Genomic DNA, 72089 nt, shown 5'->3' with positions numbered 1-72089 from the left:
CTTTAACCATTTTATTTCCATTCCTAAAGCTACAATGTCCAGTTTAAAATAAATATCCTAACTGAAATGCATAAAACATCATAAATATGGTTTCCTCAAAAGAAACTGAATAAATAAAACTTGAAAGTATAGTGACAGTACAGCAATAAAAAATAAGGAAACTAGTTCCAGCTGCTGTAAAATACATTTAAAATTACCTCAAGTTGTGCAAGTAGCCAGCCTACTTATTAAACAATTGCACATTCCCTTTAATTTTGTCTTTTTAAGGTGAGTCTTCAACAAGATTTTCTGCTTATACAGCTACAACACCTGTTCACTTATTTATTTGAAGAGTTGACTTTTCGCTTTGGTATGAGCATTGTGTTTGAAAAAAATATACCCAATATACAAATCAGAATATGTGTTTCCATCTGAATAATTGCACACCCTGCTCAACTCTCCCCTCACCTGAACTTAACATTACTGATGTCTGAAACTGGCTTGCATTCTGAAGCAGTTGCTTAAACTGGTAAAAATGTGTACACTGTGATCTGTTTGTTGTGAACAAATGTAGACAGAGTTCTGGATTGCAAAAAGCAGGGCTTATTATGAGCTGCAGGTTTAGTTACATCATTGATATCTTTTGGTGGCATATTATAATTAAACGGGGATTGCACAACATTTCAAACTCTAGTAGCAGCTGATTATATCAGATATACAGTGCATTGTTTGCAGCTGCAACAAATTAATTTGTGGATATACTTTAATTTTATCAGGAAGAAATCCTCATTTTGAACTCTGTAGCAGTTTATTATATCAGATGCAAAGAAACTGTGTGTAGCTGTTGAAATTTAATCTGAGGGAGTTTTTATTGCCACCACCGTGATTGCACACATCTCACTTATGTCCTGAATACCATTCCAGAGTCCACATTTCAGAAACTGCATAAACAGAAAGTGTAGTTCAGGGGAGGGCCGCAGAAACTGAGTAAAGACAATGTAAAAATATCTTATTAATGGCAAATGGCATGATGACATGACATAAGAAAGAACAGGACTTAAATAACCATAGAATTTAACAGGGGGCTATGCATTAAAAAATCAGTTTTAAAAAGTTGCATAAAGTAGGCCATTCCATATGGTGAGAGCCTCCTGTGAATGTGCAAAAGTTCCTATTCATGGAAAGAATGGTGAAAGGCTGGACCAGCCTCCCCAAGCTACAATGAGCTTTAACATTACATTCCTGTAAACTGGAACACACAGGTACAGACCCATGAACTCCAGTTAAACTACAAAGGCTTATGGTGTAGAAACCAGTTGTAAAACCAGTTTAATATAGGTGGAATTGTCATCCTTGGGTATCAGACAAATGAAGGTAATTAGTCTTTGGAGAACACATAGTCAGGAATTGAACCTTTAGGAGCAAAAGAAAAGGGTGACACTACTTTGTCCGTCAGCAAAGACACACTTACTTCAAAAAAATGAAGAAATGGTGAGCGATTGCGTTTGAGACCATGTCCATTTCTAACCGTCACTCATGACTCACGAGTAGGCTTTTTTTTTTTTTAAGTAGCTGGCTGCGAATGCTAGTCAAGGACTCGCCCAAACTTGCAAGCAAGCAAAGCACCCAACCGAAAGAAAATCAGATAGTCAGATAGATTAGGATATATTAGCAAGGCTAGGCAGCAGTCAGTGGCACTAGTGTACCCGCGAGTACGTACGGTAGCTAGAGCAAAAGGCAAAAGTACCTGTCTTGTCCTACACTGCCTGAAAATACTGATTTTTTTCTCGCTCTCTTTTTCAGAAAGCAAGAACCAATCAGTAGTCACCCTGCCATTCACGTCATGTACGTGACTGTGGATGAGGCAGTCCGGTCCCCTTCCACTTTACTGTGCGGTTACCGTACAGACTTCTGGGCATCACACACTGATGCAGAACTCCTCATAGTCCAGAATGCCTTTACAGCAGTCACAGACAGTCCAGCAGGCAGCGGAAAAAAAAAAACCCTGAACTTGCTGGGCAATGAGCATGCGCAGTTCAAGTTCCGGGACTTTGCGAGTCAGTCGGACTCATTTTTTTATAGTAAGCCAGCCAGTTTTCTTAATTTAAAAAATATTTTATTTTAGAAGTTGTGCTTTTGCTTTTCTTTTTTCTTCACACGGCTGGGGGGGCTACAGTCCTGCAGTCCAATGCCACGAGCCACCACTGCACCAGATCAGTAACTACTTTTTAACAGTGATAAAAAAACAGCAGCTGTAAACCACTTGTATCCACAGATGCCCTCAGTTATATCCATTTTATTGTGTTCACCTCAGATAAATTAACAATCACAACAATAAAGTACTTTATTTTACATCACACAAATGCACATTAGTCATGCAAAGCCAGATCAAGTACTGTTTAAAGTGAGTAAACAACGTGTAGGTGTTAAATAAGAACTAAGAACAGTTGAACTGCAAGATATATATACAGTATATAATACATATTTACATGTTTGTAGGTTGAGAACAGTAGTAGAGAGTAAAATTTGTTCATAGGTTAGAAATGTCAGATAGTGATATGAAAGTAGTTATCAAGGGATAGATCACTGGTAAGTAAGGAAAAAAAATGGGACCGTGAATGTGATAAAAGTGACCACATATTAAAGAAGTTAGGTAGGTAGAGTGCAATTGCACTTCCAACTATGGGACAGGCAAGAATGGAGCTGGGTTTTGAAGAGTTCAAAGTTTTCAGAGATTCTTAGAGATGCAGGGAGAGAGTTCCATTTTTTGGCTAAGGTAAAGGATAGAAGTAGCTGCCCAGAGGGACGATTTGGTTTATATGTGGATATTAGGTTTTGGTGGGTAGATCTTAGGGGTCTGTGAGGGGTGTATGAAGGTAAAATGTTGGTAAGTGCTGGACATATATTAGGTTTGAAAATAAGCTTGTGGGCTGTACAGAGTTGGAGGTAGTCCAGGTAATTGGGAAGTTCTAGCCATTGCAGCTGGTGGAGGGGTATACAGTGGTGAGTAGAGAATTTGAATGAAGTTGCGAACTTTGAGATTTTGTTGTAGCAGGTTTCCAGTTTAGAACAGTTGGGGGAAGATAGGTTGGTTAGCAAGGGAGCACCATACATCAGAGAGGGTAGTAAGTAGGTTGAAGCGAGGTTCTGTTTAGTTGGGGGGAGAGGAAGTGTGAGTTTCTATAGAGCATGCCAAGTTTCTGATGTGTTTTCTTAATATTTATTGAATATGGGTATCAAATTTTAGTTGTTCATCAATAGTAACCCCAAGAAGTTTGGCAAAAGGAACAATTTCTATAGTGGAGTTAACATGGCTGATAATTTTGAAGGCGGTTTGGTCAGGATGGATAGATTTTGATGGGGTGAATAGTAGGATTTTAGATTTATTGGCATTTAGGGAGAGATGATTTTGAAGCATCCAGTTCTCAGTAGTTGAGAAAGCAGTTTGAGTTATAGTTTGGAGCTCAAGGAGGTTGGAGGCAGAGCAGGCAGAGTGTTGAGTCATCTGCATATTGTACTATTCTGGTGTTGGGAATTGATGTGTGGAAATCATTAATGAAAATATTAAAGAGCATAGGGCCGAGTATGTATCCCTGGGGTAACCCAGTTGGGGTTGGAAGGAAGGCAGAGGTACCAGTTTTCCATTTCACAGCCTGGGATCTATCAGAGAGGTAGCTGCTAAACCAGGTAATGGTGTTTTGTGAGAGGTTAAGTTTAGAAATGTGGGTAAGAAGGTGGGTATGGGAGACAGTATCAAAAGCTTTGGAGAGGTCAAGGAGGACTGTGGATACTAGATTGCTGGAGTCACGGGCATGGTTTACTATGTCTAGGAATGAAAGAAGAGCTGTTACTGTGCTATGGCCAGGACGGAACCCATGTTGTGTTGGGGTGAGGAGTTGGTTATTTGTAAGGAATTGCATTAGCTGGAGGTGGCTACATTTCTCAAGAATTTTTGATATAGGAGATAGTATTGCTATCGGTCAGAAATTGGAGAAGTTATTGTTTTTGCCTCCTTTGTGGAGGGGTAGGATAAAGGTGATATGCCATAGTTTAGGAACATATGATTCCTGTATGGATCTGCTGATGAGTATGCTGATGGGAATGGCAGTACTGTCTGCTGCTAGTTTTAAAAAGATAGAGGGGATGTTGTCAGGGGCATTGGAGCAAGGCTTAAGTTTAGAAAGAAGCATTTTTATGTATGATGTGGGGACGGGTTTGAGATGAAATGTAGGAGGGGAGTTTAGGATGGAAGATTAGGGAGATGATTTGAGATGGGGGGAGGAGTTGTTAGGGAAGGTTTTGGTGAGTTCTGCTATGGAGTTAGTAAAGAATGAATTGAACAGTGTAGCTATTTCTGTGTCAGGTTTACTAGTGTCGGGGCAATGATTGTTTTTGGTGCCTGGATTAAGAAGGGAGTTAATGGATTTCCAGAATTATTTGGGGTTTGTGGAATGAGTAGTCTGGAGTTTGATATAGTATAATTTTTTATCCTGTGTAATATGTTTTTTGGCTAGGTTGTGGAGTTGTTTGTATTTAAGAAAGGTATCAGGGTGTTTATTGCAGTGATAGAGTTTCTAGGTCCTGTCCCTCTGTAGCATGGGAGTTTTGGTATCCTTAGTAAGCCAGGGGGCGGAATTGGTCTTTACACATTTTGTTCATGGAGTGGCTTGGGAGTTTAGGGTATCTATGAAGGTTGAGTTGAAGAGTTCTATAGCATTATCTAGGGGAAGGGTTTTTAGATTGTCCCAGTTTATAAGTTTTGGAGAATTGGAGAAAGTTGTGGCATTGAAGTTTGTGAGATTCTGAGTATGGATATATTGGTGTAGGTGAGGAGAGGATGGAGTTGATCTATGGATGAAGGCTGGTAAGTGATCGCTAATAGAGTCTGGTAAGGTGCTGATATGGGAGATGTTATTTGGGAGACAAGGATCCAGTCCAATATGGAGCCTGGGGGTTATTTTTATTGGGTTTAGTTATGGCACTAGTAAGCTGAGAGAAGTTATATAGATTGATGGATATGGTGGGGGTTTTGGCAGTAATTTTGTTCCAATCGATGTTAACCTCCTAGAATGTATGTCTCAGACATGGTATTAGTTGAGGCCCATTGAAGAATTTCCTCAAGAGTATTAATATTATTTCCTGGGGGAATATAGAAGGCTATGACACAGATGTTCTTATGATTATTTAGTTTAAGGGTGCCTATGACTAGTTCAGCATTGTTGAACTGGGGAATTGGATTTTGGTAGGAGGTGATGGAGAGTAGGCTGCAGTATATAAGGGCCATTCCTCCTCCCTTTTTTGGGGGGGGGCAGTCATGTCTGAGAGTTTGAAATCCTGGAGTTAGGATTTCTGAGTCTGCTATATTGGGTTTTAGCCATGTCTCTGATATGGCTACTATGTCAGGTTGGGCATGGTATAGCCAGGCATGAAGGTGGCCTATTTTGTTTTTTAGACTCTGGACATTGATGGTTAGGAGTTTGAGATATTTAGGGTTGGAAATATGGGTGGTAGTAGGGGACGTTGGAGTGTTGGTTATAGTGGATTCTGGATTGGGGTGTATGTCACCTGGTAGGAATAGTTGGTTGAAGGGGAATGAGATCAGGGGTTTGAGTTTATTTTTGGAGCATATTGTGAGGAATAGTAATGATTTAGAAATATGATGTTTCATAGAGGTAGGATGTTTTAGTTTGAAGCAGAGAAGTGGGTGTGGTTGAATTAGGTTGGGAGATATTGTATGGAAGTGAGATAAGGTAAAAGGATGAATGTTGTTGAGGGTGATGGTAGGGTGAGGAGGAGATAGGATTGAGAGGGGTAATCTGATAGAGGAATAAGAGGTAGCTTGGTATAGAGGAATTAGAAGTAGTAGGCAGAGGGTAGGGATGAGAGGGGTGTGACAAGGCATGGTGTGGTGTAGGATTACAGAAAGAAATGGCAGGTGGGTTTGTGAGTGAAGGAGTGGGGGAGTGGGGAAGTAATTAGATGTACGGTGTGTATGTGAGTGTAAGAGGGAGGGGTTTAGACGAGGGTGAAAGTACCTTGATGATTGGGAAGGGGAGGGAGAGAGATGGTATTGGATGATTGGAGGGGAGGGGCTTGTGAGGAGATGTGTGTTGGTTGGTAGGGAGGAAGGGGAGGGGCTGTACAGCTACAATAAAGTTAGGAGTACTGGGGGGTGGGAATTTGGGGTAAAGTAGGGGAGCAGAGTGATCCCGCAGGGTGAACGGAGTGAGTAGACCCAAGGAAAGAAGGCAGCAGGGCAGTGTGAAAAAACAATCAGTCTGGTGAAGGTAAATACAGAGGGAGGTAAACAGGATGGTTAAAGGGATACTTGTGGTACCGTACTAAGGGAAAGGATAAGACAAGTATCAGAGGTGGATGGAGGGTAGGACTGATACTAAGCAGTTAAAGAGAGAGAAATGGCTATTAAGATGTTATATTATAGTGAGTGAGAACGAGTGAGGTAAGAGAGGTTATAGATGGGTAGACACTGCCACCTAGTGGACAAATCTTGTAATTGTGGGGAGAGGAACCACTATATCAGTTAAATAGGTGTAGAGAGCAAGGAGCTCTGATATAGGAAAAAATGAGCCAGGGATGAGGCAGGTATAGGGGGATTCACAATAAAAATGGTATGGCTGCTGGTTATTCTGGCTGGGATCCTTTACTAACACCAGGAAAGTGGTAGAGCAATTTCACAAGCAAAATTACATTAGGTATGGCAGCATATTACATACTTTCTTTAATCCTTTAATTTCACTTTTGGGAGAAAGGTAGGACTGTCCCTGTAGGGAGTCAGGCAAACATGGTGAGACTTGGTATCTTGAGAATGGTCTTGGATGTCCAGGAGGGCTGGGCCAGTAGGCAAAGTAAAACTAGGTAAAGAAGGTTGAAGAGCTGGAGAAAATAGACAGGGAGAGGTTTATAAATTATGTATAAGGTTAAGCAGTAGTAATGGATAATACAAAAAGTAACATGTTAGGCAGCAGTGGACATATGCAAAACCAAGCACAAATACTTCAGGTGCAAACCCCTATTCAAATATGTATAACAAACTATCTAACAATCTAGAGGAATAAATAAGTCAAATGTGCTCAGAGCTGATTAAAATAAATTAAACACTGAAGGAGTATATTGACTCAAATAAGAGAATACTGGAAAAAATGGAAGAAGCTTTAAACAGATAGTCAAATGAGCTGATAGAACTGCAAAACACAGAGACCAAAATGAAGAAAAGGCTGTCCAAGTATGTTTCAAAATGGTAGAATTAGAGGACAGAGTAACATAAGGAAAATCTGAGATTTTCTGCTGTACCAGAGAAACTAGAAGGCTTGGATTGTATTAATTTTATGAAGGCACAAATAAGCAACTTGACTGGTATTCCACAGCAGGAACTGTTAATTGAAAGGGTGCACCAGGTGTATGCTCCAAATATGGCCATGAGAAAGCAGCCAAGACTTTTAATACTAAAGATTTAAGCCTAGCAGCAGAAGGAGTTGATCCTGCAAACCTACCAGCAGGAGTTGATCTTGACAAAACTGTGGCAAAAGGGCAAACTATTAAAAATTGGAGACAGTACAGTGTTTGTAGAAAGTGATGATTCACTGTGCACCACGCAGAAGAGAAACAAATGTATTCCAGTAATCAGGGAATGTCGAGAGGCAGGTATGAGATTTAAGCTGCAATATCCAGCTGTCCTCAGAATATTTTTTTCCCAGAGGGTTGATCAAAGTCATTCTTTGGAAAGGCAAAAGTTTGTTCAAAAAAAAAAAAAACATCAAGCAGAAGGGGACTTTGCTCCTCATTCTTCTGATAATAAAGCACATTGATGGACGTTGCCAGTGAAATCTTTTTCTACAGGAAATGCTTGAGAGACAGAGAAAAAACACAGGAGTTGATCAGAAGAAATGGGAGCATCATGGAATTTAACAGGAATCTGGAGTTGTGAGATGTAAATGAACAGGAAGAAGACCAGCAACATGAAATTAGTAAATAAATGTGAGACTGAAAAGCATCAATCACATTTGTAAAATATAGTTGTATAAGAATGAGTGGAAAGAGTGGACTTTTGTTGACTTTGTTAAATTTGTCTGGAACTGAATAAACTTTCCCTCAATTCATTTTTTTTTCTTAACAAATTTTTTTATGAAACTTTCCACAATATAAATTGCATATTTTATAGTAAAGTATTTTTAGTTGTTCTTGTATATGGTAAAGTTGTTAAAGTAAACCGACATTTTTTCCTTCCTCTTCTCTTTCTTTCCCTTTTTGGTATTAAGAAACATACGCATTACAGACAGTGCAAAAAGAGAAGAAAGGCTAGACAAAATCATGTTTAATAGGCTATAATCTTGATTTGTTGATGGTGTAAAAGTACACAGATCATAATATATGTAGAGCTGATATATTTTCCCTTATTTCTGCAAGGTGAATGTCTGGATTAAGACCCTTGGCTTAGTGCAATAACAAATTTTAAGGGGAAAAAATAAATATGAGAACACCGAATATAATGAAACGTTTTCCTTTAGCAATGAATGTTTCACCTTATTTTTCAGGCAGCAACAGCTGATTTAATTGATCTTTTTTCTGTTACTTTTCAAAGGAGGTGCATTGATAATAGGACAATAAAAGACAGAACACTGGTTTCTTCATGGTTAAAGGCTAATGATTTCTTAAAGTATGCAAGTAGTTTTGTGGGGAAGGATGAATAAAAATAAAAAAAAAACAGGACACCAATTAGTGTAAGTAGAAGCACAAGCAAACATGCATCTTAGCTTGGATAATCTCATCTCATACCAATCAACCTCATAATGCAAAAAGTCTGAACAAAGCCAAAAATAAAGGGTGGGGTAAAGGCCCAAAAATAGGAATAGATTTGAAATATTGCTCTTATAAACTTAGAAAGTTGCTAGAATAACAGGTTATGTGTTAGGATGCATGTTCTGATGGATGTGAAGTCAGAAACTCAAATGTATGTCATTAAGTGACTTCCATTCTCAATGATTTTCCAGACTCCCACACACACACATACACACACACACACACACACACACACACACACACACACACACACACACACAAATTCTATGAGGAACAAACCAAAAAATGTGAGGCAAACTATGGATATTTTGCAAAACTCTGAATAGCTGAAGAGTGTGACCCAATTTCAGGTTAACTAGGGCCTGTGTTAGCAGCTGTCTATTTGGCACAAATGCTCCTATTAGGAAGGTCAAACTAAATTATTTGAGGATGTACACAGTTCTATGTGTTTGTATTAAATTAATAAGTTATAGGGAGTTTGAAGGTTGCATTTGTTTCCTTATTTGAGGGTTCCAATGTTGATGAGAAAAAGAAATGTATAAAGGATTAACCTGCCAAACATTAATGAGTGCATGTATCATAAAATCTGGAATTCTACATTTAAAAAAACTACTATATATAATAGGTAGGAATAATGACTTCTTACCATAATTGTGACATTTTCCATATTATCTTGGAATGTGAATGGTCTCACAGGTATAGACTAAAAGGAAAGAATGCTTAATTGTATTAAGAAATACTATTGGGGACACATTTGTAAAGAATTGACCATGTGAATCTGATAAGAAAGGATTTCAGCATGGATATTCTGCAAACAATCAGGGGCAATAGAAAAGAGGAGTACTTATATTAATTGCCAGAGGAGCACCAGTAGTGATAGAAGAGGGCAAAAAAGATAATAATGGCAAGAATGATAATATAGATAAAACTGCAGGGCAATTTAGTGAAGATGAGACACTGGAGCTTTCACACCTATTTGTTCAAAGGAACGGAGTTTAAGGAATGAGTAGTGGAAATTATACAGGAGCTATAACAGAAGATAGAGAGTACTCCAGGAGTTATAGCCAGTGAGCGGATAAAATGAGAGTGGAGGTTAAAAATAGGGTATACATAAAAGAAAAAGAGATCTGATTAAGAAGTAATAAGAATTATTCAGAGTGGCTGACAAAGTATTTCAAAAAAGTGGAATCTCAGAGGACAAGAGTAGGTGCAATTGTAGGTGCTAAAAAGAAAAATAAGAGAATACCTGGATAATATGCATGAGTTTCAAAAGACTACTGTTAACTGTTTTTTTGATAACTCCAGAGCACAGAGATTCTGTAAAGGTATTAGAGATATTTTGGAAACTTTTTGAACATTTTTATAAAGCAGATTAGTGGGGACATCAAGAAAAAGCACAAATGGAAATATTTATGGAAGACTTAAATACGCCAAGGTTAGAGGTAGATGAGACTGAACAACTAACAGTTAAAATAGCAGGAGATGAGATAAAAATCATGATGTATAAGCAATCAACAAGAAAGAAGAGGTGGTATTCTGGTGGAAGTTTGCAAGTTAGGAGGGAAGAAAGTGACAAAATCTGGAAGATTTATTTAACAGTATTTTAAAAGGCGGGGAGGCACCAACATGCTGGAAAAAAAAAAGCTGCAGTGGCTGTTATACCTGAAGATGGTAAAGACCCATCTAATCCAGCTTCACATAAGTCCATCTCAATTCTAAACCATGATTATAAAGTGTTTATGTCTCAAATGGCTAAAAAATGGAAAGGTAATTCCAAAATTGATAGATATGGACAAGTGTGGTTTTGTGAAGGGGAAACAATAATTTGAAAACATTAAAAGAGCAATGATGATCGAGAGAGAAGCATAAAGTAAGAAAACACCACTGTGAACTAGTCCGTTACTTTAAAGTCTGAGGTTAATACAGGATTAGAAATGACACAAGACTCCAAGGCTCAAACTTAACAATTTATTAAACAAAAACGTACTAAATAAACAGTAAAAGACTAATAAATCATGTATTTACATGCATATGCATAAACAAAATCATCTTTGCCACTGATAGGGAGACTTCAATCCTATCCAGTGCAGCTATCTGTTCAGTCAAGGCAAGGCCGACACTGGCAAAATGGCTTTAAGCTCAGTTCAGGCTGCTACTGTGATTAAATCCGCATGATTTCCATTTTAGTCTTTGAGCTTTTCATAGCCTTGAACAAACAACAGGGTCAACAGGTTCAACTAATGACATATTGATCACAAGCTCATCATGAGTTGATGGAATATTTTAGAAAATTACAGATAATTTCCTAAGTTGTAAACAAGTCTCGTAATGTCTGGTCTTGTGCCTTACTTCCCTTTTTCAAAGAACAGTAATCAGTGAGCAAGGCCTGCTCTTAAGCATATTGTATTGTTACAATATTAGCAGCATATAGTGAGGTAGTGGCATGTCAGATCTAGCAATAATCAGTCTAGCAATAATTAAACATACACAGTGATACGTGGCTCGAGGCATAACAAAAACCTGGTAGACTGTGTGGATCCGTCACAGACCACCCCTTGCATCGAGCAACGTACACTGTGTATCCCTTATAAGAGTTAAAACTGACAACATCAATTTGTACCTTCTCATCACTTTACAGTAAATGCAGCATGATATTAAGCAAAATAACACTGAAACTATTGTGGTCAAAAGCAAAGGATGCAATAACAAATTAAACCACACTGAAGCCTTAGATGACCACATAAAAATATCATACCAATGCGAAACAGTTATATCCTGTATTTCATTTGCAATTTTTACAATGGTACCTTTGTCTTTAATCATTTTAATCACTGTTTGATGCACATCATTTAGTGTTGTATTTAAAAGTTGCAACACTATTTGTCCTTCCTGCTTAATCTGTTGAAAGTTCGGGTGGACTAGAGATGGCCATCTAAAAGTGTGTAATAGTTCTATGCTAGCATTAAATGTGACGTCCATCCATCTAGTCAGTCTAATAAGTTCTCCAGTACAAAAATCAATAATTGCATGGATATTACTCTTACAGTATGCTCCACCGTTTGTGTTTATCCCATCACTCCAGGCTAATTTACAGGAAGATATCACACAAACAGTGGTATCATTTAGTTGGTAGATGTCTGTACCATTTACTACATACCTATGCCAGGTGCATTTCCCAGTTCCATTATGTAAGCATGGGTGAGGCTTCCTTTTCACCATCATGCATACCCACTCCTGTGGCCAGGTCTCACAACCTGCCAAATCAATGGGTACCTCACTATAATCAATCAAAATAGACTCAAATTGAGGTACACACCAATTATTTCCAAATTGCAAGGGCAATGTAACAAATGGACAGACCTGCTTTTTTTCCTTTTTTACTAGCAAGATAGTCAAAAATCAGTATACAAGACATATTTTCACATACAAAATCTATTGGCTTTAACCAATGATATAGTTGCAGTTCCTTTTGCCAATGGGATGCCTTTTTAGCCCCCCAAGTTTGAGTGAATTGCAAATATTGCTGGTTGGCAGCCAATTGAGATAAGATACAAAAGGTCTGATTTACTTCTGCTGTGAAGTTATTTAAAATCTGTTCTGTATATGTATTTGTATGTTCAATCCACCTCCACAAGACAGTTTGAGTTAAAATACCATCTACAGTTCTTTGTCCTAGCTCGGGATCATGGTCTGCTAGTAGCTTAAAGGCCATATTTAGGTCAGTGCCCAACGGCTCAATTTCCTACGTAGGGTATCTATATCTACACTGTTTAGGAATCCAGTCCCTGTTCCGACTGCACCTAGTGCAGTACCAAGAATACCTGTAACATCACGTTTATTCCTTTTATATTTGTAATGTCTGTATTTGATATGCAAAGAATTAACCGGCCATAATTGTACAATTTTACAATGTGGATACCTGATAGTAATATCAGCTGCTGACATGTTAGCTATCATTTTAATACATTGTATAACTTTAGCACTACTTACAGTTTTACATCCTCTTGTATACCTTACTACATGTCCCAAACCATCAAATACAGTTGAACTATTGTCCATGACATATATTTCCAAACTCGGAGATAGGGTTTCGCGGTGTCATTTTTCCTTTGAAATTCAGCTGTGCAGGAGGAATCTAATGGAGACTTGGCTAGTGGAAATCCCGACTCATTTAGCCTTTGGTATAAACCTCCAAAAGGTTTGGAAACACATTTTTCAGGATGTCTATCACAGTTTAGTCTACATACAGTTGTAATGTTCTCCGTCTGAGTGATGTTGCAAGTTAAGGCAGATTTAGGTGTCACCGCATATAGATCATCTCCCAATTTCAAATAAAAGTCACAGTCCGCCGTTAAATTTGCAACATCTTTCTCTTCGAATAGAGGGATAGGATCAAGACAGTCATATGGCCCATCTAAGTGTTGTCGTCGGAAAAGGTTGGCACCTTCCCAAACAGTGGCAATAATCTATGGAGAGGAAAGTACAACAGTTGTTTAGCAGAATCAAGTAATACTAAAACAGTATCACCAGGTCCTTCACAAATCACAGTCCCATGTTCATTTGGCTGATTGGGTGTGGTCACTATAACTTTCGTTCCCAGCCATTTGCCTGGTTTAGTATCACAGTCTTGTAGTAAAATGACAGCATCTTGATGCATACAAATTTCTACTAAAGGTTGTCCTTTCTGAATCATCTGTGTCTTGTTATCTAAATTGATAGCCTTCACTATCACTTCTCGTTCTGGCTCCCATAATGTAAAAACCTCCCAGCTTTCTCCTAATAGTCCTTTTTGCCCCCAGTGCCAATTTTCTGGGAGAAAGAGTTTCCAACCTGTCTCAACTAATACTATATTTTGTGCTGGCACTCTTTGTTCAGTCAATGCACATAGCCAGAACTGAGTTTGATCAGTATTTGTCAAAAGAAGGTATATGGCATTTGGGTTCAGCTTTTCTAGTTTTAAAATACAACAGTTGGACCAAATGTCATTCATATGCATTTGCAAAGGAGTTCCTTGATGCTTTCGAGGCCTATTATTTAGCTGGCTCACAGCTAATTCTAATACCTTTGCCCATCCTCGTAGCGTCCCATCATTCGTATTTTTTCGGATTTGTTCTTTAAGGAGGCCATTATACCTTTCAATCAAACCAGCAGCTTGAGGATGATATGGGATATGCAGCACCCATCAAACTCTATTTTCCTTTGCCCATTCTTGAACCTCTGCTCCGGTAAAGTGACTGCCTTGGTCACTTTGGATTTCACTAGTAATCCCATATGTCATACATAATTTATTCAATCCTTTTAACACTGCTTGCTGGTTTGCCTTTTTGCATGGGGACACCATTAGTAATCCTGAATAAGTGTCCACCATCGTTAGGCAATATTGCTGATTTTGACCCAGTGGTAAAGGACCAATAAAGTCTATTTGCCAGATTTGTGCTGGACGACTGTCTCGGTGAATGTGTCCACATGCTTCTGCTTGCAGTTGCTTTTGTTTATTTCTTTGACAGATTTCACACTGCTTTATAACATCTGTAGTTATTTCCTTATACAACTGCATACCATGCCTTTGTGCCCATTCTATTGTAGCATCTCTTCCCAAGTGCCCACTCCGATCATGGGCCCATCTTGCCATGCTAGCACTTTTGACTTTCTCTTCAGCAACACGTACCACGGCCATCTTATCTACCTGCTGGTTATGCCTCCTTTCATTTGTTACAAGTGATGCATGGGCATCTACATGTCTAACACTGATTTTGCATTGTTGAGCTTTTTCCCAAATCCGTTGCCAGTCTTCTGAACCTCTCCATAGAGGTCTGCCATGGATCTTTCAATCCTGTTGTTGCCAGGCAGATAACCAGGTTGTCAGTCCCTTAAAAACTGCCCAGCTGTCAGTATAGATGTACACTTCATCTCCAGGTGATAAACTATCGATGACCAGGGCAACAGCTCATAATTCTGCCTGATTATTTGAACCAGCAGTACCTTCATCGAATAACACAGTTTCTGTTCGTGGGCAATAAGCCACTGCAGTCCAGGTCCTACCATTTGATCCAATTTTAGCAGAACCATCAGTAAACCATGCATGTTTCTGTTTTTCTGCATCTAAATTATCTAATGGTAATGCTTCAGTGATTGGGGATTTTGGAAGCTCATGTCGCTGTTGTAATGTCGCATCAGCTTCATCCAAAATTACCAGTCCAACCAACTGTTGTTGTACTTGAGATACTCCAGGCACGATGTTGGCCCATTCCTGTAAATACCACTTCCATTTCTGCACAGTCGAAGATTGTGCTATTAGAGTTTTCATTAAATTATTATCTCGTAACTACCCCTGGATTGGGTAGTCTATCTTAACTGTCACTGTTTGTTGTTTAGTTATTCCTTCCACATGAATCAATGCTGTGTACACTGCTAGCACATGCTGCTCAAGGGGGCTATATTTTACCTGTGCTCCAGTCAGGGATTTGGACCAAAATCCCAAGGGACTCTTTCCCAGTGTCATCCTTCTGCCACAGCCCCCAAGACATAACATTATTGGCAACAGTTACTTCAAGGATAAAAGGTTGCTGTGGATCAACTGGGCCCAGCCCCACACTCTGCTGTAGGGCCTTTTTTGCTTCGTCGAAAGCTGTTTGCTGCTTGGAACCCCACTGAAAGTCACATTTTTCCTCATTACATAGTGAATGGGTGCAAAACCAGTCCAAGGTGAGGTACAAATGCTCTCCAAAAGCCCATTGCTCCCAAGAACGTTTGTGCTTGCTGTTTCATTTTTGGGACTGCAATTTTCTGAATACTCTCTAGTGCTGCTGCAGGAATTTCCCTATTTGCTCCATTCCAAATCATACCAAGGAATTTTACTGATGTCCCTTGTTGTGTTTTATTCTCATTTATAGCCCACCCTCTGTTCTGAAGGTGCTGAACTACAGTTTTAGTGTGATATCTACATCAGATTTTTCTCCAGTAATCATTATCTCATCAATGTAATGGAAAATAGTCACTTTGTCCAGCTGTAACTTGGCTAGGTCTCTAGCCACTAGTCCATGACACAGGGTAGGGCTGTGCAGATATCCCTGCGGTAACACTTGGAAAGGTATACTGCCTCCCCTCCCAGGTAAAAGCAAATTGGGCTCTGCTTTCTTCTGCTATTGGAATGGAGAAGAAGGCATTTGCTAAGTCCAAAACTGCATGATATGGTCCAGCAGATGAAGACAATCTTTCTAAGATCGTAACAATGTCTGGAACAGCTGCTGCTAAGGGTGGGGCCACCTTGTTCAGACCTCGATAATTTACAGTCATTCGCCATGATCCATCAGGTTTCTTTACTGGACATACCAGACTGTTGAATGGACTCACTGTTGGCTCAAGTATGCCAACCCGAAGCAGTTGTTGGATCGTCTCAGTGATCTCAGAGTGCCCACCTGGGATACAATATTGTTTGATGTTTACTATTGTTTTAGGTGTGGGAATATAAAGTGGTTCCCACTTAGCATTGCCTCAGACTGCAGCCTTAACTGTGTTGACTGAACAATGCCGCACTCGAAACCTAAATGGCCCTACAGTGGTTTCCAAGGTTCTACCCTTTAACACATCTATTCCTAAAATGTGCTCAGGTACTGGAGCTATTACTGCTTCAATGAATATAGGAATACCATCCCCAAAAGCTATCTTAACCTTGGTTTTGGTATCTAGTGTTTTTGCCCCTCCATAACCATTAATCTCTACATATTGTCCAAGAAATTTATGGGGGTTGCCTGCAAAAATGCTTATTTCTGATCCTGTGTCTACCAGAGCCATCACATATTGTGGCCCTCCTCTCCAAAAAATGGTAAGGGGTACGTAAGGGCATCGTTCCCCAGGTGTAATTGCTCTTACTGTACCCCTAGCTACTGGGGACCCACCTACTAGTCAATTTGTCTCTGTTTTTTCAACCAGGGTTCTCCATTTCTTTTCTCCCCAATCTCTCTCATCACTAAACTCCCCCTTTTGCCACTGTGCTAGCTCCTCATCAGTAGAGATGTCAGGATATAATTGATTCCACCCTACCTGCCTGAAAATACTGATTTTTTTCTCACTCTCTTTTTCAGAAAGCAAGAACCAATCAGTAGTCACCCTGCCATTCACGTCATGTACGTGACTGTGGATGTGGCAGTCCGCTCCCCTTCCACTTTACTGTGCGGTTACCGTACAGACTTCTGGGCATCACACACTGATGCAGAACTCCTCATAGTCCGGAATGCCTTTACAGCAGTCACAGACAGTCCAGCAGGCAGTGGAAAAAAGAAACCCTGAACTTGCTGGGCAACGAGCATGCGCAGTTCAAGTTCCGGGACTTTGCGAGTCAGTCGGACTCATTTTTTTATAGTAAGCCAGCCAGTTTTCTTAATTTAAAAAATATTTTATTTTAGAAGTTGTGCTTTTGCTTTTCTTTTTTCTTCACACGGCTGGGGGGGCTACAGTCCTGCAGTCCAATGCCACGAGCCACCACTGCACCAGATCAGTAACTACTTTTTAACAGTGATGAAAAAACAGCAGCTGTAAACCACTTGTATCCACAGATGCCCTCAGTTATATCCATTTTATTGTGTTCACCTCAGATAAATTAACAATCACAACAATAAAGTACTTTATTTTACTTCACACAAATGCACATTAGTCATGCAAAGCCAGATCAAGTACTGTTTAAAGTGAGTAAACAACGTGTAGGTGTTAAATAAGAACTAAGAACAGTTGAACTGCAAGATATATATACAGTATATAATACATATTTACATGTTTGTAGGTTGAGAACAGTAGTAGAGAGTAAAATTTGTTCATAGGTTAGAAATGTCAGATAGTGATATGAAAGTAGTTATCAAGGGATAGATCACTGGTAAGTAAGGAAAAAAAATGGGACCGTGAATGTGATAAAAGTGACCACATATTAAAGAAGTTAGGTAGGTAGAGTGCAATTGCACTTCCAACTATGGGAGAGGCAAGAATGGAGCTGGGTTTTGAAGAGTTCAAAGTTTTCAGAGATTCTTAGAGATGCAGGGAGAGAGTTCCATTTTTTGGCTAAGGTAAAGGATAGAAGTAGCTGCCCAGAGGGACGATTTGGTTTATATGTGGATATTAGGTTTTGGTGGGTAGATCTTAGGGGTCTGTGTGGGGTGTATGAAGGTAAAATGTTGGTAAGTGCTGGACATATATTAGGTTTGAAAATAAGCTTGTGGGCTGTACAGAGTTGGAGGTAGTCCAGGTAATTGGGAAGTTCTAGCCATTGCAGCTGGTGGAGGGGTATACAGTGGTGAGTAGAGAATTTGAATGAAGTTGCGAACTTTGAGATTTTGTTGTAGCAGGTTTCCAGTTTAGAACAGTTGGAGGAAGATAGGTTGGTTAGCAAGGGAGCACCATACATCAGAGAGGGTAGTAAGTAGGTTGAAGCGAGGTTCTGTTTAGTTGGGGGGAGAGGAAGTGTGAGTTTCTGTAGAGCATGCCAAGTTTCTGATGTGTTTTCTTAATATTTATTGAATATGGGTATCAAATTTTAGTTGTTCATCAATAGTAACCCCAAGAAGTTTGGCAAAAGGAACAATTTCTATAGTGGAGTTAACATGGCTGATAATTTTGAAGGAGGTTTGGTCAGGATGGATAAATTTTGATGGGGTGAATAGTAGGATTTTAGATTTATTGGCATTTAGGAAGAGATGATTTTGAAGCATCCAGTTCTCAGTAGTTGAGAAAGCAGTTTGAGTTATAGTTTGGAGCTCAAGGAGGTTGGAGGCAGAGCAGACGAGTGTTGAGTCATCTGCATATTGTACTATTCTGGTGTTTGGAATTGATGTGTGGAAATCATTAATGAAAATATTAAAGAGCATAGGGCCGAGTATGTATCCCTGGGGTACCCCAGTTGGGGTTGGAAGGAAGGCAGAGATACCAGTTTTCCATTTCACAGCCTGGGATCTATCAGAGAGGTATCTGCTAAACCAGGTAATGGTGTTTTGTGAGAGGTTAAGTTTAGAAAGGTGGGTAAGAAGGTGGGTATGGGAGACAGTATCAAAAGCTTTGGAGAGGTCAAGGAGGACTGTGGATACTAGATTGCTGGAGTCACGGGCATGGTTTACTATGTCTAGGAATGAAAGAAGAGCTGTTACTGTGCTATGGCCAGGACGGAACCCATGTTGTGTTGGGGTGAGGAGTTGGTTATTTGTAAGGAATTGCATTAGCTGGAGGTGGCTACATTTCTCAAGAATTTTTGATATAGGAGATAGTATTGCTATCTGTCAGAAATTGGAGAAGTTATTGTTTTTGCCTCCTTTGTGGAGGGGTAGGATAAAGGTGATACGCCATAGTTTAGGAACATATGATTCCTGTATGGATCTGCTGATGAGTATGCTGATGGGAATGGCAGTACTGTCTGCTGCTAGTTTTAAAAAGATAGAGGGGATGTTGTCAGTTGCATTGGAACAAGGCTTAAGTTTAGAAAGAAGCATTTTTATGTATGATGTGGGGACGGGTTTGAGATGAAATGTAGGAGGGGAGTTTAGGATGGAAGATTAGGGAGATGATTTGAGATGGGGGGAGGAGTTGTTAGGGAAGGTTTTGGTGAGTTCTGCTATGGAGTTAGTAAAGAATGAATTGAACAGTGTAGCTATTTCTGTGTCAGGTTTGCTAGTGTCGGGGCAATGATTGTTTTTGGTGCCTGGATTAAGAAGGGAGTTGATGGATTTCCAGAATTATTTGGGGTTTGTGGAATGAGTAGTCTGGAGTTTGATATAGTATAATTTTTTATCCTGTGTAATATGTTTTTTGGCTAGGTTGTGGAGTTGTTTGTATTTAAGAAGGGTATCAGGGTGTTTTTTGCAGTGATAGAGTTTCTAGGTCTTGTCCCTTTGTAGCATGAGAGTTTTGGTATCCTTAGTAAGCCAGGGGGCGGAATTGGTCTTTACACATTTTGTTCATGGAGTGGCTTGGGAGTTTAGGGTATCTATGAAGGTTGAGTTGAAGAGTTCTATAGCATTATCTAGGGGAAGGGTTTTTAGATTGTCCCAGTTTATAAGTTTTAGAGAATTGGAGAAAGTTGTGGCATTGATGTTTGTGAGATTCTGAGTATGGCTATATTGGTGTAGGTGAGGAGAGGATGGAGTTGCTCTATGGATGAAGGCTGGTAAGTGATCACTAATAGAGTCTGGTAAGGTGCTGATATGGGAGATGTTATTTGGGAGACAAGGATCCAGTCCAATATGGAGCCTGGGGAGTTATTTTTATTGGGTTTAGTTATGGCACTAGTAAGTTGAGAGAAGTTATATAGATTGATGGATATGGTGGGGGTTTTGGCAGTAATTTTGTTCCAATCGATGTTAACCTCCTAGAATGTATGTCTCAGACATGGTATTGGTTGAGGCCCATTGAAGAATTTCCTCAAGAGTATTAATATTATTTCCTGGGGGAATATAGAAGGCTATGACACAGATGTTCTTATGATTATTTAGTTTAAGGGTGCCTATGACTAGTTCAGCATTGTTGAACTGGGGAATTGGATTTTGGTAGGGGGTGATGGAGAGTAGGCTGCAGTATATAAGGGCCACTCCTCCTCCTCCCTTTTGGGGGGGGGGGAGTCATGTCAGAGAGTTTGAAATCCTGGAGTTAGGATTTCTGAGTCCGCTATATTGGGTTTTAGCCATGTCTCTGATATGGCTACTATGTCAGGTTGGGCATGGTATAGCCAGGCATGAAGATGGCCTATTTTGTTTTTTAGACTCTGGACATTGATGGTTAGGAGTTTGAGATATTTAGGGTTGGAAATATGGGTGGTAGTAGGGGACGTTGGAGTGTTGGTTATAGTGGATTCTGGATTGGGGTGTATGTCACCTGGTAGGAATAGTTGGTTGAAGGGGAATGAGATCAGGGGTTTGAGTTTATTTTTGGAGCATATTGTGAGGAATAGTAATGATTTAGAAATATGATGTTTCATAGAGGTAGGATGTTTTAGTTTGAAGCAGAGAAGTGGGTGTGGTTGAATTAGGATGGGAGATATTGTGTGGAAGTGAGATAAGGTAAAAGGATGAATGTTGTTGAGGGTGATGGTAGGGTGAGGAGGAGATAGGATTGAGAGGGGTAATCTGAGAGAGGAATAAGAGGTAGCTTGGTATAGAGGAATTATAAGTAGTAGGCAGAGGGTAGGGATGAGAGGGGTGTGACAAGGCATGGTGTGGTGTAGGATTACAGAAAGAAATGGCAGGTGGGTTTGTGAGTGAAGGTGTGGGGGAGTGGGGAAGTAATTAGATGTACGGTGTGTATGTGAGTGTAAGAGGGAGGGGTTTAGAAGAGGGTGAAAGTACCTTGATGATTGGGAAGGGGAGGGAGAGAGATGGTATTGGATGATTGGAGGGGAGGGGCTTGTGAGGAGATGTACGTTGGTTGGTAGGGAGGAAGGGGAGGGGCTGTACAGCTACAATAAAGTTAGGAGTACTGGGGGTGGGTGGGAATTAGGGGTAAAGTAGGGGAGCAGAGTGATCCCGCAGGGCGAACGGAGTGGGTAGACCCAAGGAAAGAAGGCAGCAGGGCAGTGTGAAAAAACAATCAGTCTGGTGAAGGTAAATACAGAGGGAGGTAAACAGGATGGTTAAAGGGATACTTGTGGTACCGTACTAAGGGAAAGGATAAGACAAGTATCAGAGGTGGATGGAGGGTAGGACTGATACTAAGCAGTTAAAGAGAGAGAAATGGCTATTAAGATGTTATATTATAGTGAGTGAGAACGAGTGAGGTAAGAGAGGTTATAGATGGGTAGACACTGCCACCTAGTGGACAAATCTTGTAATTGTGGGGAGAGGAACCACTATATCAGTTAAATAGGTGTAGGGAGCAAGGAGCTCTGATATAGGAAAAAATGAGCCAGGGATGAGGCAGGTATAGGGGGATTCACAATAAAAATGGTATGGCTGATGGTTATTCTGGCTGGGATCCTTTACTAACACCAGGAAAGTGGTAGAGCAATTTCACAAGCAAAATTACATTAGGTATGGCAGCATATTACATACTTTCTTTAATCCTTTAATTTCACTTTTGGGAGAAAGGTAGGACTGCCCCTGTAGGGAGTCAGGCAAACATGGTGAGACTTGGTATCTTGAGAATGGTCTTGGATGTCCAGGAGGGCTGGGCCAGTAGGCAAAGTAAAACTAGGTAAAGAAGGTTGAAGAGCTGGAGAAAATAGAAAGGGAGAGGTTTATAAATTACGTATAAGGTTAAGCAGTAGTAATGGATAATACAAAAAGTAACATGTTAGGCAGCAGTGGACATATGCAAAACCAAGCACAAATACTTCAGGTGCAAACCCCTATTCAAATATGTATAACAAACTATCTAACAATCTAGAGGAATAAATAAGACAAATGTGCTCAGAGCTGATTAAAATAAATTAAACACTGAAGGAGTATATTGACTCAGATAAGAGAATACTGGAAAAAATGGAAGAAGCTTTAAACAGATCGTCAAATGAGCTGATAGAACTGTAAAACACAGAGACCAAAATGAAGAAAAGGCTGTCCAAGTATGTTTCAAAATGGTAAAATTAGAGGACAGAGTAACATAAGGAAAATCTGAGATTTTCTGCTGTACCAGAGAAACTAGAAGGAATGGATTGTATTAATTTTATGAAGGCACAAATAAGCAACTTGACTGGTATTCCACAGCAGGAACTGTTAATTGAAAGGGTGCACCAGGTGTATGCTCCAAATATGGCCATGAGAAAGCAGCCAAGACTTTTAATACTAAAGATTTAAGCCTACCAGCAGAAGGAGTTGATCCTGCAAACCTACCAGCAGGAGTTGATCTTGACAAAACTGTGGCAAAAGGGCAAACTATTAAAAATTGGAAACAGTACAGTGTTTGTAGAAAGTGATTATTCACTGTGCACCACGCAGAAGAGAAACAAATGTATTCCAGTAATCAGGGAATGTTGAGAGGCAGGTATGAGATTTAAGCTGCAATATCCAGCTGTCCTCAGAATATTTTTTTCCCAGAGGGTTGATCAAAGTCATTCTTTGGAAAGGCAAAAGTTTGTTCAAAAAAAAAAAAAAACATCAAGCAGAAGGGGACTTTGCTCCTCATTCTTCTGATAATAAAGCACATTGATGGACGTTGCCAGTGAAATCTTTTTCTACAGGAAATGCTTGAGAGACAGAGAAAAAACACAGGAGTTGATCAGAAGAAATGGGAGCATCATGGAATTTAACAGGAATCTGGAGTTGTGAGATGTAAATGAACAGGAAGAAGACCAGCAACATATAATTAGTAAATAAATGTGAGACTGAAAAGCATCAATCACATTTGTAAAATATAGTTGTATAAGAATGAGTGGAAAGAGTGGACTTTTGTTGACTTTGTTAAATTTGTCTGGAACTGAATAAACTTTCCCTCAATTCATTTTTTTTTCTTAACAGATTTTTTTTATGAAACTTTCCACAATATAAATTGAATATTTTATAGTAAAGTATTTTTAGTTGTTCTTGTATATGGTAAAGTTGTTAAAGTAAACCGACATTTTTTTCCTTCCTCTTCTGTTTCTTTCCCTTTTTGGTATTAAGAAACATATGCATTACAGTGCAAAAAGAGAAGAAAGGCTAGACAAAATCATGTTTAATAGGCTACAATCTTGATTTGTTGATGTGGGTGTAAAAGTACACAGATCATAATATATGTAGAGCTGATATATTTTCCCTTATTTCTGCAAGGTGAATGTCTGGATTAAGACCCTTGGCTTAGTGCAATAAAAAATTTTAAGGGGAAAAAATAAATATGAGAACACTGAATATAATGAAACGTTTTCCTTTAGCAATGAATGTTTCACCTTATTTTTCAGGCAGCAACAGCTGTAATTGATCTTTTTTCTGTTACTTTTCAAAGGAGGTGCATTGATAATAGGACAATAAAAGACAGAACATTGGTTTCTTCATGGTTAAAGGCTAATGATTTCTGAAAGTATGCAAGTAGTTTTGTGGGGAAGGATGAATAAAAATAAAAAAAAAACAGGACACCAATTAGTGTAAGTAGAAGCACAAGCAAACATGCATCTTAGCTTGGATAATCTCATCTCATACCAATCAACCTCATAATGCAAAAAGTCTGAACAAAGCCAAAAATAAAGGGTGGGGTAAAGGCCCAAAAATAGGAATAGATTTGAAATATTGCTCTTATAAACTTAGAAAGTTGCTAGAATAACAGGTTATGTGTTAGGATGCATGTTCTGATGGATGTGAAGTCAGAAACTCAAATGTATGTCATTAAGTGACTTCCATTCTCAATGATTTGCCAGACTCCCACACACACACACACACACACACACACACACACACACACACACACACACACACACACACACACACAAATTCTATGAGGAACAAACCAAAAAATGTGAGGCAAACTATGGATATTTTGCAAAACTCTGAATAGCTGAAGAGTGTGACCCAATTTCAGGTTAACTAGGGCCTGTGTTAGCAGCTGTCTATTTGGCACAAATGCTCCTATTAGGAAGGTCAAACTAAATTATTTGAGGATGTACATAGTTCTATGTGTTTGTATTAAATTAATAAGTTATAGGGAGTTTGAAGGTTGCATTTGTTTCCTTATTTGAGGGTTCCAATGTTGATGAGAAAAAGAAATGTATAAAGGATTAACCTGCCAAACATTAATGAGTGCATGTATCATAAAATCTGGAATTCTACATTTAAAAAAACTACTATATATAATAGGTAGGAATAATGACTTCTTACCATAATTGTGACATTTTCCATATTATCTTTGAATGTGAATGGTCTCACAGGTATAGACTAAAAGGAAAGAATGCTTAATTGTATTAAGAAATACTATTGGGGACACATTTGTAAAGAATTGACCATGTGAATCTGATAAGAAAGGATTTCAGCATGGATATTCTGCAAACTATCAGGGGCAATAGAAAAGAGGAGTACTTATATTAATTGCCAGAGGAGCACCAGTAGTGATAGAAGAGGGCAAAAAAGATAATAATGGCAAGAATGATAATATAGATAAAACTGCAGGGCAATTTAGTGAAGATGAGACACTGGAGCTTTCACACCTATTTGTTCAAAGGAACGGAGTTTAAGGAATGAGTAGTGGAAATTATACAGGAGCTATAACAGAAGATAGAGAGTACTCCAGGAGTTATAGCCAGTGAGTGGATAAAATGAAAGTGGAGGTTAAAAATAGGGTATACATAAAAGAAAAAGAGATCTGATTAAGAAGTAATAAGAATTATTCAGAGTGGCTGACAAAGTATTTCAAAAAAGTGGAATCTCAGAGGACAAGAGCAGGTGCAATTGCAGGTGCTAAAAAGAAAAATAAGAGAATACCTGGATAAAATGCATGAATTTCAAAAGACTACTGTTAACTGTTTTTTTGATAACTCCAGAGCACAGAGATTCTGTAAAGGTATTAGAGATATTTTGGAAACTTTTTGAACATTTGTATAAAGCAGATTAGTGGGGACATCAAGAAAAAGCACAAATGGAAATATTTATGGAAGACTTAAATACGCCAAGGTTAGAGGTAGATGAGACTGAACAACTAACAGTTAAAATAGCAGGATATGAGATAAAAATCATGATGTATAAGCAATCAACAAGAAAGAAGAGGTGGTATTCTGGTGGAAGTTTGCAAGTTAGGAGGGAAGAAAGTGACAAAATCTGGAAGATTTATTTAACAGTATTTTAAAAGGCGGGGAGGCACCAACATGCTGGAAAAAAAAGCTGCAGTGGCTGTTATACCTGAAGATGGTAAAGACCCATCTAATCCAGCTTCACATAAGTCCATCTCAATTCTAAACCATGATTATAAAGTGTTTATGTCTCAAATGGCTAAAAAATGGAAAGGTAATTCCAAAATTGATAGATATGGACAAGTGTGGTTTTGTGAAGGGGAAACAATAATTTGAAAACATTAAAAGAGCAATGATGATCGAGAGAGAAGCAGAAAGTAAGAAAACACCACTGTGAACTAGTCCGTTACTTTAAAGTCTGAGGTTAATACAGGATTAGAAATGACACAAGACTCCAAGGCTCAAACTTAACAATTTATTAAACAAAAACGTACTAAATAAACAGTAAAAGACTAATAAATCATGTACTTACACACATATGCATAAACAAAATCATCTTTGCCACTGATAGGGAGACTTCAATCCTATCCAGTGCAGCTATCTGTTCAGTCAAGGCAAGGCCGACACTGGCAAAATGGCTTTAAGCTCAGTTCAGGCTGGTACTGTGATTAAATCTGCATGATTTCCATTTTAGCCTTTGAGCTTTTTATAGCCTTGAACAAACAACAGGGTCAACAGGTTCAACTAATGACATATTGATCACAAGCTCATCATGAGTTGATGGAATATTTTAGAAAATTACAGATCATTTCCTAAGTTGTAAACAAGTCTCGTAATGTCTGGTCTTGTGCCTTACTTCCCTTTTTCAAAGAACAGTAATCAGTGAGCAAGGCCTGCTCTTAAGCATATTGTATTGTTACAATATTAGCAGCATATAGTGAGGTAGTGGCATGTCAGATCTAGCAATAATCAATCTAGCAATAATTAAACATACACAGTGATACATGGCTCGAGGCATAACAAAAACCTGGTAGACTGTGTGGATCCGTCACAGACCACCCCTTGGATCGAGCAACGTACGCTGTGTATCCCTTATAAGAGGTAAAACTGACAACATCAATTTGTACCTTCTCATCACTTTACAGTAAATGCAGCATGATATTAAGCAAAATAACACTGAAACTATTGTGGTCAAAAGCAAAGGATGCAATAACAAATTAAACCACACTGAAGCCTTAGATGACCACATAAAAATATCATACCAATGCGAAACAGTTATATCCTGTATTTCATTTGCAATTTTTACAATGGTACCTTTGTCTTTAATCATTTTAATCACTGTTTGATGCACATCATTTAGTGTTGTATTTAAAAGTTGCAACACTATTTGTCCTTCCTGCTTAATCTGTTGAAAGTTCGGGTGGACTAGAGATGGCCATCTAAAAGTGTGTAATAGTTCTATGCTAGCGTTAAATGTGACGTCCATCCATCTAGTCAGTCTAATAAGTTCTCCAGTACAAAAATCAATAATTGCATGGATATTACTCTTACAGTATGCTCCACCGTTTGAGATTATCCCATCACTCCAGACTAATTTACAGGAAGATATCACACAAACAGTGGTATCATTTAGTTGGTAGATGTCTGTACCATTTACTACATACCTATGCCAGGTGCATTTCCCCGTTCCATTATGTAAGCATGGGTGAGGCTTCCTTTTCACCATCATGCATACCCACTCCTGTGGCCAGGTCTCACAACCTGCCAAATCAATGGGTACCTCACTATAATCAATCAAAGTAGACTCAATTTGAGGTACACACCAATTATTTCCAAATTGCAAGGGCAATGTAACAAATGGACAGACCTGCTTTTTTCCTTTTTTACTAGCAAGATAGTCAAAAATCAGTATACAAGACATATTTTCACATACAAAATCTATTGGCTTTAACCAATGATGTAGTTGCAGTTCCTTTTGCCAATGGGATGCCTTTTTAGCCCCCCATGTTTGAGTGAATTGCAAATATTGCTGGTTGACAGCCAATTGAGATAAGATACAAAAGGTCTGATTTACTTCTGCTGTGAAGTTATTTAAAATCTGTTCTGTATATGTATTTGTATGTTCAATCCACCTCCACAAGACAGTTTGAGTTAAAATACCATCTACAGTTCTTTGTCCTAGCTCGGGATCATGGTCTGCTAGTAGCTTAAAGGCCATATTTAGGTCAGTGCCCAAACGGCTCAATTTCCTACGTAGGGTATCTATATCTACACTGTTTAGGAATCCAGTCCCTGTTCCGACTGCACCTAGTGCAGTACCAAGAATACCTGTAACATCACGTTTATTCCTTTTATATTTGTAATGTCTGTATTTGATATGCAAAGAATTAACCGGCCATAATTGTACAATTTTACAATGTGGATACCTGATAGTAATATCAACTGCTGACATGTTAGCTATCATTTTAATACATTGTATAACTTTAGCACTACTTACAGTTTTACATCCTCTTGTATACCTTACTACATGTCCCAAACCATCAAATACAGTTGAACTATTGTCCATGACATATATTTCCAAACTCGGAGATAGGGTTTCTCTGTGTCATTTTTCCTTTGAAATTCAGCTGTGCAGGAGGAATCTAATGGAGACTTGGCTAGTGGAAATCCCGACTCATTTAGCCTTTGGTATAAACCTCCAAAAGGTTTGGAAACACATTTTTCAGGATGTCTATCGCAGTTTAGTCTACATACAGTTGTAATGTTCTCCGTCTGAGTGATGTTGCAAGTTAAGGCAGATTTAGGTGTCACCGCATATAGATCATCTCCCAATTTCCAATAAAAGTCACAGTCCGCCGTTGAATTTGCAACATCTTCCTCTTCGAATAGAGGGATAGGATCAAGACAGTCATATGGCCCATCTAAGTGTTATCATCGGAAAAGGTTGGCACCTTCCCAAACAGTGGCAATAATCTATGGAGAGGAAAGTACAACAGTTGTTTAGCAGAATCAAGTAATACTAAAACTGTATCACCAGGTCCATCACAAATCCCAGTCCCATGTTCATTTGGCTGATTGGGTGTGGTCACTATAACTTTTATTCCCAGCCATTTGCTTGGTTTAATATCACAGTCTTGTAGTAAAATAACAGCATCTTGATGCATAAAATTTTTTACTAAAGGTTGTCCTTTTTGAATCATCTGTGTCTTGTTATCTAAATTGATAGCCTTTACTATCACTTTTCATTCTGGCTCCCATAATGTAAAAACCTCCCAGCTTTCTCCTAATAGTCCTTTTTGCCCCCAAGTGCCAATTTTCTGGGAGAAAGAGTTTCCAACCTGTCTCAACTAATACTATATTTTGTGCTGGCACTCTTTGTTCAGTCAATGCACATAGCCAGAACTGAGTTTGATCAGTATTTGTCAAAAGAGGGTATATGGCATTTGGGTTCAGCTTTTCTAGTTTTAAAATACAACAGCTGGACCGAATGTCATTCACATGCATTTGCAAAGGGGTTCCTTGATGCTTTTGAGGCCTATTATTTAGCTGGCTCACAGCTAATTCTAATACCTTTGCCCATCCTCGTAGCGTCCCATCATTCGTATTTTTTCGGATTTGTTCTTTAAGGAGGCCATTATACTTTTCAATCAAACCAGCAGCTTGAGGATGATATGGGATATGCAGCACCCATCGAACTCTATTTTCCTTTGCCCATTCTTGAACCAGCTTTTCTAGTTTTAAAATACAACAGCTGGACCGAATGTCATTCATATGCATTTGCAAAGGGGTTCCTTGATGCTTTCGAGGCCTATTATTTAGCTGGCTCACAGCTAATTCTAATACCTTTGCCATCCTCGTAGCGTCCCATCATTCATATTTTTTCGGATTTGTTCTTTAAGGAGGCCATTATACTTTTCAATCAAACCAGCAGCTTGAGGATGATATGGGATATGCAGCACCCATCGAACTCTATTTTCCTTTGCCCATTCTTGAACCTCTGCTCCGGTAAAGTGACTGCCTTGGTCACTTTGGATTTCACTAGTAATCCCATATGTCATACATAATTTATTCAATCCTTTTAACACTGCTTGCTGGTTTGCCTTTTTGCATGGGGACACCATTAGTAATCCTGAATAAGTGTCCACCATCGTTAGGCAATACTGCTGATTTTGACCCAGTGGTAAAGGAGCAATAAAGTCTATTTGCCAGATTTGTGCTGGACGACTGTCTCGGTGAATGTGTCCACATGCTTCTGCTTGCAGTTGCTTTTGTTTATTTCTTTGACAGATTTCACACTGCTTTATAACATCTGTAGTTATTTCCTTATACAACTGCATACCATGCCTTTGTGCCCATTCTATTGTAGCATCTCTTCCCAAGTGCCCACTCCGATCATGGGCCCATCTTGCCATGCTAGCACTTTTGGCTTTCTCTTCAGCAACACGTACCACGGCCATCTTATCTACCTGCTGGTTATGCCTCCTTTCATTTGTTACAAGTGATGCATGGGCATCTACATGTCTAACACTGATTTTGCATTGTTGAGCTTTTTCCCAAATCCGTTGCCAGTCTTCTGAACCTCTCCATAGAGGTCTGCCATGGATCTTTCAATCCTGTTGTTGCCAGGCAGATAACCAGGTTGTCAGTCCCTTAAAAACTGCCCAGCAGTCAGTATAGATGTACACTTCATCTCCAGGTGATAAACTATCGATGACCAGGGCAACAGCTCGTAATTCTGCCTGATTATTTGAACCAGCAGTACCTTCATCGAATAACACAGTTTCTGTTCATGGGCAATAAGCCACTGCAGTCCAGGTCCTACCATTTGATCCAATTTTAGCAGAACCATCAGTAAACCATGCATGTTTCTGTTTTTCTGCATCTAAATTATCTAATGGTAATGCTTCAGTGATTGGGGATTTTGGAAGCTCATGTCGCTGTTGTAATGTCGCATCAGCTTCATCCAAAATTACCAGTCCAACCAACTGTTGTTGTACTTGAGATACTCCAGGCACGATGTTGGCCCATTCCTGTAAATACCACTTCCATTTCTGCACAGTCGAAGATTGTGCTATTAGAGTTTTCATTAAATTATTATCTCGTAACTACCCCTGGATTGGGTAGTCTATCTTAACTGTCACTGTTTGTTGTTTAGTTATTCCTTCCACATGAATCAATGTTGTGTACACTGCTAGCACATGCTGCTCAAGGGGGCTATATTTTACCTGTGCTCCAGTCAGGGATTTGGACCAAAATCCCAAGGGTCTCTTTTTCCCAGTGTCATCCTTCTGCCACAGCCCCCAAGACATAACATTATTGGCAACTGTTACTTCAAGGATAAAAGGTTGCTGTGGATCAACTGGGCCCAGCCCCACACTCTGCTGTAGGGCCTTTTTTGCTTCGTCGAAAGCTGTTTGCTGCTTGGAACCCCACTGAAAGTCACATTTTTTCCTCATTACATAGTGAATGGGTCGCAAAATCAGTCCAAGGTGAGGTACAAATGCTCTCCAAAAGCCCATTGCTCCCAAGAACGTTTGTGCTTGCTGTTTCATTTTTGGGACTGCAATTTTCTGAATACTCTCTAGTGCTGCTGCAGGAATTTCCCTATTTGCTCCATTCCAAATCATACCAAGGAATTTTACTGATGTCCCTTGTTGTGTTTTATTCTCATTTATAGCCCACCCTCTGTTCTGAAGGTGCTGAACTACAGTTTTTAGTGTGATATCTACATCAGATTTTTCTCCAGTAATCATTATCTCATCAATGTAATGGAAAATAGTCACTTTGTCCAGCTGTAACTTGGCTAGGTCTCTAGCCACTAGTCCATGACACAGGGTAGGGCTGTGCAGATATCCCTGCGGTAACACTTGGAAAGGTATACTGCCTCCCCTCCCAGGTAAAAGCAAATTGGGCTCTGCTTTCTTCTGCTATTGGAATGGAGAAGAAGGCATTTGCTAAGTCCAAAACTGCATGATATGGTCCAGCAGATGAAGACAATCTTTCTACGATCGTAACAATGTCTGGAACAGCTGCTGCTAAGGGTGGGGCCACCTTGTTCAGACCTCGATAATTTACAGTCATTCACCATGATCCATCAGGTTTCTTTACTGGACATACCAGACTGTTGAATGGACTCACTGTTGGCTCAAGTATGCCAACCCGAAGCAGTTCTTGGATCGTCTCAGTGATCTCAGAGTGCCCACCTGGGATACAATATTGTTTGATGTTTACTATTGTTTTAGGTGTGGGAATATAAAGTGGTTCCCACTTAGCATTGCCTCGGACTGCAGCCTTAACTGCGTTGACTGAACAATGCCACACTCCAAACCTAAATGGCCCTACAGTGGTTTCCAAGGTTCTACCCTTTAACACATCTATTCCTAAATTGTGCTCAGGTACTGGAGCTATTACTGCTTCAATGAATATAGGAATACCATCCCCAAAAGCTATCTTAACCTTGGTTTTGGTATCTAGTGTTTTTGCCCCTCCATAACCATTAATCTCTACATATTGTCCAAGAAATTTACGGGGGTTGCCTGCAAAAATGGTTATTTCTGATCCTGTGTCTACCAGAGCCATCACATATTGTGGCCCTCCCCTCCAAAAAATGGTAAGGGGTACGTAAGGGCATCGGTCCCCAGGTGTAATTGCTCTTACTGTACCCCTAGCTACTGGGGACCCGCCTACTAGTCAATTTGTCTCTGTTTTTTCAACCAGGGTTCTCCATTTCTTTTCTCCCCAATCTCTCTCATCACTAAACTCCCCCTTTTGCCACTGTGCTAGCTCCTCATCAGTAGAGATGTCAGGATATAATTGATTCCACCCTACCTGCCTGAAAATACTGATTTTTTCTCGCTCTCTTTTTCAGAAAGCAAGAACCAATCAGTAGTCACCCTGCAATTCACGTCATGTACGTGACTGTGGATGAGGCAGTCCGCTCCCCTTCCACTTTACTGTGCGGTTACCGTACAGACTTCTGGGCATCACACACTGATGCAGAACTCCTCATAGTCCGGAATGCCTTTACAGCAGTCACAGACAGTCCAGCAGGCAGCGGAAAAAAGAAACCCTGAACTTGCTGGGCAACGAGCATGCGCAGTTCAAGTTCCGGGACTTTGCGAGTCAGTCGGACTCATTTTTTTATAGTAAGCCAGCCAGTTTTCTTAATTTAAAAAATATTTTATTTTAGAAGTTGTGCTTTTGCTTTTCTTTTTTCTTCACACGGCTGGGGGGGCTACAGTCCTGCAGTCCAATGCCACGAGCCACCACTGCACCAGATCAGTAACTACTTTTTAACAGTGATGAAAAAACAGCAGCTGTAAACCACTTGTATCCACAGATGCCCTCAGTTATATCCATTTTATTGTGTTCACCTCAGATAAATTAACAATCACAACAATAAAGTACTTTATTTTACTTCACACAAATGCACATTAGTCATGCAAAGCCAGATCAAGTACTGTTTAAAGTGAGTAAACAACATGTAGGTGTTAAATAAGAACTAAGAACAGTTGAACTGCAAGATATATATACAGTATATAATACATATTTACATGTTTGTAAGTTGAGAACAGTAGTAGAGAGTAAAATTTGTTCATAGGTTAGAAATGTCAGATAGTGATATGAAAGTAGTTATCAAGGGATAGATCACTGGTAAGTAAGGAAAAAAAATGGGACCGTGAATGTGATAAAAGTGACCACATATTAAAGAAGTTAGGTAGGTAGAGTGCAATTGCACTTCCAACTATGGGAGAGGCAAGAATGGAGCTGGGTTTTGAAGAGTTCAAAGTTTTCAGAGATTCTTAGAGATGCAGGGAGAGAGTTCCATTTTTTGGCTAAGGTAAAGGATAGAAGTAGCTTCCCAGAGGGACAATTTGGTTTATATGTGGATATTAGGTTTTGGTGGGTAGATCTTAGGGGTCTGTGAGGGGTGTATGAAGGTAAAATGTTGGTAAGTGCTGGACATATATTAGGTTTGAAAATAAGCTTGTGGGCTGTACAGAGTTGGAGGTAGTCCAGGTAATTGGGAAGTTCTAGCCATTGCAGCTGGTGGAGGGGTATACAGTGGTGAGTAGAGAATTTGAATGAAGTTGCGAACTTTGAGATTTTGTTGTAGCAGGTTTCCAGTTTAGAAGAGTTGGAGGAAGATAGGTTGGTTAGCAAGGGAGCACCATACATCAGAGAGGGTAGTAAGTAGGTTGAAGCGAGTTTCTGTTTAGTTGGGGGGAGAGGAAGTGTGAGTTTCTGTAGAGCATGCCAAGTTTCTGATGTGTTTTCTTAATATTTATTGAATATGGGTATCAAATTTTAGTTGTTCATCAATAGTAACCCCAAGAAGTTTGGCAAAAGGAACAATTTCTATAGTGGAGTTAACATGGCTGATAATTTTGAAGGAGGTTTGGTCAGGATGGATAGATTTTGATGGGGTGAATAGTAGGATTTTAGATTTATTGGCATTTAGGGAGAGATGATTTTGAAGCATCCAGTTCTCAGTAGTTGAGAAAGCAGTTTGAGTTATAGTTTGGAGCTCAAGGAGGTTGGAGGCAGAGCAGATGAGTGTTGAGTCATCTGCATATTGTACTATTCTGGTGTTGGGAATTGATGTGTGGAAATCATTAATGAAAATATTAAAGAGCATAGGGCCGAGTATGTATCCCTGGGGTACCCCAGTTGGGGTTGGAAGGAAGGCAGAGGTACCAGTTTTCCATTTCACAGCCTGGGATCTATCAGAGAGGTAGCTGCTAAACCAGGTAATGGTGTTTTGTGAGAGGTTAAGTTTAGAAAGGTGGGTAAGAAGGTGGGTATGGGAGACAGTATCAAAAGCTTTGGAGAGGTCAAGGAGGACTGTGGATATTAGACTGCCAGAGTCACGGGCATGGTTTACTATGTCTAGGAATGAAAGAAGAGCTGTTACTGTGCTATGGCCAGGACGGAACCCATGTTGTGTTGGGGTGAGGAGTTGGTTATTTGTAAGGAATTGCATTAGCTGGAGGTGGCTACATTTCTCAAGAATTTTTGATATAGGAGATAGTATTGCTATCGGTCAGAAATTGGAGAAGTTATTGTTTTTGCCTCCTTTGTGGAGGGGTAGGATAAAGGTGATACGCCATAGTTTAGGAACATATGATTCCTGTATGGATCTGCTGATGAGTATGCTGATGGGAATGGCAGTACTGTCTGCTGCTAGTTTTAAAAAGATAGAGGGGATGTTGTCAGTTGCATTGGAGCAAGGCTTATGTTTAGAAAGAAGCATTTTTATGTATGATGTGGGGACGGGTTTGAGATGAAATGTAGGAGGGGAGTTTAGGATGGAAGATTAGGGAGATGATTTGAGATGGGGGGAGGAGTTGTTAGGGAAGGTTTTGGTGAGTTCTGCTATGGAGTTAGTAAAGAATGAATTGAACAGTGTAGCTATTTCTGTGTCAGGTTTGCTAGTGTCGGGGCAATGATTGTTTTTAGTGCCTGGATTAAGAAGGGAGTTGATGGATTTCCAGAATTATTTGGGGTTTGTGGAATGAGTAGTCTGGAGTTTGATATAGTATAATTTTTTATCCTGTGTAATATGTTTTTTGGCTAGGTTGTGGAGTTGTTTGTATTTAAGAAAGGTATCAGGGTGTTTATTGCAGTGATAGAGTTTCTAGGTCTTGTCCCTTTGTAGCATGGGAGTTTTGGTATCCTTAGTAAGCCAGGGGGCGGAATTGGTCTTTACACATTTTGTTCATGGAGTGGCTTGGGAGTTTAGGGTATCTATGAAGGTTGAGTTGAAGAGTTCTATAGCATTATCTAGGGAAAGGGTTTTTAGATTGTCCCAGTTTATAAGTTTTAGAGAATTGGAGAAAGTTGTGGCGTTGAAGTTTGTGAGATTCTGAGTATGGATATATTGGTGTAGGTGAGGAGAGGATGGAGATGATCTATGGATGAAGGCTGGTAAGTGATCGCTAATAGAGTCTGGTAAGGTGCTGATATGGGCGATGTTATTTGGGAGACAAGGATCCAGTCCAATATGGAGCCTGGGGGGTTATTTTTATTGGGTTTAGTTATGGCACTAGTAAGCTGAGAGAAGTTATATAGATTGATGGATATGGTGGGGGTTTTGGCAGTAATTTTGTTCCAATCGATGTTAACCTCCTAGAATGTATGTCTCAGACATGGTATTAGTTGAGGCCCATTGAAGAATTTCCTCAAGAGTATTAATATTATTTCCTGGGGGAATATAGAAGGCTATGACACAGATGTTCTTATGATTATTTAGTTTAAGGGTGCCTATGACTAGTTCAGCATTGTTGAACTGGGGAATTGGATTTTGGTAGGGGGTGATGGAGAGTAGGCTGCAGTATATAAGGTCCATTCCTCCTCCCTTTTTTGGGGGGGCAGTCATGTCTGAGAGTTTGAAATCCTGGAGTTAGGATTTCTGAGTCTGCTATATTGGGTTTTAGCCATGTCTCTGATATGGCTACTATGTCAGGTTGGGCATGGTATAGCCAGGCATGAAGGTGGCCTATTTTGTTTTTTAGACTCTGGACATTGATGGTTAGGAGTTTGAGATATTTAGGGGTGGAAATATGGGTGGTAGTAGGGGACGTTGGAGTGTTGGTTATAGTGGATTCTGGATTGGGGTGTATGTCACCTGGTAGGAATAGTTGGTTGAAGGGGAATGAGATCAGGGGTTTGAGTTTATTTTTGGAGCATATTGTGAGGAATAGTAATGATTTAGAAATATGATGTTTCATAGAGGTAGGATGTTTTAGTTTGAAGCAGAGAAGTGGGTGTGGTTGAATTAGGTTGGGAGATATTGTGTGGAAGTGAGATAAGGTAAAAGGATGAATGTTGTTGAGGGTGATGGTAGGGTGAGGAGGAGATAGGATTGAGAGGGGTAATCTGAGAGAGGAATAAGAGGTAGCTTGATATAGAGGAATTAGAAGTAGTAGGCAGAGGGTAGGGATGAGAGGGGTGTGACAAGGCATGGTGTGGTGTAGGATTACAGAAAGAAATGGCAGGTGGGTTTGTGAGTGAAGGAGTGGGGGAGTGGGGAAGTAATTAGATGTACGGTGTGTATGTGAGTGTAAGAGGGAGGGGTTTAGAAGAGGGTGAAAGTACCTTGATGATTGGGAAGGGGAGGGAGAGAGATGGTATTGGATGATTGGAGGGGAGGGGCTTGTGAGGAGATGTGTGTTGGTTGGTAGGGAGGAAGGGGAGGGGCTGTACAGCTACAATAAAGTTAGGAGTACTGGGGGTGGGTGGAAATTGGGGGTAAAGTAGGGGAGCAGAGTGAGCCCGCAGGGCGAACGGAGTGGGTAGACCCAAGGAAAGAAGGCAGCAGGACAGTGTGAAAAAACAATCAGTCTGGTGAAGGTAAATACAGAGGGAGGTAAGCAGGATGGTTAAAGGGATACTTGTGGTACCGTACTAAGGGAAAGGATAAGACAAATATCAGAGGGGGATGGAGGGTAGGACTGATACTAAGCAGTTAAAGAGAGAGAAATGGCTATTAAGATGTTATATTATAATGAGTGAGAATGAGTGAGGTAAGAGAGGTTATAGATGGGTAGACACTGCCACCTAGTGGACAAATCTTGTAATTGTGGGGAGAGGAACCACTATATCAGTTAAATAGGTGTAGGGATCAAGGAGCTCTGATATAGGAAAAAATGAGCCAGGGATGAGGCAGGTATAGGGGGATTCACAATAAAAATGGTATGGCTGCTGGTTATTCTGGCTGGGATCCTTTACTAACACCAGGAAAGTGGTAGAGCAATTTCACAAGCAAAATTATATTAGGTATGGCAGAATATTACATACTTTCTTTAATCCTTTAATTTCACTTTTGGGAGAAAGGTAGGACTGTCCCTGTAGGGAGTCAGGCAAACATGGTGAGACTTGGTATCTTGAGAATGGTCTTGGATGTCCAGGAGGGCTGGGCCAGTAGGCAAAGTAAAACTAGGTAAAGAAGGTTGAAGAGCTGGAGAAAATAGAAAGGGAGAGCTTTATAAATTACATATAAGGTTAAGCAGTAGTAATGGATAATATAAAAAGTAACATGTTAGGCAGCAGTGGACATATGCAAAACCAAGCACAAATACTTCAGGTGCAAACCCCTATTCAAATATGTATAACAAACTATCTAACAATCTAGAGGAATAAATAAGACAAATGTGCTCAGAGCTGATTAAAATAAATTAAACACTGAAGGAGTATATTGACTCAGATAAGAGAATACTGGAAAAAATGGAAGAAGCTTTAAACAGATCGTCAAATGAGCTGATAGAACTACAAAACACAGAGACCAAAATGAAGAAAAGGCTGTCCAAGTATGTTTCAAAATGGTAGAATTAGAGGACAGAGTGACATAAGGAAAATCTGAGATTTTCTGCTGTACCAGAGAAACTAGAAGGAATGGATTGTATTAATTTTATGAAGGCACAAATAAGCAACTTGACTGGTATTACACAGCAGGAACTGTTAATTGAAAGGGTGCACCAGGTGTATGCTCCAAATATGGCCATGAGAAAGCAGCCAAGACTTTTAATACTAAAGATTTAAGCCTACCAGCAGAAGGAGTTGATCCTGCAAACCTACCAGCAGGAGTTGATCTTGACAAAACTGTGGCAAAAGGGCAAACTATTAAAAATTGGAGACAGTACAGTGTTTGTAGAAAGTGATTATTCACTGTGCACCAGGCAGAAGCGAAACAAATGTATTCCAGTAATCAGGGAATGTCGAGAGGTAGGTATTAGATTTAAGCTGCAATATCCAGCTGTCCTCAGAATATTTTTTTCCCAGAGGGTTGATCAAAGTCATTCTTTGATGCAGAACAGGCTAAGAAGGGAATGCAAACGTTTGTTCAAAAAAAAAAAACATCAAGCAGAAGGGGACTTTGCTCCTCATTCTTCTGATAATAAAGCACATTGACGGACTTTGCCAGTGAAATCTTTTTCTACAGGAAATGCTTGAGAGACAGAGAAAAAACACAGGAGTTGATCAGAAGAAATGGGAGCATCATGGAATTTATCAGGAATCTGGAGTTGTGAAATGTAAATGAACAGAAAGACGACCAGCAACATGAAATTAGTAAATAAATGTGAGACTGAAAAGCATCAATCACATTTGTAAAATATAGTTGTATAAGAATGAGTGGAAAGAGTGGACTTTTGTTGACTTTGTTAAATTTGTCTGAAACTGAATAAACTTTCCCTCAATTCATTTTTTTTTCTTAACAGATTTTTTTATGAAACTTTCCACAATATAAATTGCATATTTTATAGTAAAGTATTTTTAGTTGTTCTTGTATATGGTAAAGTTGTTAAAGTAAACCAACATTTTTTCCTTCCTCTTCTCTTTCTTTCCCTTTTTGGTATTAAGAAACATATGCATTACAGTGCAAAAAGAGAAGAAAGGCTAGACAAAATCATGTTTAATTTAATAGGCTATAATCTTGATTTGTTGATGTGGGTGTAAAAGTACACAGATCATAATATATGTAGAGCTGATATATTTCCCCTTATTTCTGAAAGGTGAATGTCTGGATTAAGACCCTTGGCTTAGTGCAATAACAAATTTTAAGGGGAAAAAATAAATATGAGAACACCGAATATAATGAAACGTTTTCGTTTAGCAATGAATGTTTCACCTTATTTTTCAGGCAGCAACAGCTGATTTAATTGATCTTTTTTCTGTTACTTTTCAAAGGAGGCGCATTAATAATAGGACAATAAAAGACAGAACACTGGTTTCTTCATGGTTAAAGGCTAATGATTTCTGAAAGTATGCAAGTAGTTTTGTGGGGAAGGATGAATAAAAATAAAAAAAAAACAGGGCACCAATTAGTGTAAGTAGAAGCACAAACAAACATGCATCTTAGCTTGGATAATCTCATCTCATACCAATCAACCTCATAATGCAAAAAGTCTGAACAAAGCCAAAAATAAAGGGTGGGGTAAAGGGCCAAAAATTGGAATAGATTTGAAATATTGCTTTTATAAACTTAGAAAGTTGCTAGAATAACAGGTTATGTGTTAGGATGCATGTTCTGATGGATGTGAAGTCAGAAACTCAAATGTATGTCATTGACTTCCATTCTCAATGATTTGCCAGACTCCCACACTCACACACACACACACACACACACACACACACACACACACACACACACACACACACACACACACACACACACACACACACACACACACACACACACACACACACACACACACACACACACAAATTCTATGAGGAACAAACCAAAAAATGTGAGGCAAACTATGGATATTTTGCAAAACTCTGAATAGCTGAAGAGTGTGACCCAATTTCAGGTTAACTAGGGCCTGTGTTCGCAGCTGTCTATTTGGCACAAATGCTCCTATTAGGAAGGTCAAACTAAATTATTTGAGGATGTACATAGTTCTATGTGTTTGTATTAAATTAATAAGTTATAGGGAGTTTGAAGGTTGCATTTGTTTCCTTATTTGAGGGTTCCAATGTTGATGAGAAAAAGAAATGTATAAAGGATTAACCTGCCAAACATTAATGAGTGCATGTATCATAAAATCTGGAATTCTACATTTAAAAAAGCTACTATATATAATAGGTAGGAATAATGACTTCTTACCATAATTGTGACATTTTCCATATTATCTTGGAATGTGAATGGTCTCACAGGTATAGACTAAAAGGAAAGAATGCTTAATTGTATTAAGAATTACTATTGGGGGCACATTTGTAAAGAACTGACCACGTGAATCTGATAAGAAAGGATTTCAGCATGGATATTCTGCAAACTATCAGGGGCAATAGAAAAGAGGAGTACTTATATTAATTGCCAGAGGAGCACCAGTAGTGCTAGAAGAGGGCAAAAAAGATAATAATGGCAAATTTGTAGTAGTAAAGGGTTACTGACAAGGAATAGGGGTTACACTGGCATGTATATTCCACTGAAAACTGTTATTTTAGAGCTTAAAAATGGGGAGAAATAATCAACTTTTAACAGGGAATATGACCGATGATTTGGGATTGGAATTTGATTTGCAACAATAAAGATGTATGTGGGAGGCCTAGAAGGGAAAATATAACCAAAGAGGGTAGATTTCTGAAGAATTTTATGAAAGTATTTGGTATGAAAGATGGAAATTCAGTAGTAGGAACTCAGAGAGAATTTACATATTATTCCCATAGTACAACAACTGGGCTAGACTTGATAGAAATTATATTTCAAAGGAACTTGTCCATTTAATTAACTTTAATACACATCCAATAACTATTTCAGATCAGGCAAGAATGATAATATAGATAAAACTGCAGGGCAATTTAGTGAAGATGAGACACTGGAGCTTTCACACCTATTTGTTCAAAGGAACGGAGTTTAAGGAATGAGTAGTGGAAATTATACAGGAGCTATAACAGAAGATAGAGAGTACTCCAGGAGTTATAGCCAGTGAGTGGATAAAATGAAAGTGGAGGTTAAAAATAGGGTATACATAAAAGAAAAAGAGATCTGATTAAGAATTAATAAGAATTATTCAGAGTGTCTGACAAAGTATTTCAAAAAAGTGGAATCTCAGAGGACAAGAGTAGGTGCAATTGCAGGTGCTAAAAAGAAAAATAAGAGAATACCTGGATAATATGCATGAGTTTCAAAAGACTACTGTTAACTGTTTTTTTGATAACTCCAGAGCACAGAGATTCTGTAAAGGTATTAGAGATATTTTGGAAACTTTTTGAACATTTGTATAAAGCAGATTAGTGGGGACATCAAGAAAAAGCACAAATGGAAATATTTATGGAAGACTTAAATACACCAAGGTTAGAGGTAGATGAGACTGAACAGCTAACAGTTAAAATAGCAGGAGATGAGATAAAAATCATGATGTATAAGCAATCAACAAGAAAGAAGAGGTGGTATTCTGGTGGAAGTTTGCAAGTTAGGAGGGAAGAAAGTGAAAAAATCTGGAATATTTATTTAACAGTATTTTAAAAGGCGGGGAGGCACCAACATGCTGGAAAAAAAAGCTGCGGTGGCTGTTATACCTGAAGATGGTAAAGACCCATCTAATCCAGCCTCACATAAGTCCATCTCAATTCTAAACCATGATTATAAAGTGTTTATGTCTCAAATGGCTAAAAAATGGAAAGGTAATTCCAAAATTGATAGATATAGACAAGTGTGGTTTTGTGAAGGGGAAACAATAATTTGAAAACATTAAAAGAGCAATGATGATCGAGAGAGAAGCAGAAAGTAAGAAAACACCACTGTGAACTAGTCCGTTACTTTAAAGTCTGAGGTTAATACAGGATTAGAAATGACACAAGACTCCAAGGCTCAAACTTAACAATTTATTAAACACAAATGTACTAAATAAACAGTAAAAGACTAATAAATCATGTACTTACACCCATATGCATAAACGAAATCATCTTTGCCACTGATAGGGAGACTTCAATCCTATCCAGTGCAGCTATCTGTTCAGTCAAGGCAAGGCCGACACTGGCAAAACGGCTTTAAGCTCAGTTCAGGCTGGTACTGTGATTAAATCCGCATGATTTCCATTTTAGCCTTTGAGCTTTTTATAGCCTTGAACAAACAACAGGGTCAACAGGTTCAACTAATGACATATTGATCACAAGCTCATCATGAGTTGATGGAATATTTTAGAAAATTACAGATCATTTCCTAAGTTGTAAACAAGTCTCGTAATGTCTGGTCTTGTGCCTTACTTCCCTTTTTCAAAGAACAGTAATCAGTGAGCAAGGCCTGCTCTTAAGCATATTGTATTGTTACAATATTAGCAGCATATAGTGAGGTAGTGGCATGTCAGATCTAGCAATAATCAATCTAGCAATAATTAAACATACACAGTGATACGTGGCTCGAAGCATAACAAAAACCTGGTAGACTGTGTGGATCCATCACAGACCACCCCTTGCATCGAGCAACGTACGCTGTGTATCCCTTATAAGAGTTAAAACTGACAACATCAATTTGTACCTTCCCATCACTTTACAGTAAATGCAGCATGATATTAAGCAAAATAACACTGAAACTATTGTGGTCAAAAGCAAAGGATGCAATAACAAATTAAACCACACTGAAGCCTTAGATGACCACATAAAAATATCATACCAATGCGAAACAGTTATATCCTGTATTTCATTTGCAATTTTTACAATGGTACCTTTGTCTTTAATTATTTTAATCACTGTTTGATGCACATCATTTAGTGTTTTATTTAAAAGTTGCAACACTATTTGTCCTTCCTGCTTAATCTGTTGAAAGTTCGGGTGGACTAGAGATGGCCATCTAAAAGTGTGTAATGGTTCTATGCTAGCGTTAAATGTGACGTCCATTCATCTAGTCAGTCTAATAAGTTCTCTAGTACAAAAATCAATAATTGCATGGATATTACTCTTACAGTATGCTCCACCGTTTGTGATTATCCCATCACTCCAGGCTAATTTACAGGAAGATATCACACAAACAGTGGTATCATTTAGTTGGTAGATGTCTGTACCATTTACTACATACCTATGCCAGGTGCATTTCCCAGTTCCATTATGTAAGCATGGGTGAGGCTTCCTTTTCACCATCATGCATACCCACTCCTGTGGCCAGGTCTCACAACCTGCCAAATCAATGGGAACCTCACTATAATCAATCAAAATAGACTCAATTTGAGGTACACACCAATTATTTCCAAATTGCAAGGGCAATGTAACAAATGGACAGACCTGCTTTTTTTCCTTTTTTACTAGCAAGATAGTCAAAAATCAGTATACAAGACATATTTCCACATACAAAATCTATTGGCTTTAACCAATGATATAGTTGCAGTTCCTTTTGCCAATGGGATGCCTTTTTAGCCCCCCAAGTTTGAGTGAATTGCAAATATTGCTGGTTGGCAGCCAATTGAGATAAGATACAAAAGGTCTGATTTACTTCTGCTGTGAAGTTATTTAAAATCTGTTCTGTATATGTATTTGTATGTTCAATCCACCTCCACAAGACAGTTTGAGTTAAAATACCATCTACAGTTCTTTGTCCTAGCTCGGGATAATGGTCTGCTAGTAGCTTAAAGGCCATATTTAGGTCAGTGCCCAACGGCTCAATTTCCTACGTAGGGTATCTATATCTACACTGTTTAGGAATCCAGTCCCTGTTCCGACTGCACCTAGTGCAGTACCAAGAATACCTGTAATATCACGTTTATTCCTTTTATATTTGTAATGTCTGTATTTGATATGCAAAGAATTAACCGGCCATAATTGTACAATTTTACAATGTGGATACCTGATAGTAATATCAACTGCTGACATGTTAGCTATCATTTTAATACATTGTATAACTTTAGCACTACTTACAGTTTTACATCCTCTTGTATACCTCACTACATGTCCCAAACCATCAAATACAGTTGAACTATTGTCCATGACATATATTTCCAAACTCGGAGATAGGGTTTCGCGGTGTCATTTTTCCTTTGAAATTCAGCTGTGCAGGAGGAATCTAATGGAGACTTGGCTAGTGGAAATCCCGACTCATTTAGCCTTTGGTATAAACCTCCAAAAGGTTTGGAAACACATTTTTCAGGATATCTATCACAGTTTAGTCTACATACAGTTGTAATGTTCTCCGTCTGAGTGATGTTGCAAGTTAAGGCAGATTTAGGTGTCACCGCATATAGATCATCTCCCAATTTCCAATAAAAGTCACAGTCCGCCGTTAAATTTGCAACATCTTCCTCTTCGAATAGAGGGATAGGATCAAGACAGTCATATGGCCCATCTAAGTGTTGTCGTCGGAAAAGGTTGGCACCTTCCCAAACAGTGGCAATAATCTATGGAGAGGAAAGTACAACAGTTGTTTAGCAGAATCAAGTAATACTAAAACAGTATCACCAGGTCCTTCACAAATCACAGTCCCATGTTCATTTGGCTGATTGGGTGTGGTCACTATAACTTTCGTTCCCAGCCATTTGCCTGGTTTAGTATCACAGTCTTGTAGTAAAATGACAACATCTTGATGCATACAAATTTCTACTAAAGGTTGTCCTTTCTGAATCATCTGTGTCTTGTTATCTAAATTGATAGCCTTCACTATCACTTTTCGTTCTGGCTCCCATAATGTAAAAACCTCCCAGCTTTCTCCTAATAGTCCTTTTTGCCCCCAGTGCCAATTTTCTGGGAGAAAGAGTTTCCAACCTGTCTCAACTAATACTATATTTTGTGCTGGCACTCTTTGTTCAGTCAATGCACATAGCCAGAACTGAGTTTGATCAGTATTTGTCAAAAGAAGGTATATGGCATTTGGGTTCAGCTTTTCTAGTTTTAAAATACAACAGATGGACCAAATGTCATTCATATGCATTTGCAAAGGAGTTCCTTGATGCTTTCGAGGCCTATTATTTAGCTGGCTCACAGCTAATTCTAATACCTTTGCCCATCCTCATAGCGTCCCATCATTCGTATTTTTTCGGATTTGTTCTTTAAGGAGGCCATTATACCTTTCAATCAAACCAGCAGCTTGAGGATGATATGGGATATGCAGCACCCATCGAACTCTATTTTCCTTTGCCCATTCTTGAACCTCTGCTCCGGTAAAGTGACTGCCTTGGTCACTTTGGATTTCACTAGTAATCCCATATGTCACGCATAATTTATTCAATCCTTTTAACACTGCTTGCTGGTTTGCCTTTTTGCATGGGGACACCATTAGTAATCCTGAATAAGTGTCCACCATCGTTAGGCAATATTGGTAAAGGACTAATAAAGTCTACTTGCCAGATTTGTGCTGGACGACTGCCTCTGTGAATGTGTCCACATGCTTCTGCTTGCAGTTGCTTTTGTTTATTTCTTTGACAGATTTCACACTGCTTTATAACATCTGTAGTTATTTCCTTATACAACTGCATATCATGCCTTTGTGCCCATTCTATTGTAGCATCTCTTCCCAAGTAAATAGACAAGTGGAAGCACTCAAAATCCACAAATAACCACAAAAGAAATGCTGTGATTACTGAGACTGCAGGCACGAACTGGATAAAAACTTCTCTTTATTCCACACGTAAATAAACAGCACATTCTGTTTATTATTTATTCTGATGTGCTGTTTATTTACGTGTGGAATAAAGCGAAGTTTTTATCCAGTTCATGCCTGCAGTCTCAGTAATCACAGCATTTCTTTTGTGGTTATCTCTTCCCAAGTGCCCACTCCGATCATGGGCCCATCTTGCCATGCTAGCACTTTCGGCTTTCTCTTTAGCAACACGTACCACGGCCATCTTATCTACCTGCTGGTTATGACTCCTTTCATTTGTTACAAGTGATGCATGGGCATCTACATGTCTAACACTGATTTTGCATTGTTGAGCTTTTTCCCAAATCCGTTGCCAGTCTTCTGAACCTCTCCATAGAGGTCTGCCATGGATCTTTCAATCCTGTTGTTGCCAGGCAGATAACCAGGTTGTCAGTCCCTTAAAAACTGCCCAGCTGTCAGTATAGATGTACACTTCATCTCCAGGTGATAAACTATCGATGACCAGGGCAACAGCTCATAATTCTGCCTGATTATTTGAACCAGCAGTACCTTCATCGAATAACACAGTTTCTGTTCGTGGGCAATAAGCCACTGCAGTCCAGGTCCTACCATTTGATCCAATTTTAGCAGAACCATCAGTAAACCATGCATGTTTCTGTTTTTCTGCATCTAAATTATCTAATGGTAATGCTTCAGTGATTGGGGATTTTGGAAGCTCATGTCGCTGTTGTAATGTCGCATCAGCTTCATCCAAAATTACCAGTCCAACCAACTGTTGTTGTACTTGAGATACTCCAGGCACGATGTTGGCCCTTTCCTGTAAATACCACTTCCATTTCTGCACAGTCGAAGATTGTGCTATTAGAGTTTTCATTAAATTATTATCTCGTAACTACCCCTGGATTGGGTAGTCTATCTTAACTGTCACTGTTTGTTGTTTAGTTATTCCTTCCACATGAATCAATGCTGTGTACACTGCTAGCACATGCTGCTCAAGGGGGCTATATTTTACCTGTGCTCCAGTCAAGGATTTAGACCAAAATCCCAAGGGTCTCTTTTTCCCAGTGTCATCCTTCTGCCACAGCCCCCAAGACATAACATTATTGGCAACTGTTACTTCAAGGATAAAAGGTTGCTGTGGATCAACTGGGCCCAGCCCCACACTCTGCTGTAGGGCCTTTTTTGCTTCTTCGAAAGCTGTTTGCTGCTTAGAACCCCACTGAAAGTCACATTTTTTCCTCATTACATAGTGAATGGGTCGCAAAATCAGTCCAAGGTGAGGTACAAATGCTCTCCAAAAGCCCATTGCTCCCAAGAACGTTTGTGCTTGCTGTTTCATTTTTGGGACTGCAATTTTCTGAATACTCTCTAGTGCTGCTGCAGGAATTTCCCTATTCGCTCCATTCCAAATCATACCAAGGAATTTTACTGATGTCCCTTGTTGTGTTTTATTCTCATTTATAGCCCACCCTCTGTTCTGAAGGTGCTGAACTACAGTTTTTAGTGTGATATCTACATCAGATTTTTCTCCAGTAATCATTATCTCATCAATGTAATGGAAAATAGTCACTTTGTCCAGCTGTAACTTGGCTAGGTCTCTAGCCACTAGTCCATGACACAGGGTAGGGCTGTGCAGATATCCCTCTTGGTAACACTTGGAAAGGTATACTGCCTCCCCTCCCAGGTAAAAGCAAATTGGGCTCTGCTTTCTTCTGCTATTGGAATGGAGAAGAAGGCATTTGCTAAGTCCAAAACTGCATGATATGGTCCAGCAGATGAAGACAATCTTTCTACGATCGTAACAATGTCTGGAACAGCTGCTGCTAAGGGTGGGGCCACCTTGTTCAGACCTCGATAATTTACAGTCATTCGCCATGATCCATCAGGTTTCTTTACTGGACATACCAGACTGTTGAATGGACTCACTGTTGGCTCAAGTATGCCAACCCGAAGCAGTTGTTGGATCGTCTCAGATCTCAGAGTGCCCACCTGGGATACAATATTGTTTGATGTTTACTATTGATTTAGGTGTGGGAATATAAAGTGGTTCCCACTTAGCATTCCCTCGGACTGCAGCCTTAACTGCGTTGACTGAACAATGCCGCACTCCAAACCTAAATGGCCCTACAGTGGTTTCCAAGGTTCTACCCTTTAACACATCTATTCCTAAAATGTGCTCAGGTACTGGAGCTATTACTGCTTCAATGAATATAGGAATACCATCCCCAAAAGCTATCTTAACCTTGGTTTTGGTATCTAGTGTTTTTGCCCCTCCATAACCATTAATCTCTACATATTAACCATGAAATTTACGGGGGTTGCCTGCAAAAATGGTTATTTCTGATCCTGTGTCTACCAGAGCCATCACATATTGTGGCCCTCCCCTCCAAAAAATGGTAAGGGGTACGTAAGGGCATCGGTCCCCAGGTGTAATTGCTCTTACTGTACCCCTAGCTACTGGGGACCCGCCTACTAGTCAATTTGTCTCTGTTTTTTCAACCAGGGTTCTCCATTTCTTTTCTCCCCAATCTCTCTTATCACTAAACTCCCCCTTTTGCCACTGTGCTAGCTCCTCATCAGTAGGGATGTCAGGATATAATTGATTCCACCCTACCTTCCCTTCAGTGGTACTTCTGGTTGAACTTTTTGTAGGGGGTTGCTTTTTACCCGCAGAGCTTGATCCTTTTTCCTTTTGTTTTTGCTTCCATTTTTTTATATAATTCCTCAGTAGCTATCCCATCTATTTCTGCAACTTCTACCCCCCACCTTAATAGATCCAGAAACATTTGCTTTCTTGTAACTTTTTCACCAGATTTATCTTTTGATTTCTCTGCATTTGCCTTTCTAGCTCTTCTCTGTTATTTTTCTTCCACTAGTTCTGCCATTTGATTTAGAGTGGCTATTACATCCCGTATCTGCTGACCTACACAGCCTGCCAGGGCAGCCATCAGCTGCCCTTTCCACCACTGTGGTGCATTTTTGATCAATTTACTCCTCATATTGCTGGTCATAATTTGTGCATCTGGTCCTTTCAGAAGCACTAATGCCCCATTCCTTAATTCCAATGAATAAATGGTAGCCAACATAGCCATTTCTCTTAACTGTTGTATTGCCTCTGCTATTGTTTTTCAAGGTTTATGTTCATCAGCTACTGCTGTAGCATCAGGCCAAGTAGCTCAGAAAGCCGAGGCTAACCACACCACCAGTGTATTCACCTGGGGATCATCATGGTTCACATTGTTTACTATTTGCTTTAAACGTGGGTGGAACACCAAACATGCACATTGGTGCATCTCTTCAGTATTTAGAGACACTGCTTCTCCCCCTGTGTCCCAAACCCGAAGAAACCATACTAAAACAGTTTCCCCTGGCTTTTGCTTATAGATTTGGATTATATTCAATAATTCAGCTTGAGTATAACTCTGCACCTCAACCCATTGTTGTGGCGCCGCCCCCCCCCCCCCCAGTATACTGTCCCTTTTTCTCAATAACTGGGTGTGCCTCCACTGCTGGGGAATTTACTATTTCAAAATCACTATCACCCTCATCAGTTGAGGGGAGATCACCTTCCCACTTCTCAGGATCAAATTCTGCCTTACACAGTAAAGCACAAACCCGAGGCCTTGAGGGCAGATGGTGTAGTTTTCTCCCATTTCGTTGTCTACACTGTTGAATTATTTGAGTAGCTAGAGTCACTGAATTAGATTTCCAGTGTTCAGCTTCCTCTCCTACTTTAACAAGTGCCATATTTGCCTTCTCCAAGGCATCTGTATCCAATCTGTGTGTATGCGTGTGTTCTTTACATTGCTCTTCTAACGCTAGGATTTTTTCTTTTAGTTTCTCTACATCTCTATCTAATTCCTGAATTGCCTCAAAGAACAGCCATCCAGCTGCTCCCACCCCTTCCTTCACCTTTTTCCCCTTATCATCCAATTTTAGCTCCGATAAAGCTCTAGCTAGACTATCAGGGTCTGCCTTAGGTCTTTCTTGCAAAGGTTTTGTGGAAGGAGGGGGTGAAACATGACTTAATACCTTAGCAAGAGGATCCCACTTCCCAAATAATGCTGGCATCATAGTATCAACACCCAACTTATTTGGGGTGCCTGACACAGCATCCGTCTTACCTATGCCTATATGTTTTAAAGGAAAAAACATTGGTTGTTGTTGTGACATTTCCACTGTAAACCTCAGACCCTGCTCACTGCGCCAAATGAACTAGTCAATTACTTTAAAGTGTGAGGTTAATACAGGATTAGAAATGATACAAGACACCAAGGCTCAAACTTAACAATTTATTAAACAAAAACTTACTAAATAAACAGTAAAAGACTAATAAATCATGTACGTACAAGCATATGCATAAACAAAATCATCTTTGCCACTGATAGGGAGACTTCAATCTTATCCAGTGCAGCTATCTGTTCAGTCAAGGCAAGGCCGACACTGGCAAAATGGCTCTAAGCTCAGTTTAGGCTGGTACTGTGATCAAATCCGGATGATGATGATGATTTCCATTTTAGCCTTTGAGCTTTTTATAATCTTGAACAAACAACAGGGTCAACAGGTTCAACTAATGACATATTGATCACAAGCTCATCATGAGTTGATGGAATATTTTAGAAAATTACAGATCATTTCCTAAGTTGTAAACAAGTCTCGTAATGTCTGATCTTGTGCCTTACCTCCCTTTTTCAAAGAACAGTTAGCTCACAAACTTGTGATATAGTTCCTCCTTGAAATCCCCATATTCTGGTAAACATTTTTTAAGCTGATAAACAACTTATAGGTTAACAAAAGTTCAGTAATACCAGTAATCAGTGAGCAAGGCCTGCTCTTAAGCATATTGTATTGTTACAATATTAGCAGCATATAGTGAGGTAGTGGCATGTCAGATCTAGCAATAATCAATCTAGCAATAATTAAACATACACAGTGATATGTGGCTCGAGGCATAACAAAAACTGGTAGACTGTGTGGATCCATCACACACTCTTATTTATATATCTTGATGCAGAGAAAGCATTCAACAGAATAATCCTGAATTTTATGAGTGGGGCAATGGAAGCATTTGCATTTCCTGATACAATATTAAGGTTAATTAGAAAGATATATGAGGGATCAAAGAAAAAAATCAAAGTGGAAGGGTTCCTGTTTGAAAAGCTGGGTCTGAACAGCTGCCAGCCAACTGACAAATAAAATAGGACTCAGAAATAGAAGGATAAAACTGGTATTGTGTTCAAGAAAAGTCTGCATTATTTGCAGGTGATATTATTTTGTACCTGACAGAACCAGAAAAGGTATCTTATTGTTGTGGAATATTTTGAGACAGTTCCAGTTTTTTTTTTTTTGGAAAGAAAATTAATAAGGATAAAACAAAAGCTATAGCTATAAACTAAGCACCCATCCATGAAATGGTCCAGCAATACCCATATTTGTGGTGAAATGATAAAGTGAAGTATTTAGGAGTATGGATTAAACAAAATTAAGTTATGGCAGCTAAGGATATGTGGGGAGAATCTAAACAAAAAATAACACAAAAACTAAGAAATTGGAAGCTCTTGCCTATGAATTTGGGTAGTAAGATACAAGCAGTAAAAATGTTTTTAGTCCCTTTAGTTTTATATAAAGGTCAGGCATATTTTTATCAAGAAGAGGAGAAGTTGTGGACAGTAACTAATAAAGAGTTACATGATGTCATTTGGGAGGGGAAGAGGGCTATAGTCAAGTGGGATAGGTTAATTCTCCCAACAGAACAAGTAAGTTTAGGATTACCTGACTTGAAGGAATATTTCTCATCTACAAAGTTAAGGCTCTCATTCATAACACAAGCAGAAAGCTACAATACAAACTTGAGAGATATAATAGATGAAGTGGGGAGGTGGGGGGTAATTCAAGAAATAAGGACAGAATGGGATTTTGGATGCAGATCCTTAGGGAAAATAACAGTCATACAGAATATTATGCTCATAAAGTAGCAGAAAGTATACTAAGAACAAAGCCAACATGGGAATGGAGAAAGGAGATTCTGTTGATAGGGATGACTGCAATTAGTGGTACAGAGAATAGAAAGGAGGGGCCTGAAATTTACTGGAGGAAGCTAGCAAAGAAACCATGATATTGAGAACAAATAATTAGGGAAGTAAAGTTAATAGAATGGGAAGACGCCAAGAAGACATTTGGATTGCTGGCTAGTGATTGCCTTCCATAGCAGGGATTGATATCAGAATATAGACAAAGGGAAAGGGCTAGGGGAAACCCAAATGAAAGACCTGCAGTGTTTGAATTTTTAATTAAATTTAGAACAGAAAAGGAATGTTTTGGGTTTTTTACTTATTCTGAGGAAGTCCCATTCATCAGGGATGAAAGTACTAAATATGTTTTACTTGTGGATAAATAAACTTTGTTCTAGTGTCCTCTTAATGTTTCTCTGGTGATTTTTGAGCTTAGTGTTTGAGTTTGAACAATATAACTCAGTGTGTGAGAGATTCACATACATAATGGCAGTGGAGGCTAAAATCTCATGCGCAGACAACTCGGACATTAGCATCATCAGCAGTACACCACAAACTACACCTCGCCACAACCATTATACTGCACAAAATCCTTCATATGCTGAGGTTATAAAGCTTAATTTGCCTAAACCTCCAAAACACAACACAGGCACAAAGCACTCTCAGCAACACTGTCTGCATGTTAAGCCTATTACCTCACATAGCATAAGGAGTCCCAAAGTCATGGATGCTAAGCCTGTAAGGCAGGCACCCATTAAACCAAACATTCTAGTTATAGATGACTCCATCGTAAAGTATACAGAAGTCCCTCTGATCAGCTGAGCAAGATAAGAGTGATGATTAGTTGCCTGTCTGGTGCCAGGATCCATCAGATCACACATCCACTACTCAAGTCCTTGAATAACAAGTACCAGAATGATTTTGTCATAGGACATGTGGGTATCAATGACTTGAGACACACCTCCTTAGACTATATGAAGAGAGAGAGACATGATGGAGCTGTCACGCTGTGTATTCCAGGCAGGTATGAGCCTGCACTGACCAGCATTCTACCTTCTCCAAAGATGATGCTGCAATATGAGCAAAATATGATTGACTTTAATACTTGGATTAGTTTCTGATGTCATTCAAAGGGGTCCATTATTTGTCAACCTGGGAAGACATAATTGACAGACCATGCTGCTTTGCCAGGGATGGCTTGCACCCGTCCCCTCTAGGCTTTTGAATATTGGCAAAGACATCATCCGCCACAATAGTGCCTTTTTTCACAATAACAACAAAATATACCTATCAATATAATGAAACAAGCAAATGAAACATGAAGGTTTTATTTATCAAATATAAGAGCCTAAACAAAAAGCTCCACTCTCTACAAGCCCTCCTCACCCTAGAGAAAGTGGAAATCTGTGTAGTGACTGAAATGTGGTTTAAAAAGGTTTACACTGAAAATTTCAAATGTGTTTTGCAAACTTTTAATGTTGAAAGGCAGTTTTCAAAGTTGCATAATGACGATTTAAAATATGTTGTACCCGCAACAGTGAATGCTAGTGTGCATTTGCTGTTGTAAGATCAACATATTAATTGGAGATCACACTACAGTGGAGATCAGGAACTTTGTCCTTTTCATCACTATAGTGCAATCTTGGAGTTGTAATATATCTGAATCCAACCCCTATGCAAGTACGGCAAGATGCCAGGCCCAAAATGTAATGAATCAAAAAAAATGCCACCCAGCACTCTTAAAGGCTCTCACAATAATTATAGGCAGCACATGGAAAAAAGTTCCATAAAAGTCTTAGTTTATTGTAACATCAGGAGAAAAATAAACCCAAACACCAAAGATGTTACCGATTTCAGCTAACAGCCTTCATCAATGCTAATGAAATCTTTCATACATTTCCATATAAATACTAATCCTAATCAGCCCCCCTGAACAAGAAAATCAGTTGTTCCTAATTATTCATTAGTTGCAAACAGGTTTTCTTAAGAAGCACAAAACTTTACAAAAAATTATTATGCAAATAAAGCATAGTTATCTCATATCCCTTTATACAGAAGGTGATACAAAGTTTGAACATAAATTCATTTCAGATCATATTTCAATATTCATATATCTTGTATCCAATAACTCGATTATATCTTATAGTATTTATATAAATAATGAATATAAGGTCTAATCCATCTTGATATTACTGCTACCAATATAGAACATTTTTATTGGAAAAAAATATTCATAGTTAAAGAACCACACTGTAGAACAAACCAAACCTCAGACCAGATGAATTCACTCAGTTTAGTACACAGACTGATTTTTTAAAATACCAGTAGTTTCTCTGACATCTCACCCTCTTTATTCAACTTTCATATTGGCACCTTACAAAAATTAGATCCTTTGTCATCATAATCAAACTAAAATTAATTTGTAACCCCCATCATAGGCCTCTCTTCATTACTCAACATTCCTCCATAATTACAGGTTACTACCAGGCCCTCTCTCTATGTGGCGACATTCACCCCAACCCTGGACCAATCAACCATTCTGTCCCAAACCTTTCTTCTAATGCCAAAAACCTCTGCTTCACTACAATTAACGTATGTAGTACCTGTAACAAAACCACTGAATTCCATGCCTGGCTCTCTCACTTCTCCCCAGATATTGTAGCACTCACAGAGACCTGAATAAAACCACATATTGCTAACACTGAAATAATCCCTCCAGGATATAATATACATAGAAATGACTGGCTACATAAAAAAGGTGGAGGTGTCACATTAATCTACTGTGAAACTTTAGCTATTACACCATATGATAAACCTATACCAACATTCGGAAATATGGAATTATTACTAGTTAACCTTCACATCAACAACAGAAAACAATTATGTATTGCTGTACTCTATATTCCCCCACGTCAAAACATACCTACTCTGGAATATCTACTATCCTGGACCACCCTCAATATATCAAATGAAACCATCATTCTTGGCAACACAAATAGAAACTGGCAAACTCTCATCTCTGACTCCCCAGTAAATAGTATTAACTTGCACAGGTTAACTCAACTCATCTCTAACCCCACTTGTAAGGCAAAAAAAACAAACAGAATCAACCCTAGACTAGATACTCATCTCACACCCTCAAAAATACACCAAGGCAGGGACCCTACCCAATACCTTTAGTGACCATCTTCCTGCCTATATCCATAGAACTCAATTTTAAATTGACAAATTGCATTGTCTAAGAACAACTAGGTATCTTACCCATTTCAATGAACAACTATTCTTAGAGTCTCTAAAAACCCACAACTGGTCCCCTACCAAATTTCTTCCACTGGATGACGCAGTCAACTACTTCAATAAATCTTTTTAGATATTCTAGACAGTCTTGCCCCCACACGTACCAAAAGAGTAAAGCCTAACCATGGCCCATAGCTAACTAAACAAATTAAACAGTTACTTACCTCCAGGGATAAATCCTGGAAGGAATGGCATAGAAACCGAACCCCACAACTTGACCTCAGATATAAACAACTCCGTAACAATGCCAAAAAGGAAGACGTCAATGATAAAAAAGCTATTTCTCCACTAAACTCACTGCCCAACAAAATAACCCCAAATTGTTTTGGAACTCTCTTTCCTCTCTCCTAAATCCTGGTACTCAACACAAGCCCTCCCCATCTCCTAAAAAAGACCCTCAAGAAATTGCCCAAGACTTCAATTCTCATTTTATTGATTCTATCCAAAAACTTGTTAATGATTTCTCTCTACAAACTAACAAAAGTATAATTGGTAACATAAACAACAATCCACTCTCTAACCACTCCCCCCACATCAATTGTAATTCCAATAAAAAAATCCACTCCTCTATTTACATTACAACCAGCACCCACCTCTCTAGTTCGTAAAGTGCTCTCAAAACTAAAACCATGCTCCCCTTCTTCTGATGGCCTTCCAGCTGAATACCTAAAACTTGCAGCAGATTCTATAGCTCTTCCAATTAGCATTCTCATTAACTGATCAATCTCTGAAGCATATGTCCCACAACTATGGAAAAACTCAATTATTACTCCCCTTTACAAAGGCGGTAACATCAGTTATCTATCTAACTAATGGCCAATCTCAATACTTTCACCTCTATCTAAAATTTTAAAAAAGTGTATTCATTCTCAATTGCTAAAACATCTCACAGACAATAACCTACTTGCACCCACCCAACATGGTTATTCGGTCAGCACACAGCACAACAGCCTGTCATTTACCAAAACTGTATACAAAGCTCTTGGTGCAGCTCTACTAACATCAGTGATCCTACTAGATCTATCAAAAGCTTTTGATACAGTGTCCCACTCAAAACTACTTTTTCAATTTGAGACCGTAAACTGCTCCCCACACATGCTATCCTGTTTCCATAAGTATCTATACAACAGAAAACAATCTGTTAGATGGCAAAGTAAGCAATCTGATTAGCTACTGAGCAACACAGGCATTCCCCAAGGGTCTGTTCTTGGGCCCTTGCTTTTTAACATATTTATGAATAATCTCCATAAGGCATCCCTGCAAAGTACACTCATTCAATACGTGGACAATTCGACAATAATTACATCCTCTAACAACATCTCAAATCTCCTAAAGTTAATACAAAATGCATTTACTTCCATTGAATCTTGGATTAACAAAGCTCAACTGCTACTTAATCCCAAAAAATCAAAACTTTTACTCTTCACAACCAAACCTCTAACTCTAGACTTTAAAATATTCTCTCAAAACAAAACAGAAATTGAAATTGTAAAAACAGCCAAACTACCTGGCATCACAACTGATGACAAACTATCCTTTGAGAATCATATACTCAACTTAATCAAAAAGACCCATTTTAAGCTAGGCAAACTCTATAGGCATAAACTCTATTTGGACAAGTCTACCAAGTTGAAACTAGCTAATAGTCTACGTCTACCCTCCCTCCTCGATGGTTGCCCCATTTTCACCAACCTACACACATCTCTCCTGAACAAACTGCAGTCATGCTACTATAAAATTGCCAAGTTTGTCTCCAACATGCCAACTCGCACACATCATTGCCTGGCCATTACATCTATAAACTGGTTGGAGTTCCCTCATTACCTAATTACTCCCAACTTACTCCCACCTACAAACTACTAAATAATCCAAACTTCTGTCCATCCCTTCAAACTGTAATACAAACACACACCCCTACTCAACATCTTAGGTCCTCTAACAAACAACTCTTAACCATAACTAAACCGAACAAAAGAGCTGGACAATGTCTCTATTCCCATGCCATTGCCAAACTTTGGAATGCACTCCCTCCCTCTCTCTCTTACGCAACTAGACTCTTTAAAAACATTTAAATTTGCACTAAAAGAATACAATCTCAATAACCTTGTCTGTTCTTGTCATATAATTAAACCACCTTAAAAGTTTTGGCCATTATACTCTACAAATACTTTTACTAACTTAATACAGTTGTTATTTACACTATCTGTCTTCGTATCCAATCTCTCTTGCTTTCTTTATTTCTGTGGCTGAATAAACAGAATTTGATTAAACAGTATTCTTATTTATGAGAATATACAAACAGAATTACTAAAAATCTAACACACTGGGTTTATTTTTCTTGTATTGTATACCTCTAAATATGTATTTGTCTTGTATATCTACTTCACTTTCTATTGTGTAAAAACCTTCTTGACTTTCAAAGTTAAGCTGATGTTACTTAAAAATTTCTGTGACTGTATGGAGCTTTTCTCCCCGGGCCTCCACTGAAAATGGGTCATTGGCCCAGTGGACTTTCCCGGTTAACAAATGTCAATAAATAAATAAATCTTCTGCAGTAAAAGTTAACAGCAAAACTTCAAACTCTTATACCATCAAGAGCAAGTAACACTTCTCTGGCGCCTTGGCTTTCAGAAAAGCCTTTTCAGAGTGCATCTTTCTGCTGGTCAGCATACACTTAAATACATGCATTTGATCAATTAAATAATCATTCAATTAAGAATTTACTAAAAAAGCCAACTAAAAAGATTAACTTTTGATATTCTTTTTAGCCTTCTTTTATTAAATGCTTTCAAGAGAATTCCCTATTCAAACCTTTTGGAAACATTGCATCATACTTTAAAATAAATATTGCTAGCTTCCTTCTTGAACGTTCCTTAATTTTTTCATCAGTACTAAACCTAGTATTTACTTGTTCCAAAACTGTTGTCTGTAACCCCTGTGGGTCTCCATTATGGTGTTCCTTAAAGTGCATAGCTACATGACTCTCAAATATTTGCTTCTTGATGTTCCTTATGTGTTCTTTTAATCTTGCAGCAAAACTTCTCTTGTTCTTCCCAATATAAAATAATCCACAAGGACATTTTAAACTATATATAATCTGTTCAATATTGCAAGTGAAATTGCCTCTTCTATGAAATGTTTTTCCATTAATGCTTTCAAAACTGTCAACTATGTGTTTGCTTACTGTGCAAGTGTCACATGGAAAAGTTCGATATCTCACTATATTATTTATATGTTTTTTGGTCTTTCAAATTTTCCATGTACTAACATGTCCTTAAGACTCCTGCCTCTTTTATATGAAAAACAAAGTTTAACATTTTTAGGCAGGATTTTTCTTTCTGTATATAGGTGTGTGTGTATATATATATATATATATATATATATATATATATATATATATATATATCTACACACACCTATATACAAAAAAAAAAATCCTGCCTAAAAATGTTAAACTTTTTATATATATATATATATATATATATATATATATATATATATATATATATATATAGGATCTGCGGTGGTGCAGTGGTAGCGTTGTTGCCTCACAGCAAGAGGTTCTCCCGTTCGATTCTCGGCTGGAGTGCGGGGAGTGCCTTCTGTGTGGAGTCTGCATGTCCTCCCCAAGGTTGGGTGGGCGCTCGAAAGACATGCGTAAATGGGTGTGCCTTTGTTGAAAGTTGAAAATCGAGCTGGCACCTCGGCGTTCGTCAAAATCTACTGCCAATCATTAGCGGACCAGAGTTCCACTGTGGCACCGGGAAAAGCCGAAAGACAACAACACAACAACATATATATATATATATATATATATATATATATATATATATATATATATATATATATATGTATATAGGAAATATTCATAGTTGTTCATTGATGCCTGGAGAAAATAAAGCACCTAAGCTAATTATCCACTTGCGTTCCTTATAATTTAAGGGAATGTAATGCATCCTGAAACATATTTTTATGTAAAATCCTGTCAATAATAGTAAAGGAAAACCTAGCAGTAGGGTGTTTCAAGAAATGTTTACACAAAGCATTTGTATACCTACCACATCTGATCACTCAAATGTTGTGATATCCTTAACCTAAAGGGACGTGAAGTCTGCCCCACGTAGAATGCAGGACAAGAACATTTTGCCATATAAATAACCCAATCTAAACTACAATTGCCATAAATTAAAATATCAAAAACCTTTGAACAGTTGGAAGAGGTAAAGGAGCTTGCTTTAGGAACAAAATGACAAAAACTACAATGCCCACAGTGGTGGCATCCCAAACATTTCCTGCCATCTAACCTCATCTGTGTATCAATTACATTAGTTTTCTGATTTCTTTTATAATGATTAAAGCAGACCCCCATAGTCTTGCCTCTCCTATATGAAAAACTACATCTGGCAGAAAGAATTTCTTGAAGCCCATCTTCCATAAGCAACACATCCCAATGGCAATGTATATTTTTTTGCAGAAAAGTACTGTTACTCCCATAATCCATAAGGAATCTAATAGATGACCCTTGCAAATTAGATTTTATTCAATATTGCAATGTATATTTTCTATGGGTTTTTTTCGAACTGCAACTAATGCCCATGTGATATTTCCCATTTGATAACCCCTGTCTTGAAACCTAAGAACCATATCCTGGGCTTGCATCTCAAAATCTTCATTAGCTGAGCATATCCTTTTAAGTCTCAAGAACTGTGATTGTGGAATATTTTAATCATATGTTGCAGATGGCAACAAGTAGCATGCAACAGAGTATTAAACTGAGGATCTTTTCTATATATAGAGCTATTCAACATTCCATCCCCCATAACCGTCACTTGAACATCCAAAAATGTAATGGTTTGGGCATGATAGCTTACAGTAAAAGTAATACCCCATTTATTCTCATTGAGATATTGTACGAATTCCTGTAGATATATCAAATCAGACTGCCAAACAAGCCAACAATTGTCTAGATAATGATGCCATATATCCATGGCATCAAGAAAAATGTGTCTATTATCATAAATCCATAATTCTACATAATGAACTGTGAATTCAAGGACATGTGGGTACTATATGGACGGTATCTGGATGATATGGTCTTATTTTGGCATGGGAGCGAAGATGACCTGAATAGGTTCTTCGTTTACATCAACACCACCAACTTTTTGAAATTTACCATGACCAAGGACCTTGACACCTTGAATTATCTGGATGTTACAATTAATAAAGATCACTTTAAGGGTAGGTTTAATTCACACCTTTATAGAAAACCTACCTATTCTAACTCTTTGTTGCATTTTGAGAGTTGCCACCCTCTGCATCAGAAAAAATCCCTTGTCAAGGGTCAATATGTGAGATTGGCCAGAATGATGTCTGACCAGGATGATTTTATTAAAGAATGTGATGTCCTAATGGGTATGTTGCAGAAAAGAGGTTACCCCTTTAACTTTGTCAATGACATAGCTGAAGAAGTCAAATCAAAAAGAGCTGGGGGTATTTATTCTACACTCTTGGAGAAGCCTGAAGATTTGAATAGAACCTCTGGTTTGGTAAAAACTGACAGTTTAGTAGGGCATGTGTCCTGCCCTTCACCAGGGATTTTTGTTAACATTAGAAGCATCATTTATGATTTTTGGACCATTTTTTGTTTGGATGAGAAGATCAACAAAAGGTTGAGGGGAAACCTTTTGTGGTTTACAAAAAGGGCACCTCCTTGAAAGGCCTGGTGGAGAGGAAAAAGTTAAAGGCAGGCCTTGGTGGAACTTTTAAATGTGGGAGGTGTGGACAATGCCTCTATATATTGGACACTGATTCCATTAGAGTCAGGAACTATGGTAAAATTACTACTATTAAGAAGTGTTACTGTTACACCAAGGGAGTGGTATATATTGCAACCTGTATGGTATGTGAGGGGTACTATGTGGGGAAGACAATCAGAGTCCTCAGACAAAGAATATATCAACACAACTATGATATACTAAAAAACAAAGAAACCAATGCTTTATTTAAGCATATAAAGGTACATCAGACACATTATTTTAAATTTTTTTGTACTTGAACAAGTAGACCTGGGTCCACGAGGGGGGCCCGATGATGACTTCCTTGAATATTTAGAGCTCAAGTGGCAGATTAAATTAAATGCATGTCAACCACCTGGGCTCAATGACAAGTTATCCATTAGTTCTGTATTAAAACTAAAATCAGCTTTTTTATGTGATTTTATTCAAGATCTGTGTTTTAAATCATACTTCAATATACAATATATTAATGTCTATGTGGTTGGTAGGTGGCAATTGGTGTGTTGTAGTGGGCAGTTACTGTGATTATGTGTTACTTTCGTTTTAAACTGCTTAATTATTTTACAGGAAATGATGTTTGCTTTGTCAACCAATGGCTGTAAGGGTTAGGATATTTAAATATGGCATTTTCTGTTTGTTCTTGTTCTGATGAAGTCTTGTGATTTTGACAAAAGCGCTTAACTTTTTTCAATAAATTTTCTGGATTTAATGCTGCAGTGTTCCTTTGGTGATCCTCTTCATATATTTTTTACTTGGTTTTGGTGTTCGTTGTTTCTAACAAAAATTAAACAATACTAACACAACTCGTATAAACCTGCTCTTTAACTTCCACCACTATCAGTGCAATGACTCCATCATATAGAATCAAAAACAAAACAAAAAAAAATAATTTTGTTTTTCTCCCAATATGACACAGATGAGGGCCCGGTCTAAACCCACTAAACAGCAACTAAGCAACATATAACCATATATTGCAAGCATCAAAATGATTGTAAATAGAAGATCCTATGCAGAAACTACTTCAAATAACAAAAAATATATACACTATTATGGACTATCCAAAAATGCATCCACTATATCGAGTCTTTATCCACATTTTCCTACTTTGTTATGCTGTGTTGTTCCAAAACAGTATACAAAATTCATTATAAAAAATATACATAAACGTGATTGTAGTAATAACCCAAGACACCAAGATTCACTTAATATTCCTCATAACTAGTAATAAATTCCCAATATTCAAAATAAATTGGGAATAACCCAGCCAATTATTTCTAAATTTGAAATAATGGCCTTAGACTTGCATGTTTTGCTTATTAACGCCTTAATCAAGATGCCAAATCAAATATACATTCACCCCAAAAAATTTTAAGGTGAATAATCTGACCAGCTATATATATAAACAAATAGAGGTCACAACATGCTGGCGTCTTTCAAAAAAAATGGAGGTAGAATCCCTTAAATTCACAACCACAAGTTGCATATATCTATTGCAATAAACTTAGCATACATAAAGGACTGCTCCAACATTAACTAGACATAATCGACAGACCATGCTGCTTTGCCAGGGATAGCATGCACTTGTCCCCTCTAGGCTTTTGAATATGGGCATAGACATCATCTGCCACAATAGTGCCTTTTTTCACAATACCAACCAAATATACCTATCAATATAATGAAACAAGCAAAGGAAACATTAAGGTTTTATTTATCAAAAGTAGGAGCCTAAACAAAAAGCTCCACTCTCTACAAGCCCTCCTCACCCTAGAGAAAGTGGAAATCTGTGTAGTGACTGAAATGAGGTTTACAATGGTTTACACTGAAAATTTCTAATGCGTTTTGCAAACTTTTAATGTTGAAAGACAGTTTTCAAAGTTGAATACTGGTGATTTGAAATATGTTGTACCCGCAACAGCGAATGCTAGTGTGCATTTGCTGTTGTGAGATCAACATATTGATTGGAGATCACACTACAGTGGCGATCGGGACCTTTGCCCTTTTCCGCACTAGTGCGATCTCAGAGTTGTAATATATAAGTAGCAGGGGTATGTTGAACATCACTGGATGTTCAGGTAAGTTTGAAAATGTCAAGTCGAATTTGACTTGTTGACATTTTTCATGTTTCGTTATTTTGGTTGGTCGATGTTAATTTTAACAATGTTTTTTGAGTAAGTGATTACTCGTAAAAATGTTGTTGAAATTTTGATAGTAAACCATTTAAACAGTGGAAAGTACTGTGATTGTGCAGGTCTATAATGCCTTCCACACTTTTAAAACAACCATTCTGCAAGAGGGAAAAAAAGGTGGAGGTTTCTCGATCTTCATTCAGAAGTAACCCACATCAAGGCTCGTTAAGTAGCATGATACACATAAAGTTCTACATGCCAAACCACCATCAAAGAAATTCCTTACCACATAATGACTAGTTATAGAACTCAGTCTATGATTCAAGATAGCCACACCACCTGTCTACAAGAATTGGAGTCACTCAGTATTAAACCCAGTAACATTTTCCCAGGTGATTTAATCTACCTGACTATAGACTGGGAAACCTATACCACCTCTAGTACACAAGCACACAGATTCCTGGACTTTATCAATACAAACACCCTGGAACAACTAGTTGGAGTACACTATGGGGAATAACATCTTAGACCTTGTTATTCTAATATGGGAGCAATCTTGTATCATCCCTTACATATTTTTGAAACTTTTTAGGTCTGTCTCATTTGAATTGAAATTGAATCGAGGGACCACTTCCACACCGGTGTCTTTAAAAATTTCTCCATGACTAATTATCTACTCCTACATAATAGACACGCAAGCTTTAAATTTCCATCAAACCCAGTTAACTCCACTGAATATGTTGAAACAAACACCACTATGCTGTATCAGCATGTAAACAACTGCATAGACGCAACTGTTCTCAGTGGAAAGAAGTGAAGAGCATACCAGAAAAATAACCCCCCTGGTGCAACATAATATCAACAAGCTTGACAATTATAGGAAAAGATTATTGACTATGTTAAGAAGATTTATACGCAGAATGATACAGCCCCTGCCAGTAAATTAAAAAAAGCAACTCAGGTGTTTTATTTAAATCTACTAAAGCCAAGTCTGATGTGAAAATAGCCATCCATGGTAAGGAAAATCACAAAGGATTTTTCGTTCATAATTTCAGCAGCAAATCCAACAATGCACTGAACTGATTGTAAACAGTGTTACCTACGCTAAAGTTGAAGCTGAAGATATAGTTAACCTACTCACCAATAAATTCAGTTCAGACTTTACCAACCCTCTTCCCTCAGGCTATCTCACACGAAATAGCTAAAACTGATTCAACACCAGGAATCACACAAAACCTAGTCCTGAGAGCAGGATCAAAAGCAAAAAAATACTGGGTCAATGGGTCCTGACCATATCCCAGAATGTATCCTGAATAATATAAAGCATGATTTAGCCACACCCATAAAAACACTGTTCATCCTTAGCCTCCATACATGTTTTTGTACCAAGCGTATGAAGAACAGCAACAACTATTCCCCTACATAAAGGAGAGTCTGCCATGGACCCAGGCAATTACAGATCCATAAGACTAACCAGCCTCATATGCAAATCCATGGAATTAATCAATAAAAACATAAGGAACCTCCAAACACTGGATTAATCTCAGTTTAGATTCATCAAAGGCAGGTTATGCTTACTCAACCTGGTGGATTCTTTTTTTTGAAAATTCACTAAAGCAATGGATGAAGGTAAAACAGTAGACACACAGCCTACTTCAATGTGGTCAAGAGTTTTGACACAATCTCCCACTCAGACTGTCAGAAAAATATGTATTAATGTGTGTATTAGCAATATGCTTAGTGCATTTAGAGCTTGAAAAGGGTTAACACATTTATTCTATTTCATACTGCATAAATCGGTACAAACTGCAGATGCTTTCTGACCTTGTATTGTCAGCTAAAATCTTTGCTTATGCTTGGAACTTTACTGAGAAGCAGATGATTTCTGCTTGTGTTAGGAAAATAATGAATAGAACAATACTACTTGTATAAATATTATGAGGCTTAGACAAGAAGTTCCGCTTGTGCTGTGAAAAAATACACAGCTGTAGAAGCTATAGATAATTTGAACAAAGACTGCTTGAAAATATGAACTGTAATCAGCATTTGCTTATGCCTGAGTTAGAAAGTACCTTGAAATGTAACACATGCATTAGAACTATACAATAGTAGCTTGTAATGGGCTGGTGCCCACCAAGGCCAGGTTGTTTTTCTCAAAAAGTTTCTCACAAATCTAGTCAAGTCAGCAGAAAATCTGAGTAACATCTGCTGTAGAACAATACTGAAAGTTGTGTTTGATTACGTCAGCCATAGAAGGCCATGTCTTGTAAAACAGTATAAGAATAGCATACTTCCTGTTAGCAGTTAGGCAAAAATCTTGTATTTGCATGTTTTTGTCTCCTTGCTGCAAGTTATTAAATGTGCCTTAACTGAACCTTAGGTGTATTGGTCTTTGAATTTTTTTCCTTTGACACAGACATAGCAGAAAAGCTTAATAAAATAGGAATAAACCCCTTTATTACCCTCTAAATTGCCAAACTGGCTTACAGGTAGGATGCAAGAGATTAAAATAGGGAAGTTACCTCCATGAAAAGACCAATCACTAGTGGAGTCCCCAGAGTTTGGTGCTGGGACCTCTTCTATTTCTCAGAAGTAAAAGTCAATACCAAAGGACTTTGGTTAAGTTTGAGGATGACTGTAAGCTAGAAGCAGTGAATAAATCCCCAAAGAACATACAGGAAGGCTTGACCCAATCAAATAACTGGTGCCAAATGCATGAACTAAATCCTAATGCCAAGAAAATGCATTGTCTCCTTTGGAATGTCCACTTCCATAGGAAATGAGCACATTGACAACACACCAGTATGAACTGATCCAGCAGTTTGGTTGGTGGGAACTTATGTGGACAGTGATCTAACTTTTGACCAGCATTTGTCCACTGTGGTAAGAAAGTCATATATATTGTGCAGCTCATAAACAAGGGGATTGCTTCAAGGTCCAGGGATATCACTCCCCCCCATCTTTACACAGCCCTCATTAAACCAGTCATTGAATATAATGCCCTTTTGACATGTATCTGTCCAGACACATGCAATAACTTGAGCACCTGCAGAGGTACCTTACAAAAAGGATACAAGGCCTAAACAATATGTCCTACACAGACTACCTCAAAGTCCTATCACTATATTTCTTTTCTTGTGAACTGTGTCTAGCATTCAAGGCATCCTCTGAACTATTACTGAAAGATTTAATTCACATCAAGTCATATGGTGTCAAATACTTGATCCAGGGGCCTAAACCTCTACTGCAACTTTAACAGGATAATTTTGAGGGATATGTATTTATTGCAAAGGATACCACTACTCTAGAATAGACTCCTCATCAACGTAAAGCAAAACTTATCCCTGACCACATTCTAGTAATATCTATGTTTTGATCTATTAATTATCTCTAGAGTAATATATAAATCATGGAAAGAGTTAGGTGAATATAAACTCCAAAGAGATAGATTAAATTTAAGCACCAAAAAAGATAACTGGCTAGGCTTAACATGGATTGCAAGGGCAGTTAGCCTAGAACAATCTTATGTCTAGAACCATCTTTCTTCTGTTTAGTGTCCTTGTATTTAGACTCAGAGGGAATGTCATTAGGGGTTGGTTCATAGAAGCATGAGTAAGTGGGAGTTATCCCACCACTAATTCCAGGAGCAAGGTCACATGTGGCCTTGCTAGGGATAGGGGGCAAACATAAAAAAGGGCACATAAAGGATGGTGGCTGACAATCAGATGCTCTTAGGACAATGCCTAATGTGATACTTGGGTGAAAGAGACCTGCACCAGATTTGATGTTCTCTCCGGGTTATAATTTCTAAGAATGCTGTGCCACACTCATGCTTGAAATTGCAAAATACTTTAGACAGCTGCTTGACATTTAGGCCATACATTGGATTATCGGACACAAAATAACACAATGAAACCCTCTAATCTGATCTGCTGACTCTGCTGGGCCCAGGGAAGACACTGGGCAGGGAATAAGTAACCATAAATGCCCTAACCAAAGACTGTGTGCATTCAGAGACCATTATTTTTGTTCAGCTGGTGCTGAATGGTGCCAGTAATCCAGACTGCACTCTCTTATGGTGGGATCCAGTGGTGTCCTTTCCTCACATACCACCTAAAAAGGTAAGGACTAGAGTGTTTTTAAGCTCTCAACAGTTGAAGATGAGCTCAGCATTTGCAGGGGCCAAAAAGCCAGTTTAACAGATCTGCCTCATGAAGAAGCAGTGCCATGCCATCCATGTCTTGTTCCTTGTAATGGTGCTACAGTTAAGACCTGGGGATGTTTTGTGGTCTCTCCCACTAATCATTGAGCACAGATTCTCATCCTGGCAATGGGGTAAACCAAGAGCCTCTCTCTATGGCATCTGAATGTACAGAATGCTGGTACTCATAGCAGTTAATTGTGTTGTTCCCAAAAGCAATACAGGCAGTGCCAGATTGTGTCTTCTCAAGTAATTTAGAAATGACATGGCACTTTGTAGAGTCGTCTTAGGCAATTCATTCAGAAACTTAGCACCCATGTGCATTATCAAGAGTGAGATTCAGAAGATACAAGTGGCAAAAAAGAACTGCTGGGCACAGGGTTAGAAAGATTGCTTTTAGCTGTCAAGTGATATCGTGGAGTGTACCTACAATGGAAGCACATGCCACTGACAGGAGAAGCTTCCAAAAAGGAAATAGATTAGACTATGACTAGTGAAGAAGATGAATCCAGTTGTTGACTCAAGGAATACCTTTGATGGCAGTGCACTACACTCTTGCATCTAGAATGTTCTATATGTACTAATGAATCTTTCTCATCAACAGTGTGCAGAACTGGTGTAAAATGGCACAACTTTCACTGATCAGGCTGACATAGCAAATGTAATGGCTGATAAGTTTGGCCCTGACTTCACTCTCTACAGCTCCCACTTCCCCCTGTGAAATCCCTACTAGCATATCCCCAAACTATCAAAAGGGAGCAGGTCATGGAGGTAGTAAGGCTAAAAACATATCCCCAGTTGCCTCCTAAATAGTCTAAAAGATGACCTAGCAGGACAACTTGAGGCACTCGTCAACTACAGCCTCAAAAAAGTTACATGCTAGGTGAATGGAGGGCCATAATGGCCATCCCCTTAAATAAGGGTGAATCATCAACTGAACCTGGGAACTACAGACCCATCAGTCTTACAAGTCTAATATGCAATGCCATGAAAATGATTAACAAGGACATTGGCAACCTAGAGATAATGGGCACATCCCAGTTTGGCTACATTAAGAGAAGGTCTTGCCTACTTAACCTGGTAGACTTCTTCGAGAGAGTCACCATGGCTATGGATAAGGGGAAAATGTTGCATGCCACCCACCTTGACCTAGCCAAGGCATTCAATACAATACCCCATTCAAGTATTAATGAAAAAAAATCTAAGAACTAGGTGTAAATCCCTATATATCTCACTGAATTGTCAGCTGGCTCACAGACAGGACCCAAGAAGTCAAGAGTGGTGAGACCACCTCCACCAAGAGATTGATTACCAGTGGAGTACCCCAGGGTTCTGTGTTGGACCTGCTCCTGTTTGTCATCTAATTTTCAGAAGTCAGGGCTAATGTCAAAGGCCTCTGGCTCACCAAGTTCACAAATGACTGGAAATTGGGAGCAATCCTAGATTCTCCCCATGACACCAACATTATACAAGAGGGTCTAATACAAACAAATGACTGGTGCAAAAGCAACCAATTAAAACTCCGTGCAAAGAAATGCATTAAAGTGCCTTTGGGAGAGCATCTACCCAAACTAATTATTTCATCAATAAAACACCCCTAAGAGTTAGGGATCTGGGAACATATGTAGACAGTTATTCAGCATTTGACAAGCATGTAGCCAGGACAGTAAGAAAATCTTTCTATGTTGGCCAACTCATAAGCAAGGGTATGGCATCCAGGTCCAAGGATGAAATAGTACCACTCCACTCAGCCCTTATCAGACCCCTTATTGAGTACAATGTCTCCTTTGGCATGTTCCTAGCCAGGCACTTGCAGCAGTTGGAATACCCTCAAATGTTCCTCACCAGGAGAATCCAGGGTATGAAAAACCTGTCATACACAGATCGTCTTAAGGTCATATCTCTGTCTCCTACAGGTTACTGAGAGGCGATGTATGCCTAACATATAAGGAGTCCTCAGATCCAGCTCTGATGGATCTCTGGCAAATCCACATGGCAAACACCAGAAACCCTAGATTCAAGGACCTGAATTTTATCTGCAACATAAACAGAGCCTGTTGGGGGGACCAATATGTGTCTCAAAGGATCCCTGCTCTACAGAATAAGCCCCCCCCACCACCTACATGAAACAGAGTTCATTCCTGACTCTGTTCAAAAGAAACCTTGATCAGTGGATAGGAAATTGCAAATTCAGCTGTGGCCTGGCCCCCATGTATCTGACGGACAGATGTTGATATTAAGTAAATTAACCCCAACTAACATATTCTTACACACACACAAAACCATTAGCTACCTCCTTACTAACATGCCCCACCATATAGGCATTCAAGGAACTCTGGAACAAAACTGGGTCGGGTTGCATGGCTAGGCTTATAAAGATGCTGGGTTTCATTCACCTAGCATGAACCTCTGAGTTGTGCCACAGAAATCATGGGAATCATAGATGTCTGTATGGTATGCTCTTGATTTTTTTTAGTAATTTACCTAAAAATGATGAATTTCATTTTTTTTATCTGTCACCATGCAATTCTGCTGAAATATGTGTTTTTTACTTCATACAGTTGATTCTTAATTTGAAGCTGCCTATCATATTCACTTTCTATAGTTCTTCATTTACAACTTTTCTAAAGTAATACCAATCCTTTTTAGTTTTCATATAAACTTTTCATGTTTACTTTTATCTATCTAATTCTTCATGTGTTAATGGGCAAATTAAAATGTCCCACAATATTAAACTTAGATTTTATTTCACACTTGCTCACACTAATTACACCTTCTGTTAGTACTATTAGAAATTAAATACAATTTAAAAAAAAAAAACTTTAGGCTGTCCAGTATATTGTAGCCTGCTTTTAATGCCTTCTATATTAACAATACAGGATAAATTACATATTTTGGTCTTTTTGATTTATTGTGACCCAACCTTCCCATGCTACATTCCAAATATCCACATTATCATGAATTTTAGAAATATTATGCACTTCTTTACACATATTTAAGGTAGTTATGAAATATCCATTTCTTCAGTGATATCAGTTGTAAACTAAAAAAAATTGTCTTTTTAGTAAAGTCTGCCCCTAAAAATATAGGTTCATAGGTTTCATAGGTTCATACTAGGCTATCTGCCCTAGGGCATTTATAAGCCTAGCCAGAGTGTGTATGGCTTTCGCCACCCATTTTAAATTAATTTTGCTATGCCCTTTTTCGAGGTTAGTATACTGTGCCTCTGTCTAACAGTGACACAGAAGTGATACCCGGGGTAAACCTACAATCTCCCATCCACTCATCAAGATTCCTCTTGAAGAGAGTCAATGAGGGACTCTGCCTAACCTGGACTGGGATTTTATTCCAGAGTAAAGGGAGCCTATGGGTTATGAATGTACTCGTTCCCAGGATATACCATATATCTTTCAGTTAGTTGTACCATAAAATGAGTTAATAAGTCCACAGTTTCAAAAGTGACATCACATAGTTTATCCCATGCAATATATATCACCTTACTTACTATCTGTTTTAACTTTAATTCAGACCATAGGACATTTTCTATCAACTGCTTTCCTCTACAGACTTTTATCAACCAAGCTGGCTTTTCTGCATAACTCCTTCTGGTTTCACTTCCTCCAATGCTCACTCTATTGATTTCCCATGTCACAATCTAAGTTAGAGTCCAAAAGACTCCTCTCAGCTGCTTTTATAGTGTAATGGGAAGACAGAAACATATTAAAATAAATGTAAGTTCTACTTCATATTCTGAGTGCTTCAAGATGCATTAAGTGTACAGCCTTGAGAGGAAATTCCTTTCCTGTTATTGTAACAGATAGCAACGTAACTGGCATATTTCTCTGTCTGTCTAATGGCAAATTCTATAGCTGTGTTACTAAATCAAACTAATGGAGTAGAGAGTTATGTGAAAGTATCATAACGATGTCAGTGGGACCTATGCTACAACTTATCCTAATGAAGTTTTCTCAAATATAAAAGTTCATTGTAAGATGGTAAACAGAGGCCCAAAATGAGAACTGGATGCATGTTGCCTTATGTAGTAACAGAACAATGACATACTTGTATACATGTACCTTCACATGAACAGCATGAGTAAGATGAGATCCATGAGTAAGATCCAGATTTGTTAAAATGTTTTCATACCTATGAGTGCATCATGTTATACCTAATGCTTTAAGGTATAAAAAAGCTTGTCTTTATTTTAATTGTTTGGGTTCGTGTTAGATTATTGACCCACCATGAGTTGTGATTTAGAATAAATATTATATTGTATAGCCAGATATTGTCTTTGTAGTATTATTTACCTTACTAGATGGTGCCATGACTCAGATTTGAACCAGAAGTCTCAGCAGCAGCTAGTTCTCCTAACTGCAGAAAGTTTCCTGACAAAAGGGAATCCAAAACAGTAAGTGTTTTAACTTAACTTACACCTCAGTTTCATGTTGTACTTTGACTCTTAGACTGTTGTTCTTATCTGGCTGTACAAATGCTTTAGGTAAATGGGTACTAAAATTTAAGTTTTAAGGATTTTGTCATACCGTATCTGCAATAAAATGAAAAACAGGAAAAAATATAAATCTGCATGCAGTCAAGGTTTTAATCATTCCAGTACAGAGTTAGTGTGCATACAAAGATAAATTCACAGCAGGGTTTTCCTGACTATTAGGTAGATAGGACTTTGCCTTACTGTTAGAGTGACAGTGGGGAATAATGGCAGGTATAGGAAATAAGATTTCTACCCCTCCAGCATGCAAGCTGCAGGTATTTGGATAAGTCGTAAAATATTACAAAAGGAGACTCCACTTTACAATTTCCACAAACTTGGACTTTTGAGCACACTAAAATAATTAAGAGAAACTTTAAAAACAAAAATTAAAAAAAGGAAACACAATAAACATAGACCAATGGGATGTTTTTAATTATCTGTATAATGAAGCTTTTAAAAAATAAGAAGAATCTGGATTACATGGGTTAAACAATACAAATCAGAAACTATTGCAACAAGTAAGAGATCTGAAGACCATGGCAGGAAAAAAAAATATGTGATCCCTTTACCCAGCAATATCTGGAAGTACTATATCTGGCCAGAATGAGGATAAATCTGAAGAGGATTATCCACCTTTGTTCCCTTCACCCACTTTCTTGGAAGATGACAAATATCCATCTCCTACTGTCCCTTCTGCTGAAAGAAGCAGTCCAGAGAAAGAGGTAATAGAAAAAAGGGCACATGAAAATAAAGT

This window comes from Protopterus annectens, chromosome 14.part0 (assembly GCF_019279795.1).
Source record: "Protopterus annectens isolate FY-2018-M chromosome 14.part0, PAN1.0, whole genome shotgun sequence".
NCBI classification, from domain to species: Eukaryota; Metazoa; Chordata; order Ceratodontiformes; family Protopteridae; genus Protopterus; species Protopterus annectens.
The sequence above is the reverse complement of the archived record's forward strand: the minus strand, read 5'-3'. Positions refer to the sequence as shown.